The sequence below is a fragment of the Stegodyphus dumicola genome, chromosome 5, assembly GCF_044657685.1.
Source record: "Stegodyphus dumicola isolate Sdum_Otavi_A_Nest chromosome 5, ASM4465768v1".
In the NCBI taxonomy this organism is placed as follows: domain Eukaryota; kingdom Metazoa; phylum Arthropoda; class Arachnida; order Araneae; family Eresidae; genus Stegodyphus; species Stegodyphus dumicola.
Window position 1 is genome coordinate 180,225,152 of NC_140772.1, and position 72,089 is coordinate 180,297,240.

The following is a 72,089-nucleotide window of genomic DNA, read 5'->3' on the forward strand; positions in this document are numbered from 1 at the left end:
ATTGTATTATTTTTAGCAAACTCTCATCAGCGCCATTTTAATAATTTAAGCAACGGAGAATACTATCAAGTAAAACTCATTTTCGAAATCTGCAAGGCTATCTACAATGCAGCAAGCTCATCTGGATGCATTAACTGGAAAATCTCTTAATGTGTTTTATTCCAATGATGATAACATTGATCTACATCCATATGTGAAATTCAAAATAGAATTACAATATGACAAACTCATTAAATGTCAGTCATATTGCCCTTCGGATCGGCAGATTTTAAATTTCCAGATTTACAAACGGTTAAATAAAGGAATTTATAACCCTCCTACTCCCATTTTGCTGTTCCTGCTTTCATTGTGTAGCAACCCTTTCATAAAGCATCCTAACACAAGTTGTAGTAGATTTTTGCATGCTATTAATTAATTAGAGAGACCGATAATCATTCAGTCGATTAGATGGAGTCACGTTTCACACGCGAACATCATCACATCGGGAGTTTCATAGATGATACGTTATGCGAAGATCAACTTGGGTTTTTATCTTTGGCTACGGCCGACAGTCGAAATTATGTTTGTGAAACACATTTCATGAGTAAATCAAGATTTTATTTATCTCAGACCCCATTTGTTCAAAATAAAAGATCCCTTATTATACAACTAACCGAAACAAAGAGACGACAAATGGGTCTTTTGAATTTTTCAAAATTCAAAAGACCATTTGTTACTAATCATACAGCTGGGGCACGCGTAGCTTCAAGATCATCTGTACGAAACATAGAAAAAGTTTTTAAAAGTTGTTCACGTGAAATATCGTCATCCTTTTTTCAAGCTAGATATATCAGTCAACGAAGATGATGACAACAAGGAAGTTTAAAATTAAAATTAATTTTCTTGCATTCGGGTTGAAATTTCATTTTGAGAGGTGCCAAGTGTAAGGTTAATGTTTGTGTTTTGTATAAAAATGAACAAAAATAGAAATATCTAATTGATTATGTGTGACAACAGTAGTTGGTGATTCAGTTGTTGCCAATTGCAAAAAAATGTTCTTGGTTCGTATAGTTTTGCTTTTGTATTTCAATAAATGAGTACTAATCAACTTCATCTCGCCATTCCAGTATTATTTCAAAACATTACTTTACCATATGCTGTAAACAGATACATCCAATAACTATTCATCCTGAAATTTACGTTGCAACATCTTTCTTTCTCATTTTGTTTTAAATGTTTGTTCATTGGAAAACTAAGAATAGCATTTTTCTTTTAAAAACTAATTATTGTCTATAATGTGGTGAAAAAAATGCATTATATTAAAAAAAAATATATTTTTATATTGATTTAATTGCTATAATTTTATAAGGAATAAAAACGTATCGGATAGAAATAATGCATCAGTACAGGGTGATTATAATTAAAGTTGCGATTTGAAAACGTTCTAACTTTAAAACTACAGACTAAACTAAACTCAGAATTATTTATTATTTTACCAGAACAATCATAAGGCAATGAAATTTTGTTTGGCTAAGGAAAAAATAGTTCCAAATTCGACCGATAGATGGCGCTATCAGGAGTAAGGATTCGTTAGACACAGGGATATTGTTAGCTGAAAGGAAACAATAGGCTCCAAGGGTTTACTACAGGCGAAAAAAAGCTATTCACAGCGAACAGTTTAACGAACACGTGTTTACAGCGAAAACAGTATTAGTGACAAGAGAAAAAGAGAAGCTCCATGAAACAAACACCTTACGGATGATTAACGCATAAGTTGTTCCATATGGCCTTCGCCTTGTTCCGCTACTAGTTGGGAGCGCAAAACGGCATATTCCACAACAGTTCGAAAGGTATCTGTGTTGATGCTCCGAATATGGTGCGTGATGTTTGCCTACAAGTGGGTCAGATTCGCAATGCGTCCACTGTAAACATTTTTCAGTAGTCCTCAAAGCCAAAATTCACACGGTTTTAAGTCGGGAGAGCGTAATTTCCACGCTGTTCGAAAACGGCGGCTTATGATTCTATTATCTCCGAAATGAGAGATCAGCAGCACATTCACATGAGTAGCAAGGCTCGAAGGAGCGCCATCTTTCATGAATATAGTGCGATCCACACATTAACGGTGCTGAAGTGCCGGAAGTACATGGCTACGCGAACGTGCTTTATACCGCTTACCAATAACTAAGCAGGTAACAAGACCCGCAGGTGTGAACTCCTTGAAGAAGAACGGACCTGACGACAAACGCTGCCGTTATTTCACACCACACAGTGACCTCTTCAGAGTGAATAGGTAATTAAGGGCTGTATCGGGAACGGATTCTTGGTCGTTTAGTTAGTCTCGGTTTTGGGTAGTTTCTAAGACCACAGAATGTTCCTTGGCCATATATTGTCCACTTCCATCCGGGCAAGAATTCGTTCTGCAAATGATTCACGTGTTTTCAGATGAGCAAGTAGCAACTGCTGCACATGAGTTATCTTGCACGGATAACAGCGCAAAATGTTCCGTAGGACATTATGCACCGTGCTGATAGGCTTATCCAACATTCGTCCAATTCGCCGTTCACTGCTGATTCCTGCATCACTGTTCGTCTGTTCTTGTTACGTCCACATCTTCCACTGCCGCTGCCGAAACTAGTTTTCATCCTCTACCTCATTTCACGTCAGATAAACGGTCTCTTCGAATTTATCTATCATTTTCCGCAGGTCGTAAGTAGTCATGGGGCCGGATTTTGTGCCTTTTAATGTTCAGAACTTCCTGATAGCTGTTGACACAGAGCTACCTTTCTCAGAGAAAAGCTATACGAGCAGAACATGATCCTTCTTTGTCAGTTATGATGAAGCATTTAAGCAAAGCATTAAGTGTTCTGCATTTTTATGAAGTCTTAGGAATGTGCATACCTCCACAACAGCAAATGTGAACCCTGACAACACCATCCATCGACACATTTTGGAACTATTTTTTTCTTCAACAAACAAAATTCCATTGCTTGAGAATTGTTCTGGTAAAATATCAAGATATTCTGACCAGCAGTGTTAATCTTAGAGCGTTTTGAAATCGCAACTTTAATTATAATCGCCCTGTACAATGTAGTTTAAGACGGGGACACAGAGCTTGTTGCAGTTTGCTTAACTTAGAAGAGGTTATGTATTCAAAGAGAATGAGATATAATTTTGAAATATTAAAATTTCAAATGTATGTAATGAAAATGTGTGTAATGAGATTTTTGGTAATGTTTAACTAACTAAAAATTAAATTAAAGTTAAAAATGTGTCTTATTCACATTAGCTACACGTTTTAAGTATTCACTAACCGAAAATCGTTAATCAATATTATATTGAATAACACGATTGCACGAAATGTTACACATATTGTGTACGATGTATTGTTTATTCTGATTTTAAGAATCTGGCACATTGTAACCATTCTCAATCACACATGATGCATAAAAACTGGTTCATAAATAGGATAACAAGAAATGAAATCTTACTTACCAAATTTATTTGCCAGTCTAAAGTATATAAATTTACATTACCCAAAAATGTTTTAAGTAGCAAAGATTTTACACACAACTGCATCAATTTGGAAAGTAATAGATGAGACTGAGTGAGCCTTAGGATATATATGGCCTTACGTGTTTTATTTGAATAACAGTTACAGATCTTTTTCATGCCTAATTTTGTACCTCCGAACTTAGTTACTAAATTTATTGATTTTCGAAAGGGAAATATTCTATTTCGAAAAACATAATTACTTAATTAACTATCATGAATCAGTTTCGAATAGATTAAGAAAAGTCTAAAACCTCACAATTTTCCTGCACGTTAAAGACTGTATTCTATTTCGAAAAACATAATTACTTAATTAACTATCATGAATCAGTTTCGAATAGATTAAGAAAAGTCTAAAAGCTCACAATTTATTTTATACTTCGAATATGTTGAGCATGCGAATGTTTCATATCAAACTAAGAAGCACATGTAAACAGAAGTTCAGGAGAAAGAAAGATGAAGAAATGTAAATGTCTACAGCACTTTTCCTGCACGTTAAAGACTGTGGAAAAGGTTAAGTATTAATAATTTTTTCTAAATGTATTAAAGTTACTGTATTTGTATCAAAGTTAAATAAGTTGTATGAAATTTTCTTTTGCATAAAAATAGGCTGCAGGGGATTTTGCATGCCTTTTTCAAAGTATCAATGATTTTTAATTTCTCCTTTTTCAAAAATATTGCGCTTGATTTACTTCCGTAAGAATTTAAAAATAAATTAAATGACATGTTTATATGGAACGACAAATTGAATAAATGTTTTGTAGAAATTCTGATTAATTAACCCGAAATATAATCCTAATTCAAAATATGGGGAGGGGAGGAAAAGTCATAACGTTTATTTAACTTTGATAATTTTTCCTTAGAAAACAGCTAATATTGAATATTCTTGCCAGAATATTACTAAACGTACTTCTCATGTATACTGTAATGAGATTCGCCTTAAATTAATTAACAGGTATAGCGATCTTTCGAATGTATGTATGAAAATGTTAGAGATATATTAAGTAATTTCAGTACAATAACTGGAATGCATAAAAACCAATTTATACGGGTTGTTTGGCGAGTTCGGAATAAATTATGGTACGCATAATTAATTATTAAGCAAATGCTAGAGTCTATTAATATATGTGAGCAAACTAATTAAGCAATTGTACCTCACATCGAAAAACAGTCTGTAAATTGGGAAATTTTTTGCTTTACATTTAGCGTTTTCGTTAAATATGTACATATTTGTACCAGATATAAAACATCTGGTGCTGCGAGAAACACAAGTTATTCAGATGAACCTAAGAAATATTAACCGGATGAATCAAAGAACATAAGATGACTCTCTGTATGCTCGTAAAGATACGTTGCTCAGTTCACACATTATTTTGTTGTTGATAGGAACGTAGCAAGTTTTAATTTAGGAAAATATTAAAGTTTTAGACGGAAAATCTGAATACATTTACAGTCTGTCTCAAGCAAATCAGAGTTTTTCTTATATTGCAGCAACTCTGTTTGAACTATGCTTGCATTCTACTTTCACTGAAAGCATCAGCTATTTTGTTAGAGTGTTAGTGTTAATAATTTTGTTGGATTATTTTGTATTTTCTATTTTAAATTGCACTCGTCTTGTATTATTTCTTGTATATATTTTGATGCTTAACTTATTTAGTTATCAACTTTCGTTTTTAATTACTTTGTGGATTTTTATGTAAGCTTGACAAGTGTCAGAATGGCTTTGATCGCTTAATATTTTAGTGCTTAATATGTTTTATGAGATTGCAGGCTTTCTTGTATAACGCGAAACTTTTGAAGTTTTGAGTGTTTTTATAGTTTTATTACACTGTAAGTTTTTTAACATTTATCAATGCGCATTTCTTACTTTTATTCATAAAGTCTGAGCAGCGGAATTTCCAACTCTTGCTGTTTTAAATTGAACTTTCAGAGTTTTCTTTCTTTGGGAGGAAGAAAACTAGCATAATCCCACAGTTTTCAAAAATTTGAAATAAAACTACTTTTATTTAATAGAATTTAGAACATAAACACACTTTTTGTGTTCATAGGATCAGCCACCACTTACGGTAACTACAATTACGGTTAAGTAACTTTCAAATTCAAAATTTAAAACTTACTGCAGTAGTTCAAGCCTGCAAAAGTTAATTTAAAGCTAGTTGGCTCAGATCCTCTCACCGGCGTGGCTGTTAAAACTATGGCAGCTATAATGCAAAGTCGATAATTACAATCTTGTCATAGCTGGCAAAACAAATATCGTGGCCTCGAGAGGCAGAAACACGCTTTGTCTTACCACCCGAAAAACCTCAGCTTAAATTCTCTCTAGCTCATTTACAATTCTGATGTGGAAATAAAAACGAGAAGTTGTAAAAGCTGAAATTATAAATACTTGGTTAATGCAAAATAATACTAACTCTACAAATTGTTTTAAAACTTATGATTTTAGTCTATTCTTTTGCCCAAGGTCCTGGCGCATGTAGGTTAGATTTACATAATAAGATTCTCAACTGAAAGTTTCTTGAAACGAAGTATAATTTTCGAGTTTCTGAAACCAAAGGCATTAATTTGTCAGTAACCTTCGGTGAACACTTCATTTTTATTACATTTAAAAAGATATTAAATTTTCCAAGCTATAAGAGAAAGCTGTTGCATTTTATGAGCTCAGTCTTTACAATCTTACGAACAACATCGTTTATTTTGGTTCTTGCTATAATACTTTCTTATTTTCTACAACAAGTATGTTATAAAATCTACCGTGGTTACAAATACAAGCCATAGTAAAACAACCCTTAACTTCCTTTGACCACTGCTTGCTCTTTTATATTTGGACATAAAACTCTTTTGAAATACAGAATAAGCTTAAATATTTCTTCTTTTTGAGTGCTACATGATGCAGTATTTTACACGTGTCTTATGAAAGGATTCATGGCTGTTGATGTTTGTCTCATTCCTCAAACTTCGTTTTACAGTTATGCTGTTGTCGAAAGGTCAATGTTTTCCAGAAACTTTCGAAACCTCAGAACATATTTAAATGGATATAAGTTAAAATCTAATTTTTTCTGCTTAAAAAAAGCTGTGACAATTCATACAAAGTCCAAGTATAACATGGGAATAAAATTTGCTTAAATCATAAAATCGTGCGGTACTGGGGAGAAACATCTCAAGAAGCTTCCACAGAGGTCCCTGACACATTTTGTATTAGCTGCTGCATATAAACATTAACTTACACATGCAGCATTCTTAAATACTCTGCATTTTTTTCACTTCACTATATGTATACTGTTACGAATTTTGTATAATGTGATGGCCTCAAGAAATATGTACTAGACAAGCTTGCTGGTTAAGTAAGATTATAGGGTCAAATATATTTAACATTGAGGTAAATGGCTATCTCGCTAAACTGGCGAGATATCGCCAAGGTGGCGATGGTTTTGGCAGCTAATTATTGTTGCGAGAAATTGCGATAAGTCTTCAAACTTGGCTACATTTTGGTCAGGTGCCTGCATAACTGTAATTAGTATTGTAATTGATCCCTATATGTCACTGTACCCGCATCTGGTGCTTATATGTAACATTAACCATATAGTATGCCTTCGAGTAATCTCAAGAAATGGGATATATTAGAGATTTCTCGGCGATCAGAGGAAGCTATATGAATCAGCTCCTTCAGAGCTGAGTCTAACTATTGAGGGATCTCTATGAGAGCTTCGCCTTTTAGATGTGCTTTGCATAGCTTTGGATTTAACGTTATTATTAGTTTGAAGCAGTAACTACTGACTGTGCTCTGTAATACTTAGAAGAGCTCTACGAGTACTTTTGTGGAAAATTCCAGAACTGTAAATTGTTTCCTTCGTGAGAAGAATTTTATCAAGCTATCATAGTTCAGTGTGCATTCAATACATTGCGAACCGTACGCACGCGACAATACATTGAACTGAGATTTTTTAGTGGCTTTCTATTTGAAACACTATTTATTTCGTAACATAGCTAAATTCTGACTCATAAAAATCATCCTATTAAGGAAGTAATCAGAGAAGCAGAAAATTAATGATAATGTTAACTTTTTACCTTAGGCAAATCTAAAGATGTTGTTTTACTTGCTTTATAGAAGAACACAGTATAACTTTATTGTAACTGGTAATAATTGTTTAAATTTGAATACTATTAGATTTAAGTAAATATGCGCGACACTTGCGTTACCCAAAAATCGCATGATTTTGACTAATTTTGAAAACACGCCTTTTAGACAAATTAATGTTTCATTCAGGAAGGATGAAAACGAGATTAAAAAGATACTTTAAAAGTTATTACGAATAAGCATTGATATCTTATATTATTTACCTACATATTAATTATTATTGGTCATTTTATATAACCAATGTAACATGTTCTTAACTATTGTTAGCCCAGAAGGGCTATTAATTTCGTTTTGGAATTTTGCGTTGACTCACTATAAATTTCGGTTCTCTTTTCAAATTGTTGCCACCAAATGCTATCACCCTGCGTTACATTTAAAGAAATTAAATAATGAAAACTCTGCATACTCGTATATGTGTTTCTCGCATTGTGATGAAAAAACGGTACCTAGAGCCATTCAATTTTGAATAACGTAATCTTCCACCGAATCTGGTCACCTGGGAGCCTTAATTTGGAACTTGGAATTTGTTTTATTATAGATTTCCTATTTTGTAACATTTTAACGAATGTTTGATTGACAAATCAATGATTTCAAAGCGAGCAATAGCAACACTGTATGAAAAAAAAATTACCTCCAGCAAGCGACACTGTCTATTGTAAATTCTAAAGATATGCTCATTTTAAAATTATTTTGCGATATTGCTGTTGAATTAAATTTTAGTGCAAAGAAGAAGATATATGCTATATAATTTTAGTGCTAGAAGTGAAAAGAACATGTCATTTAATAAATAAATGTAACACACAAAAGATTAAAAAAACTCCCTTTGCGAATAATAAAAAATCTGAAAGCTTTCAACTTTTGTTTGTTTTCATTTCTTTTCTTATTTCAGTTTGACAAGTGAACATAGAAGCTTAATATTTTTGCAATCATCATTCTATGAATTTCTGTTACTTTGCGCGCTAAATTGATATTCTGGAAAAGTAACTAAAATAAATTCCTTTTGAAGTTCATGCCAAGAAAAAAATCAACTAAATTTTATTTGTGAGGAGAAAAGGTGAGTATAAAACTAAGCGTGACAACAAACCTACGAAAAAAGAAGAGGATTATATATTTCTTTATCAAGACCTCTAACAAGATGATCGCACGCTATCAGATCTTAACACATTCTTCTGCTTGTTATAAACAACCTCTTTTCAAAAACCGGTGAATTCGTATTCTATACCGAACAGGAGGATGAAAAGGAAAAGAAATATAAAACTTGGTGGACCTACTGTCTTCAAAGTAATGCTAAAATCTAAATTGCGCCTGAAATACATCCTGAATGAAAATATACGTTCTGAACGAAATTTATATATCCTGAAAGAAAGTTTAACTGTTTCAAATGTAAAATAAATATTTTACGTACTCTTTTTCTCTTTAATTTTATTAAATGATAAAGTATAAATTGTAATGCTGTTTAGTGTCATCTTATTCTCTAAATGAAAAGACTACTTTAGGAAATTATAAAATATATTTTAGTCACTTGCTGTGTCAGCACATCTAATTCTTTTTTCACTTTAAAACTACTCAACATAATTATGGATTGAAATAATCACAATTAATAATAGTTAATTAATTAATTAAAACAAAGCACATATGATTATTGAAATAAAGGTATATTTTTCATAAAAGAATTTCCGCCAATTAAGAGATATATAATACACTGACGCGCAAAGAATATTAAATAAAATCTGAATAACAAAAAAAAATATTCATGACAAAAAGCATTATTTTTGCGAATCTTAGGTAATTAAAGTTATCCTGTTTGTACTGAAAGTGGTTCAACTACTGATTTCTTTTTGCATGTAATGACAAAAGTTAAGAAGTTACACTATTTTGAATGCAATGCATACGTTATCGGCAAAGTTTAACATCCCGCGTTCTTATAGAATGCTTAGGTATAACATACAATGCCTAGCAAAAGTTTGTAATAGTCATATTTCATAATTTGCCTAAAAACGTCCGGCATCATATGCAATGCTTAGACATTCTATCGAATGCCGGCGTTTCATACTTTGCCAATAACACATATATTATATACTTCGCATTCATTAACGTTTATGGAGATCGTTAAATATAAACAGAAGTATGCGGTGAAATAATTTTTTATTGTAAACGAATTTACGGTAAGAATATTTAATATAAAAAATGCATATCTCACGTCTTAAACTTTATAAATTAACTGTATATAAAATCATTATTTCTGTCTTGTCATTACTTACCTAATTTGTGTTCAGCTACTTGATCAATGAAACGCGTACTTTCTAATGCGAATGTTGCATGATTGCCATATGTGAACTCGGTGAATCACAGATATTTACGAAAGATGAAATATTCATTTTCTTTTATGTTTTCCTCAGCAAAGAAATTATTTTGTATTTTGAGACAAAAATCATAAAAGGTATTCAATTAGAAATATACCGAGTTACATATAAGTGTTTTTTGGCAAAAGCAAACGCAAAGAATGGGCATAAAGTAATTTCGCTTACACTTTAAGTATTACCCTAAATCAGAGCTGTAGGAGGCATAGTATAGCAATTCTAGGTAAATTATTTCTAGAATTTACTGTCAATTTTAGCGATAAGAGACCAAGCGTTTTCATGCTGGAAGACAGCCTGTAACATTAATTACAAAATTTGAATGTTTTGTCTTTCATAGATTCTCACGCACGGTTAAGTTTTAGGTCTTAATGGAATTTATAGTGGATTCCAATTCCTCTTTCATAACCTGTCTTTTTCCTGCCACTTCTTTTTTGACTTCTCAGCTGTCCAATTATAAATGTTGAAAATACCTTTCCTGATTTTTCTTGTTTCAAATACTGAAGCTATGATAACGTTTCAAAAATTGCCATCAAGTGATCAATGATACACTAATCTATTCTTAATTCCCACATCTCTAATTACGACAACTTATCACGAATTGGGAATATTTCATTTGAATGAATTTCGTTTAATGATTATTTTATCCATTTTTATCTGCTTCAATCAATTTATCAAAATATTTTTCACCAGCGACACAGATTTTTATTAGAGAGGGAGTTAACTAACATTTCGTAAGTGCATATGCACAATATTAAATTTCTATTAGATTCTTATGCACCCTTCCCACAATTGTGACATAAAAATCTTAATAATTTATTAAGGAATTAGAATGTAAATACTGTGTAGGAAAAAACTTGGAAACACTATTATCAAACATTTTTCTCCAGGGCCTTATGAATTATTAAAATTCTTCTGTACCATCTTGATTATGCCTTTAGGAGTCTGTTTTTCTTTTATACCTTACTAAAGATATATGTAGTATATCTTTATTACATCGTCCATAACGTTTGTAAAGGGTATGGCATATGCTTCAGACTCAAAAGCAAAATCATATTTTACTCTTGAAAAGTATCTTTCAGCAACCCTTCATTGTATTTCATATTTTGTAACACATCTTTTTTATTCTATATTTTGTGCACTATTCTTTTAGATATATGCATTATTTATTACTATTTGCTGTGGATCTAAACGCTTTTCCCCCTCTGCAAAATATTCTTTTCAAGTGTTGCCTACTATATGTTACTGATCTCTATCTTTTAAAAATAAACTTTTATTTCTATTACAGAGCCCTGTCAACAAATGCAAACTTTCGGCGTGTAAAAGCATGGATGGGTGAGTAAATGGCTTGACTGGGAGCAGACATCTTGTCAACCTTTAAAAATGTTTTCACGTCACAATTTCCAAAACGTAATCGCATATTGAAGTCCTCTATCACTCTGCTGTCAGGGAGTAGTGAAAAGTTAAAAAACTAAAGTCTTCTTTATGAAGATATAAAGAAGTAGTTGGAAATTTTGCGGAGAGAAAAAGTTAGTAGATATTGTTTCGTTGTTTCTGTTCTTGGTCTAAATATTCGTAGATAAGAATAGCGGAATTAAAAGGCCAAAGTAAATAAAAATAGCGAACAGGCTAGGGGAATTGTTGATATTATATCCGTATTTTGCTGTGCATCGGAGAATTCTGCTTGTGAGGACCTTTATTCGTGTACTGGAAATATGAGCAATGTTGAACTTATGAACAATATACTGAAATGATGAGTTGATGAATAATATTGGAATTTAGGATAAGAACTTAGGATTCATTTCTTTTATGACATATTCCTTCAGAAATTTATCGTATTCTTTTTACATAACGTGTCTTATTTCGCTAGTTAATTAATGTCTTATTGCTTGAAATAAGTGCTAGAATCTTTAGCGATCGAATAATTTATTAAACAAAGACTATCAAAGTAACACACCTTGTAGACACATTAGGTTATTTCCAAGCAGGAGTCGTGAAAAATGAGCAATACCCTCGCCGTGACTCCAACCACGGACTACTCGAATACGCTCTGAGTGTGCTGGCTATTACACCACAAAGGCATGCTAAGGAGGCGGGAGAAGTACCTTATATATTCCCCCTTTTTAAAGAGCGACTGTGGTTTAGGGACCTACAAATCCTGGTGGTGAAGAATCATCATTTCATTCACCACCTTTTAGTTCGGGCGCCACTGTAGAGACATTAGGTTATTTTGAAGCAGGAGTCGTGAAAATTGAGCAATGCCCTCGTCAAGACTCGAACCTAGGAGCTCTCGAATACGCGCCGAGTGAGCTGGTCATTACACCACGAAGGCATGCTAAGAAGGCGAGAGAAATACCTTATAACTTCTCCTTAAAAGTTCTAAAGTGTTTTCAACTCGAGATTCATGGCTTGAAATTCTTTGCGAATTGCCTTCCTTCCGAAGATGAGAGAGGTTTGAAGGATGAGAGAGAGATTTGGAGGATGAGAGAGAGGAGGAGGAGATAGAGGAGGATGAGAGAGAGGAGGAAGAGATAGAGCAGGATGAGAGAGATAGGAGGATGAGAGAGCGAGGAGAATGAGAAAGAGGACGAGGAGTGAGAGGAGGCACAATTTTGAAAAGTGATACAATGCATTTTTGTGAATCAAACAAAAACGCCCGAACGAAACTAAAAGTCCTTCGGGGACGAAAGCTCCTTTGCACTAACAAGCAGTGTTTAGCATCCGAAAAATTTTAAAATGTTCCCATCCTTGCTTTTGCAATCTCAAAACGTATAAATGCTTATTAATTAAAAATACTTATTAAGTAAAGTTTGGTTAAATTATTAAAGATTTTACTTACTTATTTGATTATGTTTCATAAATAATGAAGAAATAAATATTGTTGTTTTCCGTGATTGAAATTTCTCCAGAATTTCCAAATATTCTACGAAATTTAAAAGAGGTTTCGTTGGACGAGACATACACAATTAATTTGGTTATTTATCTGCATTAATTATAATTTTCAGAATTACAGTGACAGGATTTTATTGCTTTATTTAAAATGCACTGCCTTCCAAAAGTTAAGAAACAGCATGTTTTTTAAAGCTCACCACCATTACAAAAATGTCAGTAACGTTTAGATTCACAGTTTATATGCATGACAGTAACGAAGTTTAAGAAAATATATGCAAAAACAATAGCTACCGCTTTTATTTTTTATAAATGAATTCTTGTATAGGAGTTGCAGAAAAAATGGAAAAATTGTAATTTTTGTTCACGAGTGATGATCTTCAGTTTGTTATTACAGTTTCGTAGACAATATCCTGGAATTTCTTCCGATGTCCAGGAGAAGTCATTTGCCCGATTCGTTGAGGTAGCGGGCGATCGGATGGATGGAAATGGGGATTCACAAGCTGATGCTGCTAGACGTCTCAAGTCTCTCGTAGTGTGGTCCATCGACTATGGTATCCGTTTGAACCAAGGATTCTGTGTCTAGAAGACATGTTCCAGGCAGACCTAGAGTCACAGCATCTGTTATTTACCTCTTTCGGCCCGAAGGAGGAGTGAATGTACTGTGCCTCAGCTCATGGCAGATCATTTGGTGGCATTAAAGGAACAAGAATCTCAGCTACTACAGTGCGCAGACGCCTGCACAATACAGGTTTGCATGCAAGACAACCAGGTTGTTTTGTGTCCCCTTGATCCGAGGACACAGACATTGTTATTTGCAATTTCTTTTCCTTATTAGGTTTCCTATAATCTCTCTTTTTAAAATAGAAAAATTATGTAAGATTTATAAAAAATCAGATAAAAAATTGTAGGAAGTTATTCAAAGAGATGGCTATAGAAGAGAGTTATATAAATTGTTGCAATGCAAGAAGCTAAACAGTTCAGAATGCATTCGTTTTTCAGAAATAGTGTTCTCCCGGAAACTGAAAATACACAGTTAAATTCTCATTTAATTTAAATTTACAACACATATTTACAAGAAACAAATATGAAGTCTTTTAATAAAGACACAATAACACGCCGAACAAATACTAATTCAGAAGTCAAACAACAAAAATCCGCGTTATATTTTCAAATTGTCACAGGACTAGTTTCGATGTTTTTACCGACCCACCATCGTCAACTGCAAAAGCGCAAAATGAACGAGATAGGATATAATGATCGGATAAGATAAGAAAGCCTGGACAGAAAGTAAGCTAGTGGCGCCATCTGTTGATGAAAACAGAATTAAGCATAATTTCTTTAAAGGCCGAAGGCAAAGATGGATTGGAATTAGGATCGTTAACTAGAACAGAAAGATTTTTTTTAATCTGAAATGCCTCTAGAAAATCCAGTTCTCCAATGGAAGATGTTTTTTGAATAATTTTGGCAGGAGAAAAATTGAAAGTGTGATTTTCGGAGCAACAATGTTAAGCAACAGCAGACTTCTGTGTTTCAGATTAGGATTGTTTTAGGAGATTATAAAAATTCTATTGTCATTCCCTTCTTTCCATCAATTAGCTATAAAGTTGCACATATTTTTCAGAAATTTAACTTTTGGGTCGTTTATTCTTCCATTAATAAAATTCCGAGTTCCATGCTCAAAGACCCCATTCCAGATATGAATTCCTGGGGTATTTAAATGATTCCTTGCCAGTGTGGTTTAATTTACATTGGCCAAATTAAGACAGCCTTAAAATTTCGCGTCAAGGAACATGAGGCATATGTTAGAAAAAAGAAAACACAGAAGTTCTTTGTTGCCCAGCATTGTTGGTACGAAAAATCACACTTTCAATTTTGCTGCTGCCCAAATTATTTAAAAAACATCTTTTATTGGAGAACCGGATTTTCTAGAGGCATTTCACATTAAAAAAAATGTTTCTGTTCTAGTTAACGATCCTAATTCCAATCCATCTTTGCCTTCGGCCTTTAAAGAAATTATACTTTAGTTCTGGTTTTATCAACAGATGGCGCCACTAGCTTATTTTCTGTCCAGGCTTCCTTATCTTATCCGATCATTATATCCTATCTCGTTCATTTTGCGCTTTTGCAGTTGACGATGGTGGTTCGGTAAAACCATAGAAACTAGTCCTGTAAAAATTTGAAAATATAACGCTGATTTTTGTTGTTTGACTTCTGAATTAGTATGAAGTCTCTTGTTAAAATTTTTGTTTTGTTAAAGTTATAATAATTTAAATAATTATAAAATATATACAGCATTTTTCGGCGCAGGTAATGAAACGTATTTTAATTATGCTATGTCAGAAATATAGTCTGAGCCCACCAGAGGTCAAGCGGTAAAGTAGCTGAAAAGTGGTAGTTCGGTCCAGGTTCGCATACTGGCGAACGGGCTAGATGCATAGGGGTTTTCATTGTTTTTCTCATGTGTAACGTGTATAGGAGCCAGTTTCTTTTAGGACGTCCTCTACTAAGGCATCCATTTCCTTAAGCAGATAGCTCTTAAGGCTTTTCCGTAATCACATAAAATCGTACCAAACCAGACATATAGTCTAAAACCCATTCGTTTTAGCACAATAGTATTCAAGAAATTTTTAGGGCATGATTTACAACTGGCGTTCTGATACATTGCATTAAATCAGTGAAGTTACCGTATAAAATGGAACGCACAAACTAACCATCTTTAATATATGCTTAAACTGTATTAAATACCCAACATAGTCTCATTTTAACCTGTGTTAAATAACAAAACACTGGTTCAGTTTTAAGATTTTAGACCTGTGAGTATTTCTTGCGTTAAAGTATAGAAAATATAGGATTGTACCTATCAACATTGAATACTGAAACACTGCTCGATATGTTCCGGTTTGTGTCTTAAATCAGATGCAACTAATTTTACTCTGCAATATTGCACCAGTACGTCATGTTAGATCATCTTCAAAGGAAATATAGAGTTTAAAATCACAGAACTGACCAAAAAAAAAAATCTAATATTACAATAAAACTAAAATAATATTCTGAAATGTTCATTTGAAACATGTGCCTTATTTGAATTTTTTTTATATATTTTAGAGTATTTCTTGCGTTAAAGATTAGAAAATATAGGATTGTACCTATCAACATTGAATACTGCAACACTGCTCGATATGTTCCGGTTTGTGTCTTAAATCAGATGCAACTAATTTTACTCTGCAATATTGCACCAGCACGTCATGTTAGATCATCTTCAAAGGAAACATAGAGTTTAAAATCACAGAACTGACCAAAAAAAATCTAATATTACAATAAAACTAAAATAATATTCTGAAATGTTAATTTGAAACATGTGCCTTATTTGAATTTTTTTTTATATATTTTAGACGAAGGAAAGTGACCTCAAATATGTATGCTTGCAGAAAAGACGTCATGAACAAAGAGTTATCAGAAGTGTTATAAAGTCTTCTTTTAGGTCGGTACAAACTTGATTACAGCTGCGAATGTAGTAGTAAAAATTATGGAATGTATTTTATGCTTTCTGAATTTCTTCTTAGTCTTCTAATAAATTTCATTCACTATCGCATATTTTTACTAATCATAGGATATCAGACAAACGCAGATCTAAAGTAAACATAAAAGCTTTGTCTTTACCAGTATTCCAGAAAATTTAGTCTAATTTCAATTTTCGTCATTTTCTGACTAAGAGTAATTAGTTCTTTTGTGTTTAAAGTCACATATTCAGTTCATTCAAATCAGCGGTAGCATACCACGTAGAAAATCTTTTAAAAGTTCTCTCTCTTAAAGTTAATGCGTCATGCTCTATTTTATATTCGATCAAACTAACTTCAAACAGTCTGTGAGCTCCGTGAGGAAAAAATACTGTCAACAGTTAAATATTTTAATATGTAATAAAGATGCTATTGTCAAAGTAAACATACCTACAAATAATGATAATTATATATATATTATGTATACAAATGTATTTTTACTTTTATATTTATGGTTTAATTTCTCCGACTATATTGAGTTTTTTAAAATTATGAAATATACTGTTTGTCCTTTATGCAGGTTTAAAATAATAAGCCTCTAATTTTTTCTAACTTACAATAACCGAATTTGAATATACTACCATAATTTATGCAATTATAAATCTGACTAAAATTACTTCATCGGTATAACTGCTTCAATATAGGACTTACTTAATCATTATCTATGTGAATATCTGATATAACTTATTCAGCTCTTTTGTACGAGTAATGTGTATAAACAGGTTAAGATTCATAATTCTTTCCTAGATATAAATTTAGTTTAAAGATTTCCTTCTTTTTTTGCTAATTATAACAAAATAAAAACTTTAGAAACAGCGGATCTCTTTCACATATTTATTTTAAAATCTGTATCGGCGATATTTTTTACTTCTATTAGATTTGACGTAGGCATAAACTTTGGAATTCAAATGAAGACCCCCAAGGAATAGAAATGTATTCTCATAGATTAATTATGAATGCGAAAGAAATATTTTTTTATTTTCGATTGATATGGTTCATTCATTATTCATAACATTGTGATACTCTGTTAGAGAGGAAAAGGTTATTGGGAAATAGAATGCATTAAAAATGCCAGAAAGATGCTTTTAACACAACTGCACCTAATAAAATTTCATTTGCTTTATTTTGCATAAAATAAATTAAATTAAAAAGCAATGCATTAATTATAATTACTTTTTCGTTCTTTATTATTCAAATATTATTTCTTTAAAATACAGGGAATTAGAATTGTCAGTACTGGAAAAATATACCAATACTGATCTGAAATGAGTGAAGCAGAATGTTAAGGAATTGCACAACAGCTTATACTTTTGGAAAGGTGTTTTCAATGATGCTTAATTGATGAAACTTCCTAAATATGACAAAGAAATAAATTAAGAAATTTTCCACAGATTCCAGATCAGGAATATCATCTTCAAAGGAAATATAGAGTTTAAAATCACAGAACTGACCAAAAAAAAATCTAATATTACAATAAAACTAAAATAATATTCTGAAATGTTCATTTGAAACATGTGCCTTATTTGAATTTTTTTTTTATATATTTTAGACGAAGGAAAGTGACCTCAAATATGTATGCTTGCAGAAAAGACGTCATGAACAAAGAGTTATCAGAAGTATTATAAAGTCTTCTTTTAGGTCGGTACAAACTTGATTACAGCTGCGAATGTAGTAGTAAAAATTATGGAATGTATTTTATGCTTTCTGAATTTCTTCTTAGTCTTCTAATAAATTTCATTCACTATCGCATATTTTTACTAATCATAGGATATCAGACAAACGCAGATCTACAGTAAACATAAAAGCTTTGTCTTTACCAGTATTCCAGAAAATTTAGTCTAATACTGTACTAATGCGTACTGTTTCCGAAATATTAATATGAGCATTTTCAGAATTTTTTTTATAAAAAATTTTACTTTACTTCATACTCTGTTGAGCCATCTTATATAATATTTTCAAGAATATGAGAATCAGATAATTAACTTTTTGTGTGTGAATGGGCCAAGAAGATACGTTTTAAGAATATAAAAGAAAAAACGAATAATCTGTCACTCTGTTACCTGTATTCATCAGTGAAAATTTGTGCACTCATGTAGAAGATCTGTATTATTTCAAAGCGAGTTCGATCCTTGTTTAATTTATTACCATTTATGCATAGTAAATGGTAATCAATTTTAAAAAGAACTTTTGGTTATAGCATTTCTCATAAATTGCTGCTGATTGAAATTATCTAATAGAACCGTGCGTTAATTATTATTCCTTTAAATAATAGAAATTGCTCCCAGTACCTCTCTTTAATTTTTCCTGCTTCAAAATAAATCAAGTGAAAGAGATAACATTCAAAATTACATTTTAAAACTATCTGCGCCAATCCTCCAAAAAATCAAAAAGTAGGAGTAAATATAATTTCATATAAATATCGCATTAAAAATAATTTTATACAGATAAGTATTTTTCATGAAAACTTAATTAAAGAAAGGTTTTAGAATATGTTCTAAAAGGAGTGTTAATAAAATTTCAAAATAGAAATCTATATGGCTAGAGAGCTTACTATTTATTTTTTCTGACAATAGTTCTGTCATTATGATCAGTCATGTAGGGGCACTTTAAATATGCTTCTAGCCGAAAGTCCTCTCGAGAGGTTGGAGGTGGGAGGAGTGGAGTGGGAGACCCTCATAGTGCTCAAGGCTTTGCAAACGACAGGCGCAATCTTGCCTCTTTGCTGCGATAAATTTCGTGGGCTTGCCTGATGTCACTGTCAGGCAAGTGAGATAAGTCACAGCAACAGCACAGCAGTCATATTCAGATTTGCTTAAATTTTAAATTACTTTTAGAAATGGAATAGTATTTGATTATTTCAATTGTTTAAAAGTCGAAAATTTAAAAAAAGAAAATCAGCTCTATAACACAGTGTCTTATTTATGTTATTGAAATAAAGAACTGTTTTCCTTTTGAAGCATATTTAACACAAATATATGAACAATAGCACGCCAAATAATGGGCTACTACTGTTGCAACCCAATATAATACTTCCCTTAACACAGCAGGGATACGCTAAATCTATGCTCCTGAAGCTAATGGCCTTGCAGTTTACGTACTAAGTGATCTGCGTACTAAATGAGCGAGCAAACAGTCTGCATATAAGAAGATAAGCTTTAAAGCTTAATATAACGTTATGCAGGTGATTTGTACCAGCATTCGGTTTTGTTCAGATCAATATATTAGATGTAACCTGGAAGTTTTGTGAACCGATTTAAAAGCAATTTCATGTAACACTGTTAACATGCGCACAAAATCTGATAATTAAATTGTACGTAAAATATGAAAATATCAAGAAATCATCAGATACATTATTTTAGTGGTAAGTTTAAAACATTTAATATTCTTTACCTTTTCTTTAATTAAGTCAATTATTCCAAACTTATGATTCCAGGAAAACAACTTTAGTTTATAATGAGTAATACAGTTTTGCTTGTATTGACGAAACTGAATGCGATAGCTTCCGAAGGTGATGTTAATGCTGACAAAAGTAAAGGCCAAATTGACACTAAAATTTCCATTTTTTACATAAAAAATTTTATTTTACATTCGAAATTAAAAACAATACATAGTATGGACATCTATTACTTCAGTAATTACTCCTATACATCAGTTTGTAACATATTCCCTTATGTAGGTTTCGTCCGGAAAATGAAGCTCCATCTCAATGTAGCTAGATTAATGGTTGCATATAGGGGCTATGTAAGTGAGCTATATCATTTAACTAAAACATAAATGTGATTTATTTAAATCATTTACAGAACATTTCTTACTTCAAAGAAAAAATATAGCTTCAAAAACATTTGTTATTAATTTGAATATAAATTGAGACAAAAAAAGTTGACTTTAAAAAATATTTTATTACGCTCAGTAAAATTAATTTGCAGTCAATTTTGCTGTTTTTAATTTTAATCATCAAAATTTTAATTTCGTTCCTCTTCCTCCAATCACTCTGGGCGTTTGTTTTTAAATAAATATTTACAACAGTTGATACAAACATATTCATTGTCATGTTAACTGTCCAAGCGAGGGTTTAATTTCTAGCATTCGAAATCAGATACTGTAAGATTTTTTAAATCTCTTCCAAAAAGGCGTTTTGGATGAGTGCATTGACCAATGATGTCATGAGGTTTATTTTGAGATGTCACAGCCCACAGCAATCTGCAATCACATTTAATTGGATTACCTGCAAAGAAGAATAAAGACACATGGTAGTAAAATATTGCAGGACTAATTAATATTAAACACTGTAACAAGAGTTATAATAAAACATAATTGAAAATTTATAAAAGAACTAAACTTTTTACTCCGTGAAAGTAATAGTCAGCCGTAGAGTCTAATGGCTTTTGTAGAACAAGCAAAATGTTCCAAATAATTTCTCTGTATTCTTCATCTTATATTCGTATTATAACGGTACGAATATATGTAAGATGATGTTCTCTCTATAAAAACTCGTCTGAATGACATATTCGTTTTTCATAAATTGCCTCATATTAATTTATCAAATTAATTGTCAAATTAATTTATCACTTTTGTCTAACTTTGATATGATATTAGGACCATCTAGTAACTTTTAGTATTAAGCATCATTAACATGTCAAATTCATGAACAGTATACAAGGGAGAACGGACTGTCAGACCTGGGCTATTTGAAGCCCTTAACACTGTTATTAATTATCCAAACCCTAGAGGCGATCCAAGGAGTAATAACCCTTCGGTCAACCCAGGAGGAGAAAACTGCACACAGCCACAGTTCATAGTACGCAAGTCATTGGCGATCGACACTCAGTTACCTACAAAGAGAACGAAGTGCCAGTACGGTCTCTGCCAAACCTGAACCTACCACCGAATGAAACAATGTCTATAGTCACATGAAGACTTATTATGTACCCAGAAACCAATTCTATGTACAGGTTCTAGTCAGAACGCCGGGAGTTGTCCCCCAGTCGGTCCTTGGGGAGAATTTGTTAACGGGCGGTTGAAAGAATAAATTTATAAAACAGTGATATTTGATGAAAAACAAATTTATCACTATCCAGACCTCAACACACACCTGTGATTACTTTATTTTGGAATGCGTTACATTTTGATATGTTATGTTGAATACCTTGAAAAATGTGTTCTTCATTTCAACGATTTTCGTTTTTGAAACAAAATTTAGTCCACACATAATCAGATATGACAAGTAAAGAAATTATTAATAGAAATCATATTTTTCTTTGAAATTAAATCGTGATAATAATTGCAATGCGCGAAACGGCAACAAAAATCCTTATCCGATATCTAATTGAGTCTTTTCTGATCCTCAAAAAACATATAGTCTTTTGCTTCTTGTGGAACGCAAAAGAAAAATTGTTTCTTTTCCCTTCAAGCAAAATGTCTTTGTAAATTTTTCCCATGCAATCAAAAATTTCATCAACATGGTCTTCACTCAAAGCTTCTAAAAGCGAAATTTCTTTCTCCGAGGCGAAGCTTTTGCAACCCATGTATGTTTTTATCATTTTACCTTTGGGCTATAGGAAAAACTCCGCTTTCTTCCTTTTTTTTTTTTTTTTTTTTTTTTTTTTTGTAATGATTAGTTAAAAAATTTAGAATTATTATTTACCGTTTGAAAGAAATCTTTTGTTTTTCATTTTTGATGGAAGTCCCATGCTTTTGTCTCGTTCTTTTCTTCAGCCTCAAAACTTTCAACAGGAACTACAGCCAACATAAATTAAAGTGTTGCGACATAGTAATGTAAAATTTCTTGAAACCAGATTTCGAGAATTCCATTTTGCACGTATTATTTCGTAAATTTCTCTCAGTAAAATTTCTTTGACTCAGAATTTCTTCTTGTCCAAAATATTTACTATGATGAAGTTGAAAAATTAGCCATGAGTACAGTACTCGCTGTCAATTACTACTTGCTTGCATCATTTTGAAATCAAATTGTTTGAAATTTTGTTTTTGAGCCCTGAATCCGTTACGCTGATAACACATTTGCACTTCGAAACTGTAACAAAAAAGATTCGACCAAAATGTTACTTGTTATGAATGCGATTGACCTCGAGAGACATTTCACTTTTGAAACTGAACTTGATAATTCCTTTAATCTTGATATTCTAATTATACATAATGAATTTAATTCCTACACTACGGTTTATCGTTATTACTACTGTTTTCGTATAGAAAAAATGTTTGCGATAAACCGTACTATTTATCGCAAACATTCTGCTTGATTGCCTCCGCATGCTAAATCCTTTTATCCTGATAAGTAATAAATTGCTTCTTTTTACTCCTATTTATTTCTTCCTCTTAAAGACTGTTTTTAAGAAATTTCGCTTTCTCATGAATTCAGTTGTTTGAAATCGATTGACATCAACAGAGGATTTTTCTCCTACGTCATCAATAAAGATTTTAAATAATGTTCGTCTTGCCTTCAATTTTACATTCCGCTATTAGAAATAAGAATAATAATCTTTTCATCATTCAATGTATTCTTTAACCAGTTAAAAACACTGCTGATATTCTTCAGAATTTCAAAGTGCGGGTCATTTGTTTCACCTATTAGTACAATTCTTAAAGATCCTGTCTCTGATTTCAAACCTGCAGAAATTTTTAGTGTATCCTGTTAGTGGGGTTTGACATATAATGGGTAAACTAAAATTTTGCATTACGGAACACACAACCTACTCGGAAACGAGAAGCCATGAGTACAGTACTCGCTGACAATAAATAAACTAGTTTTTGATAGCTAATACTATTTGGCCATGTAATTGAATTTTATCTTTGATTCAGCGAAAATTCTTCAGAGAGTGAATTTTTTTAAAATCTTTTCCCATTTACAAACATATTATGATCTTTAGTTAATGGAATTAGATCCAATCACTGCTTCTTAATGCTTTATTATAATATCTCAGGTTTCTAAGTTTAATGGTTTTTTTACTTGATAGATGACGGCACCTTGCTTTTACTTTTTTCCGCCCGTTGTTTTCGATATAAAACGGATTATTACTTCCCACATTTTGCAAAAATATTTTTTTAAACCATGGAGCTGTCTTTGATCGCTTTCAGATCGACTGAGTTTTATTCAAAATCTACGCTGAACTATGTTTTTTTTTTTTTTTTTTTTTTTTTTTTTTTTTTTTACATAATTAAAACTTTTGTTTTAGCGTCTTTTCTCCTCCAGATGTGAAACTGATTTTAATCATAAGATTTGATTATTGCAGAAAATTATTTTCCAAATCTGCAACTATTTCTCTCACCGAAAGTCCTTGTTTAATCGATCTTCAGTTCCTTTTGATTTGTAGCGGATGGAAGTGTAAACTGGAATAATTTGTTTAATTGGGTTCCTCTTTGATATTTCAGAATTTAAAAAATGGAAAGTTGGGATGATCCTACATCGACTCTGTTGAGCACCTCCATTTTACAATAATAAGTTCCTCAAAAAATCTGTCGCTTCTTGAGTTACACACTGGCTAAATTTATCGCAGAGTAGTCATCAACATGATCTATAGGTTCAGCAATGATTTTCGATAAATACCTTACCTTAATCGATAAATAATAAGGTGCGGATCTGTTAGAGAAAAAAAGAATTCTCTCCCCCCCCCTTTGGAAAAACGGCAAGGCCGAATACATTTACAGCTAGAAGATGCTATTTATTTTCATCAAAGGCACAAACAATGTAAAAAGATCAAATACATGAAATAATAATTTAAAAAAATTAACATTTATACAAAATAAATAAATAAATGAAAAACGAAAATCTGAATGCCTTCAGATATTTTTTAAACAAATGCATAAATGATTTTGAAATTCGTGAAGCAATTTTTACAAGATTATATATAATAGGTAAAAACTGCAGTAAAACTATTTAAAAAACTTCCTTGTAAAACGGAAAATTCAAATAGGAAAGTAGACTCAATTTAACTCGGTAGAAAGTAGCGAATAGTCAAGATTGTTTCGATTGGTATGTGATAAAAACAAGTCATTTTCTAAAATACTTATGGATTTAAAATACGTCATGCATCAACCGAACTATCCGAAAAATAAAATGTTATCCTTTCACAACCAAACAACCTAAACTCTCGTGCATTTAAATGCAACACAAAACACCATCTTATGAGAAAATACCGCATTTTCTCCCGAAAACGAAGTTGATTTGCGTAAATAGACAATTAGAAATGTTGTCACGATATTAAGCAGCAATGTTCTTTTTCTTTGAACTGTAGCATGGGAATGATTTAAGGAACGTTTGGTTGCAAGTGTTAACATTATCCGATTATGGTTATTGTGTGAAGATCAATGTTTCTTAGTTAACGAACAAAGTGGTTTCTTGATTGGCCTTTTTTCAATTTGGAAATGAATTCAGTGAAATACGTCTAAAATCTTTTTACAAGTTCGATTTCTAAAGACTGTTCAGATGCATCGACTAATAAATTAATAGATATGTTCAGGAATACTTGGAAGAATTTAAAAAATTCAGAAATCATTTTAACTGATCAATGAAAAATCAACTGATAAATGTGATTGAAAACAGAACATTAAACACCGACACTAAATGCTCCATAAAAATTAAATTGTCTGATCATATATTTATTTCCGTAAATAAAAATGTAATAAATTATACTATTACATCTTGCGTTATTATTACATCTTATTAGGCATCTTGCGTTAAAGAATTAGCTAAACTGTGAATGCAAATACAGGGTACTAGGAAAAATTAAATGTTTCTTCCTAATAAATGCACAAATGATAAAGAACCAAATGCGTCTTAGTACTTTTCAAACTACAGTAAATAAAGTCTAAACTTAAGTTAGCTGAGTAATGGCCAAGAAAAAATTAAGTAATCCTATTGCGACACTTATTGATTTCATAGCTGTAGATCACAAACGAATTCGCAGTATCTCGTAGCATACATTAATTAAATAAAATTGCCTTTATAATACTGAAAATTGAATAGTTAGAACAAGCAAAATTTTGTACGCATTAATGCGTATATAATGACTGATTGATTGGTTAATTAATTTACTATCCAGAATATTGAAACAACTAGGGCATTAATGTACACGCTGTATCGAATATATCAGGGTTTCTTAGATACGAATTTATAATTTCGAGGAAAGGAATTGTCTGGTTTAGCAAACTCAGGTTGGAACAAAATTATAGAAGCAGAAACCACTTTATAGGCACATGAAACCACCTGACCCGAAAGAGCTGAAATTTTTAATTTTGTGCCTCGCACAAGCACAGAGAAAACAATAGAAACATTTATTTATTATGTACTCTAATGTTTTATAGAATAATAAATGTATAGGTAATAACTTTTTATTAAGCATAATACACCTTAAATTTAAGTAGACTTTATAAAGTGCAAAAATTAAATATTTGATGTTTTACATATAATTTCGAATGCACTACTGGAATACAAGTAATATTAAGATAAATAACATTCACATATATCTGATGAAAGTGGAGAGATGCCCCAAAATGAGTTGTAAACCTCTAAGTTCATATCTGTTGAAACCTACATTAAATCTCCTAAAACTGTCGATTTCGAAGAACGTGAGTAGCGAACGATTGCTTCATCGCATTTATTGATAACTAGCGGAAGTACCCGATGCCAGTTAAGTTATATTGAGAGTAATGCATCTAACAACATAGAGAACGATACCGCTGTAATCCTTCTCTAATAACGATGCAAAAGATGCGATTCATAATCATACATTTTTCAGCCTGATGCGATATGGAACCCACATAAAGCATTTCGCAATAAAATAAGCTAATTCTCTCTCTTTATATCAGAAACAATGGCATGCAATTTTTAATGATTTTCGTCTTTCTAATCAAATGGGCGTAAAAGCTTAAGTTCCATCCAATGTTTCACCTCTCTTCAATTTTAGTATAATAAACGTGGCAAAAAGTTATCATAATTGATCGGAAATCAATAACGGGAATAAACAACAAACACAAGCAGACATACGTCTTTATATGTATAGATTTTATAAAGCTTACATATTTGTGATTAGCAAACTCTGCGGTTTGAAAGAGAGCAGTCGGATCACTTTTGGAAATAAAGCATGTTTATCTCCAATGCCCGACACTGTTGCCACTCGGAAAAATGCAAGCGAAAATTAACTCTTTCAGAGTTTTTAATTAGTATTTTGGCTGATTAAAGTCGTATGAAGATGAGAATAGTCGAAATCGATTTTTACGAATTTTTGGAATCGGGAATAATGTATTTAATGTTTGGCAACGCTATTTTTATTTCATCGTAAAACTTAGAATTGTTTTCTTAACAAACTCTAGGGTTTGAAAGCGAGCAGTGGCAACAACTTTCAAAATAAAGCAGATTTTCATCTCCAGCTTGCGAGACTGTTGCCACTCGGAAAATGAGGGCGAAAATGATCGTTTTTCCGAGTTTTTAATTCATATCTCTGATTTTAGCTACTTTTGTGTTGGAAAAAAGTGAATGTCGACCTTTTACAGGAACCAGAAAAGAATTGTAGGAAGTTTGGTGACAATAGCTATAGTAGTGACTGAGTTATTAAAGGACAACCAAACACACAGAATTTCTTCTTTATATACATAGAGAGAGAGATTATGCCATATTGCGTTGTGGTCATATAGCAATCAATGATTTGACTGAAATTCAAACGATGCTTCTTCCATAAAGCAAGAAAACTTTTGCTTGCACGTCTTTAAGAAAATATTGTACTAGTACAATTTCATAAAAAGTATACATTCATGGTAACACTGGGATTAGAAATCTCATAAAACGGTAATTTCATGTTCAGTGAAATCAATTCCAATTCCTTTTTTGTGATCCTTATAAATAACCAGACATCGTACAGGAAAAATTACATATTGAGGTGCTTGGGGTTCTACTGAAATTTTTGTTTAAGTAAAATGACTGCGTTAGGAAGCCAATTTAGATGAAACGAAAGCAATCTGGTTTATGCAAAATAGTATTTAACAGCTGTAAATTTATTTCGTTAGTAATAATTAGTCAATAGTTATTCCACTATTTTATAGTCCTATTGCTTTTTTTTATATTTTATGGCTTACTATGCTCTACGGTGAATTGTTTTAGTGTAGTCAAAAATTAAAATAGATACCAATTTCTGAAGGACATTTGTTTTTTTTTAATATTTTTATTAAGTATTTGAGTTTGTTTCCGCATTCTCAAAATTGTATTTGCTTAAAAGTAAAAGCATTCGTCAGTATTTATCTAGCACAAATATACATGCCAAAAATGCAAACAAAGTATCACGGAAATGTGATTAAAGATGTTTTAGTCATAAACAATACAATTTTATGGATTTAAAAGCTGTATAATGGGCGCAGTTAAAAAAGAATTTAGATTTTACGTATTTTCTTCTGTTATTTATTAATTTAAATATGCGCACTTTAAAATATAAGTGTGAAATAATTTTTCATTAATAAAATATCTCACTCAGAAATACTTTTCTTAATAAAAATAATTACCTCTTAAATCCAAATACATGCTAGGCTTCCAAAGTGAGCTAAATACCTGTTGAGGCAATGATGAAATTGAATTGTTGCTGAGACTCACCCATTTTAATTGGGGCATACCATTAAATACACCGGCTGGTAAAGTGTGAATTTTATTGTGGCTGAAAAGGAATGGAAAAGAATCATGTTGCATTGCATAAATAAACACATCTAAAATTATAAAGCTATATAGAATTAAAGTGATTCATACTCATACAATCATTGAAATAATCCTAAACATAGAATTTAAAGCTATGGAAAAGTTCTGGTGTTTTTATTGAAACGTTTTACTATACGTTTCCATCAACTAAAGAGCACTTATATTCCCAATTAAAGCTGGAAATATATGTGCTTTAAACGAGGCAGCAGCTTTTTGATATAGTGCACCGTCTATTTGTATGCATCTCTTTCTGGCGCAAGTTATCGCTGTACTCATGGATATGAATACTTAAGAGCACATTAGTAAATTTACATTCAAGCTGGTTTGAATATAGCTTGAATGTAATAACCCGATTACCGGCAGCCTCTCTCAAATAATCAAAACTATAAATAATAATATGATGCAATAACCTGACAGTAAATCTAATAAACTTACTAAGAGATTTTTGAAGGCTGTAAGAAACAGTGTATCCAATGTCTGCGAAACACCGAAAGAACTATCTTAAGAAGATATTTTATGCGGATTAAGAGGAAAAACTTTAATTAAATTAAAATCGCATTGTTAAAAATTTAATGTAAGACACGTTTTTTGATTTTACAAATAAAATGCTTTTTGATTTTAATAAATAAAATGCTTTTTGTTTTTTGATTTTACAAATAAAAGGCCAAAAATTGTATAAATGACAAAAATAATGCCAAAAATGCCAAAAAATTGTATATATGACATTTACAATTCCAAAATGGCGTGAAATTTAGGCTCCAAAATGTTAATAAATGCAGAAAGCAACTCTGAGATCCTTGGTATAAATGGTAATTTGAAGCAAAAACAATTAATCCAAACAAATATAAAATTATCCGGTAAAATTTGTATAAAGCTGATGAATTCCTAAGAGATTTTTTAACAAGAGATCGAAAGAGAGCTTTATTTTTAAGTTACTGATGTTGCTTACTAACTACTAAAGCTCGATAATTCAAAGATTTGATTAAACATCTTTACACAAGAATTACCAAAAACAGCTAGCGAAATTTTAGGAAGTATATCTTCTTAATATGCACTGTTTTATATGTTCAAAACTAATTTAGAGAAAAGTATTCCAGAGATATTTATAGTTCTGATTATTTGAGAGAGGCTGCCGGTATCAATAGCAAATGCAGAAATGAGGTTGTGAAAATTAGAATTTATAAAGTCATCCTCTTGCTCTATTATGGCTCAACAGAACTCGCAGGTGTAGAAAAAATATCTAAAAGTATGCATTTACATCTGCAAAAGATATCGATGAATTCATTTAAAACTTCGCTAAAACTCAAAAATTCCTTTAGGCGATATTTCCATGCGTATACATATTTAAAAGTATATTGCGTAAATTTGACATAACCCTTACAGACAGAGAATAGGGGATTTAAATTTTCCTTGCCTTTCTATGCCGGATATATTTGTGCGTCTCTGTATTACAGGTAGTGAGTTAAATGCAAAGAAAACTGGATACAGTAATAAATAAAATTAAGTAAATCGACAAAAACGTTATTGAAATAGCAAATTTGAATCAAATGCACTGAATGTATGGTGTTGGTGTTGGTGTATTGAGAATACGGCAAAGCACACTAGGGCTATCTGCCTAAGGGGAGGGATGCCTTTCGTGGAGGACTTTCTAAGGGAAACTGGCTCGTATACACGTTACACATGGGGAAAACCACGAAAACGCCCATGCAGCCAGCCCGTTCGCGGGATTCGAACCTCGGACCGAACTACCAGTGTTCAGCGATTTTACCGCTCGGCCGTTGGTGGGCCCTGCACTGAATGTATGACGCTCCTTTCTTTATAAATTCACTGGTAATTTATTTATTTGCATTCTACTCATCTAAAAAAAGAAAACCATGAGGGAAATCTCAGTATATTAAGGATAAAAAAGGAGGTCGGTATAAGTTGAACAACGTTCAAGTTACACGAATTTTACCAGGTGCAAGATAAGATTAATAAAGGTCAACAACACTAAGCATTAAAATATTAATATATAAATTACAGTCATTTTACCACTGGGTTCTAGAAAGTAAAAATGATGCTTTTGTCCAATTAAAATATTGAGCCCAGAATGAATCATTTATTCACAAAATCAAATAATTGTTTTCTGTCCTTTTTGCTTGAAACCCGTTTGTGGCAAGAGCAAGTTTTTGCAGAAAACAGTTGCTTTGGAGTAGTATTTAAACCTCTGTTAAATAGGGTATTCAAATCTAACTTAGCTCTAGTTGAATAAAAAAGATAATAGCAAAAACAAAATATGTAAAACATTTAAAATGAAAAATCACGAAAAGTGAGTTTATGATCTAAGAACGTCCTACAATGCTACACAGAAATGTCGCTTTGAACCGTGCGTGCTGTCCTGATATAAATGGTTAATCATACCCAGTTAACAAATAGAAAGATCCATATTAGCAAAATAAGCAAAATATTTTTAACTATTAAATTCAAAATTAAAACCACAACATCCTGATCGAGTTTTTTCTCTAACACTCGTACATTTATGTGATCTAAGCTTTGTTCAATAATGGTAGTGTTGGTAGTACTTTGTAGTGGTGGTACAAATTTAATTTTTGTTTAGATGGTTTAGTCAACAGGTTGAGAACTGCTGACGTAAACCATGTTCAGAGTTGTATTTCAAGTATCAATTCAAGAGAAATGCGTATACCTCACATTAATTAAATTTCGTAATGAATTACATTGAAATATAAGTGCTTGGTATTAGCCAGCAGGGTTTTGATATGGTGCCCCGTCTATCCGTATGCATCTCTTTCGGACTCAAGTCATCGCGGTATTGATGGATTTGAATGCTGAAAAGAACATAAGTAAATTTACACTCAAACTAGTCAACGGTTCCAATGGAGGTTTAATGATCTCTACGATGTAATACAGAGTTATTAATAATTTATAGCTTTTATGTTAAGAGAAAGGTGATGCCTAGATTTTTTTAAATAGGTTAAATGAGCATTTATTTTGATGTTGTCTATTACTTTAATTAAAAAATTTTTCTTCATACAATATTAACTATATATGTTATTTTGAACAGCTTAAGATATTTTTCTCTGCAGTATTTCATTTATTGACCTCTGGATATCTCTTAAGCATTCTAAGTCAACTTGGGAGACAAACGTTTCACGCTTCATCCGTCTCTCTGCCATGCACTTCCCCAAGAAAGCTCTGGAGTTTTTACATCAGTAGTCTTTATGGCATTACTTCATTGACACTGACACCTCGTGTTTTGCGCAATATTCGGCACATAAATTGTCAAACTAATATTCATATTATTCCTATTTGTCGCTATTTGGATGATGTATGTGCTGAATCTTCCGTGAATAATAAGCGATTAAGCTAAAAATGTGGTCTGTGCAAAAATACATTCCTTACAAATGTTGATGTAAAACAGCCTTTTACGAAATATTGGCTCAGATTATGGGATCACATTTCACAGCTAACACTAAAAGAGAAAACAGTTCTCGTTAAGATGAAGAAAAATATAATTCAATTTTTGGATTGATATATAATTTGTGTTGAATAAAAGCAAGATACTAGACAAAGCTAACAATTTAATGATGATGATGGAATCCTTTATTATTAAAATTCTTTATTCTAGCAAATGTTGTTATAAAGCTATAACCACGGTTAAAAAGAAATGAAAATATTCCTTGTCGTAAGAAGAAAGATCATCATCCTAGATCTGTACCCAAGGCAGAGCTAAGAGGTAATGAAGAAATTTTTACTCATCATAAGTTTTCTCTTCTAAGCTAATGAGATATTGTTTAACTGGTAGTAATTACAGATGCATCTGAACAGTCTACCAAGACAGGAAAATCACTGCTCTGTTCTTCAAGAAAATAGAACTTTGCTCCATATTATAAACAACTTTTGCGCAAATGATCTACAGGATTCTGATTCGCACTGCTGATGAAGCAACTGCATGCATTGTCAGAGCAGGAGAAAAAAACTAAATTTATCAAATATAAATGCCTGCTGCTTAAAGCTATCTTATATGGATTTCTCATGGCTACAAATATATACAAAATATGTATTAACGCGAAATCCCAATTATGATAGTTAAAAAATTCGAGGAGAATACTGGAATTCAAAATGTAATTCCATTTTAATTTCTTGAACGTCTTTGCACTAATGAAGGTTTACCTATTTATAAAACTGAAACGTTAAGTATTTGTATGTTAGAATAATGACATTCAGATCGCTACCCTTTAAATTCCAAAGATTCTGTTATGAACAAACACATTGTCTTAACGATTCCCGATGTTTGAAATAGGCGAACGGATGCCTTGGGCATTATCCCGTTATCTTTCCCAAATTCCCGAAATTCAAGTTTTCGGATAAGAAACACCCCACAAATAATTATTAGTTATATAAAAATTCCCATAAGAATTTGCAAGAGCTACTGAAAACGTGAATTGAATTGATGTTTTTTCTGACAGTGAAGCTCCTTATCAAGTATTCTACTTGACAAAGAACAACAATACGTGAAGTTACATGTTATAAGAGGTACAGTTCCTGATCATTCCGCATTAATGATTGAAAAAAACAGTATTATGAGAGAAGACAAAAACATTCGAAGAAAAATGTAAATTAGGTTTAAAGTAGAAGAACATAGGAGAACTCTCAAAATTTTATAATATAACTTAAGTGTTAATATATATCAATGTATATATTTTAAAACACAAGCAAGTACAAACATGTATATACACACAGCACAAACATATAAGCACAAACATGTATATACATTAAAACGCAAAATTTAATGTATCAAACTACCCAAAGAGGCTAAATATCAGTTGCATAGATTTTCTTTCAAATACGAATTTAACATAAAAAAATAACTTACGTTGTCTCTTAAATTCGGGGAGTTTAGCACTTCGATTGATACAGAAATTATGTCAAAATGTTTTTAAAAATAAAGATATAAAAAAAATAAAAAAAAAATCTAGCTTCCAGATTTTACATTACGCCCAAAGAGGCGTTGTTTTAATGTTTTGTGTGTTACCTTTATTTGTTAAACATTATGTTTTTCACACTTAAACCATAAAATTTAATCAATAGCAATATCTCAAAATATTTTTAAAATGAGCATATCTTTAGTTTTCCGATACACAATCTCGCGCACTGGAGATAGTTTTTCCCGCAAAGTGTTGTCATTGCTCGATTTGAAATAGTTGAGTTTGGTAATCAAAAATTCGGTAAAGTGTTACAAAATATGAGATCAGTCATAAAACGAATTTCAAATTTCAACTTAAGGGTTCCAGATGTCCATATTCGGGTGTTGACATACGTTATTCAAAATTGGATTGCTCTAGGAACCGTTGTTTTACCACACTGCGAGAAATATACATACATTTATGCAGATTCTTCATTATTTAATTTCTTAAAATATAATATTTGTTGGCAACAATTCGAAAAGTGAACCGACATTTATAGTGAACCAACGCAAAATGCCAAAAGGAAATTAATAGCCCTTCTGGACTAACTCGTTTTGAGCTAATAACTTTCCCTCAGTCAACTATGAGTAAAAATTCCAATTAAAGAAAAGCTATGAAATTTCCGAAAAGACGCCTCAGAAAAGCAAATTAACCAAACTAGTACTACAGGAGCTCTATATAATAGTGTGGAAATCGGATCCTTCAATGCAAACAAACATAGAATAAGTTATAATTGTAAGCTCTCAAATCATGAAATTTTGAATAAAACGAACACTATAGAAACTCCTTGATATCGTCATCTGAGAGACAAATCCTTGAAAATGATTAGGCAGCAGAGTCGTTTTCTAATCTTCTCCGAAAAAGGTGATTGCGTACATACTTAATAACCGATAACGCTTGAATTTCGCTTTCATTTTCAGGCCAGAAAGGAAGTTTGGATACATGAGCAAAACAGATAACGCTTAATTCCATAAACCTGGTTCGCTCAGGCGTTATGATTCTGGATAGATGCTCCAGTGGAATAACCAAACCTTATTTAACCAGATGCCAAAATCGATTAAGTAAACTATGCCTCGAAAATTTTTATGCTCTTTCTGAGGCATGAATAATCTCATGCTCCGAAACGATAACAGAGTTTCCCATACAGATTTCGCATCTTCACATATTCTTAAAAATATACTCAAAGTCCTCACAGAGCGAAACTTTCAGTTCATAAAACTTCATTAGGAATGATCTGATGCTTCACCTTAAGATTATTTTCTGTGAGACTATCTAGACAATGAATTAAACAAAACAAAGGTTTCTACTCTAAGAGTAATTAAAACCATTTTGGAAATGAAAAAAAAGAAAGCCTACCAAAAATTAAAACTTTTAGCAGTAAAATAACTGCCAAAATGATATCAACTATTCTATTTTGCCAAAACGTACTCAAAAGTAACTTTTTGTAAAACTAACACTTTATGAATCACGAATATGTTTTCTTAAAATTTTCTGTTACGCTTCAATTTCAAAATCCCAGACATTATCTTGTATATTAGAAATGTACACATTCAACAAAGGTATTATTGTATTCATTCTTAACACTTATTAACTAAAATGAAATTTCAGAGAAAAGACAAATAAATATTATCAGTTTCTCATAAATGTGTTTGAAGATGCTAATTTAGACAAGAACTGTTTTAGACTATTTATGTTAATTCACTTACTTCTTATTTATGTATTTATGTTAATTAAATTTATGGTAATTTATTTAATTTATGTTAATTTAATTACTGTTGAGCCGCCCAGATGGTATAGTGATTAGGGAAGCCTGACTGCGATACCGAAGGGCCTGAGTTCGAATCCCGAAGAAAGCATGGTTGTAACTGTAGGAGGGGAGGGCGGTTCACCTATTAGGTGCCTACATAATAAAGAGACCGCCACACCTGGTCTTGTGTAGATTAATGGACTGTGTTACACTGTAACTGTTTGCAATCTGCCACTGCAAAAAAAAAAAAAATAATTACCGTTTAATTACTTATGTATTTATGCCACTTTTCACCAGGTTTCAATCAGATTCATGCAAAATAGTTTTATTTACGTGTCAAATTATTTTTATGCAAATTCAGGTCATCAAAAAATCATTCTATGTTATTTCTTCTTCTTTCCCATTTTCATCACACTGTAACAAATCATTCTAAAATATATCTTATTGTTTCCCATTTTCGAAGTCATTTCCTTTTTAAAATAGCTTTCAATGTCCTTAAATTGCATTAAGAAATAGAAAACACTGTAAAAGCTAAAGTAAATTGGAACGAGACGGTTTTAGCTTTTTCGAATAAGCACTGTGAACAGAGTCAGAACGACAAATAGAAAAGAGAAAAGAAAAGAAAAGATAGCGAGGCCTCTGAGCAACAAAAGTTTCCGATTTGCCAGGTATTTGGAGTAAAATATAAATAGTCTTAGGCAAATTTTCTCAGGGGACGATTGTAAGTGCATTTTTACAGAAACGAAAGCAGATTCATTGACCTGTAAGAAAGAAATTCTAGCCTTGGTGAATTCACAGTTTACGAATGCGACAGAGACCCTATAATATAGAAGTAAGTATTCTATAGGGTTTAAAACAATCTTGTTCCTACGCTTAATTCCTTTAGATCAGGCATATTTGTTTTTAAAATTAATGGAAAGTATTTAAGGCTAATTTATTATTATTATTTTTAAGGTGTTGAATGTTTTGTTATTTTAAAAAAAATTATTAGTTTATTATTAAAATTTTCAAAATTATTAAACATGTATTACATACTGTAAATAATAGCTGTAATACATAAATTAAATGTTATTTGGCCATTCGCAATGTGATATTTTCCTTGACGCTTTCCTTGGCACTTTAAAAATTGCATGGATATCATTAGGAAATATAAAATTGCAGTTATTTTACTTGAAAATAAACTAAGATTAATTGTGACCATAACGGTGTTAAATTAAAAAAAATATTTCTTTTTCTTATTGCAGTTGAAAAACACTTTGACAGGCCTTGGTCTCTAAACCCTTTAAGAAAGATGCGCTTAAAATTATTTATGTATTATGTGCCTGAACGTTGCATACAAGTTAGGGATTTTACTTTACGCCAGCAATATTAATAATAGCCATTCTTTTAATTTCAATACCATTATTAAATTTGCTGACCTATTTATTATCACTTAGAAGGCATTAGTTAGATTGGAAATATGTGTAATATAGTAAGATTTATTTCGCGACATTTATATGAGTTTATACAATATCAATATATTAGAAAAACAGTATTAAAAACATTAATATCTGTTCAAGAGCATCTACTTACAGAAACCAGGAAAACTGGAAGTTATGCAATAAATTGTAATAAATTTCTTATTATTTCGTGCATAAATGAATAGGAATTTACTGTGGAGTCATTAAGTTATGGTGACGCAGGAGCCGTGAAAAATGTGGATTGCCCTTGTCGGGATTCAAACCTGGATTTCTCGAGTGTACTACTGGTACACCCCGAAGACATTCTGGAAGGAGAGAGAAAATACCTTATATACGTCCCTTTTAAAGGGCGGCGGGGATTAAGATACCCAGTCGCCAAATCCTGCTTGTGACGAATTGTTGTCGTCCACCTCCTTTCAGTTAGCGCGCCAAAATAGAGTCGTTGAGGGTTTATACCTTATATCACATAAATTGCTATCTCGGTATAACTAGATGTATATTTGTTTTTGTCTTGCTTTATTGTGTTATTCAGAAAAGAGCAAAAGGATAGCTCAAATTAATGTGAAATACAATAAATATTTCCCTTAGTTAGTTATTAGATTTACTAGTTTTTATTCGTAAATTTGTGTGGTTAGTGTGTAAGGATCTTAAGTTTTACTAACATTTATTTTATTTTAAATCTTTACTATCACTTCTTATTTTCTACTTCCGGCCAGAATTATAAGCGTTAAAGTTTTTATGCAAAGTTTGTCTGGCGAACGCCAAGTACTTAAGTTGTGGCTTTTTGCCAAGCGAAAGAGAGGAAGCAGTTAGTCGAAGCAGGCCGCTTACCTTAGAAGTTTACTCAGTTGCTGGTTGCCTTCCAGGCCAGAGGTTTTAATCCTCTTGATAATTTTTAAACGTATTGTAGTGTTCACAGTTCTCTGTACTACATACGGCTTCCTGTTAATATAAGGCCAATCTTCCACGTTTATTATTTTAAAGTTAAATTAGAGTTTAGTTTTATTTTTATACTTTTACGTTTTGACCCCAAGTAGCGGGTCTGTGTATTTCCGAAGTACGAAAGTTATTGTAAATTGAGAAAAATAAAGGGTTTTGTATACCCTTCTTGTGTATCCTGTCTACTTCCCACAATTGTTGAACATAGCTTTAGTAAGCTCTCTGTTCCGAGTCAGGTCCTTGCATGTTCCCGAAGAAGGTTAGACAGAACATTGAACCTGATAAGTGAACGTAAAACAGTAACAACCATCTCTAGGCTGAGTGCAAACAATCAGTCTGCGGCTTAGTATATAAGGAACTGTTAACTGCATCAATGATTTTATGCTTAGAAAATGATCAGTTAGGTACATTGTAAATTGTATGAAATAGAAATATTGATAAAAAAATAAGAAATTTGCATTTATAAAATTTTGCAAACTGTGGAATTTGTTACAAGGTTACGCAATCATTTTATAACCTAAAGTATAAAATACAGATCTGGCATAAGACTGGAAATACTTCTCAAAACTAGGAATTTGCCAGGATGTCTGGATAATTAATATTTTTTAACATTAATGTAATGTGCATAAAAACTTAAAAGACTAAACTGAGAAATTTTCTGACCTCAAAATGCCTCTAACAATATATCTCCTAAGTTAGATATTTTTAAGACTGGAAACTTAAGACTGAATCGCATATGAAAGACGCAAATTTTCATACAATTTTAAGGATTTTTAAGAATTGTTAAATGCTGCTTAACTAGATATTAAAAAATGATTTCTGAATTCCTGACAACTTCTAATATATTATTTCATTTCTCTTCTGGAGTCAGCAACCCATACAATTCAAGATAAGGTCTCAGAGTAAGAAGATATATCATCTAAAAAATAATCATAATCTTTTCGCAGTCTTTGATATTTTCTTTGCTACATTTGTAAGAAAATTTCCAATGAAGTGCCAAACTTACTATATCAAAAGTACTAAACTTAAGCATTAAGTTTTCCTTTCGACAGAGATTTATATGGCGCTCTGCGAAGAGTGCCCATTCATTTTATTCTACTTTGATTTATTCCCTTCTTATCTATGTAGTACACGATTGGGGAAGAGTTCTCGCGTCTTACAGATAATGGATGAGAGTAGTACTAGAGGGGTAGGGGTTCAGTTGATAGGGCAAAGCAAAATATGCCATAGGAGACACTTACTATACGAGATCAATATTAAATTTATTTTTATGCATTCCTCAATTTATAATTGCTTAAAAAAGGATAGAATTAATTTAATTCAATATATTATTTTAGTCGTAAGATTCAGCTTCAAGAAATACAACTTTAAATATGCATATTTTGAAGATAAAGGAGAATACAGAAAGAAAATGAATTTTTTTTCCTCACATTTGAGAAATTTCAGCTTCCCATGCTTTATTTAATAGAAAATATATTTATCGTTCACGGAAACAATTGAAGGATTGAATTTCTTCAATCGGATTGAGCCCTGTAAACTTTTAGTACCTGTTTATTTCCTTCTAACCAGCAGAATCAAATATGATCCATCCATATATTGTGTAGAGGTTTTTTTTATTGCAATGGTATACTAAGGGATTTGGAACGTTAAAATTTACTGTTTTAACTGAGTGTAGATTTAATAGTAATGTTATTGAGTAATTTACTGAGTATAGATTTAACAGTAATTTGACTGGATAATTTACTGAGTATAGATTTAATAGTAATATGTAACTGCGACACAGACGATTTGCGAGGTATGTTGCGCACCCATTATTTAAAAATTCACTTTTTCTTTCATGCAGTTGCACGCCTATTTATCATTAAAGTATCTTTCTGAAATTGAAATTTTCGTCAGCGATAAATTAGTATTCCGTTTTTCTACAAGCCAGAAAATTAATTAAACCTAATTAAAAAATCCTCCAATCTATAACAAATGTTATTCGAATATTATTCAGTGCTTTTATACGGAACAAGGAGAAATTCGGGCTTATTTGCAACCAGAAATAGCCTTATTCTTACGCATGCACAGTAAATTATAAGGAGGTCTGCAAGTGTATTATATTTAAAAGAAAAATACATTTTCGGGAGAATAGAAAATAAAATTTAATTAAGAACTGTCTTTTCTATTTCATTTTAATTTTCCCAATATGTTAATACATATTGCATAAGTATTAAATTGCTACTTGTGTATACTATATTGCTACTTGTATTCTTGTTGCTACTTGTGATTGCAATGTAAAAATGATTGCTCTCGCAATAATTCAGGAACGCAATATTTTGAATATGAAATTATATAGCGAGAACATCCTATTAAAGTGAGCGTTTTACAAATAAATCATTTGTCAACCTCGTCAACCTCGTTTAGTTATAATTATTCAATCAAACATGTACATAATAATGCACCTTACCGATAAATAAAATTCTTTTGTAAGATTCATTCAACAGTTTATATGCTTTCTTTCATAAATTTATAATTGTTTCAAAGAATATATCTACTGCCTAATAAAAATCGCTTTCTATCACCCATCGGCGGTCAAACGTTAATACTGCTGAGGACAGGCAGTTCAAACCAACTTTATTCCCGTGTAACGAGACGATTTCCATTCAAACGCTCTGCACGAAGGCATCCCTGCCTTTAAGAGACGAATTTCAGTGCTTTGCCAAAATGCAAATAATAATCCAACAGCGTTGAAGGAAAGACTAAAATTTCTAATATAGCTGAAGACAAACCTTCCTAAAAACGTCTGATGTGGACATGACTTATAACGTCCTTACACGGCCTATTAAATTATACACATTTTTTTGCCGCAATTCATTTAAACATGTTCCATACAATATCATTAGAGATACATTTCTCACTCCGCGGAAAAGCAGAAAACTTAAAAAGTAAAATAAGTAAATGCAAAATAAAAACTAAAAAATTTTCGCTGAAAATTGTAACTAAATACAGTTAAAACCTAAAACACTAAATACAGTTAAAAACATTTGAAAAAATTTGCAATTAAAATAACAGTTTCTACGCAAGAACAACCGATGCACTAAAATTTAACGATAAATTTTGACCCCACTCAGGAAAAAAGACAGAGATTAGTTTGTGCACCAACTGACACAATTCATTGTGCGGCTAAGAGCTTCAAATGTAAACAAATAGCAGCCACGTTAGGGGTAGCAAAAGTTCTACTATTAAATTGTTGATAATTCTTCAACTATTGCATACAAATTAACTAACGACATAAAAACCTTAACCGGAACGTAAGAAAAGAACTTAATTCAGTCAATTTAAAGCAAAAGATGCACAATTTACAAGAACAATAAAAAACAGAGCTCACCGAGCCACTTCAGAGGGTGGTTGTATATATATATATACACCCACCCTCTACTTACTGCGTAGCCGTAGTATATATATATATATATCGTAGTATATATATAAACATATATATAATTAAATATATAAATAAATATATATATATATATATATAATTAAAAAGCCGTAGTAATGTTGATGGCGTAGAACGTAGACCCATACTGAAGAGGAAACTTGGCAATCGAGAAAGATTAAGTATTCAACTTTATTTGCAGCCACAATTTACTTGGCACTCCAATAGGGCCTATTCGGAAGCATTTGCATTTTTGATTCTATTGCAATAGATAGATGAGATCGAAACAACAGATTTAGAGAAATGAGGTAGGAACTAAAGTGTGCAGTTACCCAACATGGAAGCTCACCAAGAGAAGGTTTTGGTTTAGGTTTCTAAGAAAGAGAGGTTTTAATTTTCGAAAGTTTCAATTCAGGTTCCTAGTTAGATGTGTTATCAGCGTTACGCAAGGCATGTGACATAGACTGATCTAGATATTTCGCAATTAGAAAAGTTATTTCTGAAAAGCTATTACTTATTTGGCATGTCTAGAGCATCAAAATAACTTAATGACTATAAGTGGCGCCCGAACTAAAAGGTGGTGGATGATAGCTCTCTACAACCAGGATTTGGTGATTGGGTCCCCTAATCCATAAAATATTCCCCCTGCCTTCTTATCATGCCTTCGTTGTGTAATGGTCAGCACACTCGGCGCGGATTCGAGAGGTCCGGTGTTCGAAACCCGGCGAGGACATTGCACATTTTGCATGTCTCCTCTTTCCAAATAACCTAATGTCTCTACAGTGCAAATATAAATTTCCATTTTTTAATAGCTTTAGAGAGTAATCCAGAGATATATTTACGCTTAAGTACTCTGACCTTTTCTCATAAAATACGGCTAATAGGTTTCCCTGGCAAGCTTTCAGAAGGACCAATCATTTCTGACTATTTCGTAAACAGTTTCTCTAGCACTGTCAGTGTACTCTTTTTTTATTTTGATCCACAGTTAGATTTCGGAAATTAATGTTTTTGATTAATAATATCTTGCTTTCATTAGGTTTGATCAAATAATTATCAAGCAAATTTAATTTAAGAATTCGTTATCCAAAAGATATACTTACACAAAAATTTAACCACTTTCGTTATAATGTCTACGAGATCATTTAAGAACTAAATAGAATTTCCAACAAAGTTGTCTTAATTAACTTTAAACGATTTGTAAATGAGATTTGCTGAGATAGTATGAGTGAAAAATGCTGACTTATGGAAATTGACGGACATCAAATGATTAGGTATAGAAATCACTTCACTTATCGGCGTAGAAATCAAGTACGAAAAGAAGAACTTTGAATAATTAGTAGTAAAAGAGCAAGAGTACTTAAAACGTTTAGATGCAAGTTTACTCACAAAAAGAGGGCAGCACTTAGTGTGTCGAAAGAAATTCTAGATTCGGTAATCTTGTTTACACAGGAGTGAACTTCTTACCACTACCTCTCTATCTTAATAAAATGTTGCGTATAATAAATTAACTCTGTAAAACTATTGTATTTAATACTGTTATTCCATTATCGGTAATCGAATTTCTTACAACTAAACTCCATCATGACAAAATGTTGCATATCATAAATTAATTCTGCTAAGTACTGTATTTAATATTACTAAAAAAATACGCAACAAACGCTGAAAGAAAATTTACGAATGTAAGAAGGAGAATTAAAACATATAATTTACATGTGAGGTAGAGGTTGCATCGACGAATGCAAATAGTATATCATACCCGTTATTAGCGTATAAAGTATATTCTCCCTCCCTTATGCATGTCTTCGTGGTGTAACGGTAGCACAATCGGTGCGTATTCCAGGTTCGAGTCCCGGTGAGGGCATTATTCATTTGTCATGTCTAGAGCCTCAAAATAACTTAATGACTCTAAATGGCGCCCGAACTAAAAGGTGGTGGTGGATGATTCTTCACACCAGAATTTGGCGATTGGGTCCCATAATTCCCAGTCACCCTTTAAAAGGGGGAGTATATAAGGCATTTTCTCCCTCCTTTCTGCATGCCTTCGTGGTGTAACTCTAGCTCACTCGGTGCGTATTCGAGATGTCCAGATTAGAGTTCCGGCGAGGGCATTGCTCATTTTTCACATCAGCTGCTTTGAAAATAACTTAATGACTCTACAAACGTTATGTTCCCATTACTCATTCTTCTTACCCAGATTCTTTCAAGAAGTATTTGTCGTAAGACATGTGTTTTTGTATATCTATGTTTTATTCTTTTCTGTGTGGTCTAGTAATAGCACACCAACCTCTTGGATAAAACCACGATTCTCTATTAAATAGTTTTTGTTTTATTTCGTTGTTTTATTGCTTTGTTGCTTATTTTTGGAGCCGGAGGAAATTATTCCATTATTATTGGTAACTGAACTTTTTACCACTTACTCTCTATCGTCACAAAACGTTGCGCATCATAAATTAATTCTGTAAAACTATTTTATTTAATACTATTATTCTATTATTGGTAAATCGAACTCCTCACCACTAACTGATTTTGACAAAGTATCATGAATTAATTCTGTAAAACTATTTTATTTAATACTATTATTCCATTATTGGTAATCGAACTTCTTACCACTAACTCTACCTTGACAAAATGTTTCGTATCAAAAATTTATTCTGTAAAACTATTGTATTTAATACTATTATTCCTATATCGTAATCGAACTTCTTACGTGACTTTATATCTTGGCAAAATATTATAAATTAATTCTGTAAAACTATTGTATTTAATATTATTATTCTACTATTGGTAATCGAATTCCTTACCACTAATTCATCTTACCACAAACTAATCTTGACAAAGTATCATAAATTAATTCCGTAAAACTATTGTGTTTTTGACATTGATAAAATACTGCGCATCATAAATTTATTCTGTAAAACTCTTGTATTTAATACTATTATTCTATTATTGGTAACCGATGTAGTGTAGGAATTTATGAGCATAAATAGTCAGTTACCAGTTTTCTCTTTTTTATGGTGGGGTGGTTTTATGGTTTTCAACTGATTTTATTTAAAGCTTTTAAATTCCTTTTCAAATGAATGTACAACCTGAAAGAAATGCTTTCGAAGCAGTGCCAAAAGAAAATATTTTGCAATTCAGGTTTAAATTATTTGTAAGTAACAAGCAAAGTTAATCGAGCTTTACATTTCTCATCATCTAGAGTAGATTTTCTAAGCGATGCAGGAAATAAAACTCAGAAATAATTTCAATTTATTTCGTATGCCATTGATGCTAATAAATGACCTTAGGTAGTTTGTTATATATAAGTTAAAATTTTAAAGCAAGTGAGGAGTTTAAGTCCCAATTTAATAAAAATTTAAGTGTTTGAATCTAAATTTTGAAAAATCAGTAATATAAAATAACATGCCTAAAATTTTGTCATACTGCAAAAAATTATTTTTTGTAAAATTACTGTAATAAAAATAAATAAAAACCTGTTATGTTTACACTATTTGCAAGACAGCCTATAATAAAACTAATCTTTTCAACAGAGAAAACCTAATCTCCTACTATGATAACGTCAGATTTTGGTCAGATACACTCTCTTCGAACACCAAAGCATACTCTTTCACGCAACCTCGCAAAAAGAAGTACAGTCTAGCGGAGCTAGATTAGTTGATCTCAGTAACTACTTCACGTAACTGTCCGATGTTACATTGAAAGAGCCAGGTATTGTGGTGAGATATCGTCATGCTACAACCCTGCTGAAAGCAGGATGACTAACGGCATAGCATCTAGGAAAGCAAGTGCTGTAGTTTGCAATAGCTCCAAGTACCTTCGTCCAGTTAAAGTTCTATCGTAAAACCATCCATCGTAAATATAAGGGTGTAAGGTTCTTATGCTAATTAACTAGTTACTATGATTTTGATCTTCAATTTGACTTTTTCTCTACATATTCAAATTAGCTTTTAGAGCATATAAGTTGCTTAGACAGAATGAGAGTTTTGCAGCGCTGTTAGAATTCGTCAGCTTGATATTAAAGTGAATATTCCGGCTTTTGCATTTTCTCGCAGCCGATACTTTAAACGCTCCAGTAAAAATAAATCAGATAGACTACCTTATATTTTATGTTATTATATGTTAGTCTTCGTCCACGTTATCAGAACAGATAACGTGGTTAAACTGAAAACGTTAAATTGCCCAGTCTGCAGGACTTAACTTCAGCTTACAGATCAATAGACACAGGGAAAGTTGCTCGAAGCCCCGCATCAGATATTGAGATCCACTTCATTGATTACTTTTTTTTTTGTCACCACGATGAATTTTTAACATATCTGTCAATGCAAAGTATTCGGGTTTAACGTCCCACTACAACTAAATTTCACCTCGTTGATTCACATAATGATGGAGAAGAAATCGTTCTCTCCTCCTCATGTACTTTTCCCGTGTGCCTATCATAAAGTTGTACTATTTTTACCCTTTCTGATATTCTGTCTGTAGCAACCCTTATGTTAGTATTGTAGCTGTGCAGGTAAGGTAGCAATTTATACAAAATATGTTATATACGACTGTTTGTTGCATTATAGTGACATTTTGCCAATGCACAGGCCAGGTCGTCCACTGCTTGCACGTGCATACTTGCAGACGTTGGCCTGCGTGAATGGTAATCTGTTTGTCTAGGCGTCGAATGAGCCTGGTGGCAGTAGGCCGTGAAAGAACACAATGCATATATCACACGCTAATATCTTGCCAACAACCACAATACTCGAGCTAGAAAATTAGTTTAGTTGGAATAACTAGTTACGTTTAGGCTCAAAGAATCCAGTTCACGTAATATTTAACAAATCTTCCTAGACTTTCAGTTTGTACTTCAAGATAAGGCAAAGCATAGCATTTAAACTTGTATGCTATTATTTTCCTATCACTGCTATGAAGACAAATTTCTTTTAAAGATTTTTTGCTTTGCGATGTTAATATATATGAGGATGATCGGGTATTAAGATTTCTGCATTCCAGTACTTTTCTTCAAGGACTGATGTCGATAATACATCACTTTGTACTACAAACTGGTTCTACGAATTTACTCCCAATTTATTTTGCTATGTTTCATAGTTTCTGAGATAAGATAGCTGACTTTCAAAAATTTCCTGTAGATGCGCTGCAGTTAATCTTAAGGTAGACCATTTTCACTTTGCTGGGGGTAGACAGAACATTTACGATTCTAGATTTCTCCCTTGCTCGGTATTTAAAGGCATGTACATAAACACACACATAGATTTAGCATATGTTACCCCATTTTCTTGCTAATTTCACCGTGTGAAAACCAGCAGGGCTAAAATATGCGGTATACATATTATTCTTAAAGCAGCAGCTTATAAATATAGCACGTTTAATAAATGAAAACATAGCACTTAAATAATAAACATATCCACATTAAAAAGCACAAATAAAGACATACTAATATTATTATATTATATATTTAGCAATTTCAGTAATCTTTTTTAACTTACAAATGATTTCTTGTTATTTGTGCATGTATTTTACGCTGTTATAAATCCGAAGTTTCTAAATCATATGCTGAGAAAACAAGAGAGGAAATATAGAAAGGAAGAAATATGCCAGTAGATACAGAATGTAATAGAACGAAACCTCTTTCATGATGACCACTTTTCGTAGGCTTCCATATGTCTGAAGGTATATGGCATTTATTCAAACATTAATAAGGCATCATACTAAAGATAACCAATAATTATATTTTACAAACTATCCTGTAATGTATTAAATGTGTTGTATCTTCCTCATTCAGAGCAAGGAATCAAATTCATCAAATTTGGCAGATAATGGAAAACAACAAGATAAAGAATCAAGGAAACAGAAAATACAGTTAATTTTTAAGGAAAACAACAAACATATTACTTTTATGACTTAATCCGATACTTAAGTAAACTTAATTTGATTTAATAATTTTAATATAATAATTTAAAATTTAATAAAATAATAATTATATATAAAGTTTAATAATTGAAATGTTTATTTAAAATTATATTTTATTTTGAATTTAATTTTTTGAAGGTAGGTTGGTACGGGAATATAGTGTAATTGCCAAAGAAATAAATAAATATGCATAAATAAAGAAAATACTTAATTTATTAATTATAATTTTTAATTTATGTTTTGTTTTGCTTATAAATAGGATTATATTATTATTTACAAGTGAAGATAAGAGACTGCTTTTCTATGTTTTGAAATGTACCAATGATATTAATTGTAATTAAGATAATTTAAAAAGAGTTAGTTTTTCAGAAACAGTTATTTTATTTTCAAATCAATATTTTAATTCTTACATTTCACATAGCATTTACTATTAAGTGGCAAGATAATAAAATTCTAAAATGCTTTCACAGGAAAATTAAGAGTGCATTGCTAAAATTAAAAGGAATTTACTTAAAATTGCAAACTAAAATGAAAACGAGTACATATCATTCAATGTATAACGCTATATTAATATATCCATAGTAGCAATTAAAAAATGAAACTCAAAGGTTTAAGTTCTTATTAGAATGCATTTTCAGCTAATTCACAAACAGAGGTGATGATTCAAGATATAAAGGAAAATTTATCTTACTTACTCTAAGAGAAGGTTCGTCAATTTTGTTGGAACCGACAACACATTCCGAGAGAATGTAGTCAGTTTATTGTGAGAAATTCGCAAGTATGTTAAATTTGTTAGCTGTGCAAAACTGTCTGTTTCAATTTCTGTGATATTATTTTCAGATATCGTCACAGCTTCTAATGATTTGCTCACATAATCGCTAAAAGTGGCTGGTATTTTATTACCGATGGTTGAATTATGTACAAAGAGTATTCGAAGTTGCCTCATACTGGAAAACTGCTGCCAGGATGTTTCTTCACCAAATTTTACATTTTGTAAAGAAAAGTGGTGCAAATTTAATCCATTTTCCCCAGTAAAGTTTTCAATTCTGTTAAATGTGCTATTTGATATGATTAAGGTTTGTATTGTAGAGTTAGCAAAACATGATAAGGGCAAAAATTCAAAATTAATCATTTCTATCTCTAGAATCACTGCTGTTTCGCTCAGCCTCGCTGACATTTCTTGAAAGCTATTCACGTCTTCGATACCTGAACATTTCACACTGTGGTAATAGGGTCCTTCAAACTGGCATGTGCACCTGGGGTTGTCTAACACTGAGCATGTCTGCTGGGGAATTTTCATGCCGATGTTGACCAGTGGCAAAACTAAACCTATTAATAAACTCATCCAAAACATCGCGCAGATATTGAAAGTCATTTTCACGTTCTCGTGTAATAAAAGAACTTTATTGATATTAGATGATCTTATATATATGCAATCGATTTATAGACGTGTTCCTTGCGTCAGCGAGTTTCTTCCCGATGAGAGCGATAAAGTCCTGGGAAAAGGAATCGATAAAATCTCGTCAGGGTTCGCTTTGCGTTGCTGTTTAACATGACTTACTCAGCACATCTTGTTCTTTTGGGAAGAGGGAAATATAAATATTGTGGTTAAACTCTTATTGTATCGATTAGACCTCCGAATAAAGTCGAATTGAATCAGTGGCATAAAAATAAAGTTTGTTTAGTCAGCGTAAATTTTGTTCAAGTGATTTTACGGGGGGAAATGATAAAAATTGAAAAGTGTTTGCTTTATGATAATTTCAAAAGTTTCAACTTTATTGAAATAAAATTATTTGAATACTCAGGTGTTTTAGATTATAAACTAAATTTCATTATACAGTGTATTTATACTTAATAATACAGAAAATACCAAAGACTAATCTTCATAATTAATATATTGAAAAATAAAGAATAAATTATATTTATAAACTAAACGTTTTCCTTATTTAATTGCAGGCAAGCCATTATTTGCTACATGTAATATTATAACGTGCAATACATTATAACAATGCTAAATATATCTTGTTTATTAGAGTTACTGGTCTTTTTTAGTCCATTGTTTAAGGAATAAGAATTACGCTGCGTAAATTTGCATCAGTTTTGTTGATAATATTATTATAGGTAAAATTATATTATTTTGTGTTTTTAAGAAATCATCATTCGTAATTTATTAAACAAAATATGTCTCAGTAATCGAGAATGCCTTTCATAGTTTACACGCAGGTCATTTGCAAATCATATATAATACTGAATTTTCTCAAAGCGTAATCATTTCAGTTCCTCAGTTTCAGTTTCTCAAAGCGTAATCATTTCAGTTTCTCAGTTTCAGTTTCTAAAAGCGTAATCATTTCAGTTATAAATTAATTTAAGATTTGGATTCAATGTGTGCATGATACATTTTTGTACATAATCTCAGCCTTATGTATTATTTGTCAAATCCTTATTCTCACAATGACACTTTACATAATTTTGAAAAAAAATAATTTAAACCACTTGTTTATTAACTGTACAAGGAATTAAATCTATTTAATATTATAATTATCTTTTTTTTTTACTCTAATTTTCTTGTTCAAAGAAACATATATCTAAGTTTTAGATTATTAATACATCGAGCAAAGTATTTATTATAAGCTCTTCTTAATCTCCTGTAAAACTCATTGTATATTATTACATGCACACAAAACGTACCGTGCACTAGAGGGATTTAGTGGATTTAGATAAATTTCATTGCTGACATGAAGAGTTCAGAAACATGCGTTTAAGATGCTAAGCATTCAGGAAGATAGCTTTATCAGAGATAGCAACAAATGATTCTGAGATACACCATCAATAAACTATTCGAAGAGATTATTAGTTACTTGGTGCACCACTATTAACTTAGTTAATAATACAAATGAGACATCTGAGCGTTCCATGTGATACTGATTACCAACCAGCCTTGATATCATTAAATGATTGAGTGACATTAAGAGTGGCCGATAGCATCAACGGAGAAATGTGATGTCTGCATCATGGGGTAGGTCCACGGACACCAGGAACATTAATATAATCCCTCGTTAATGGGAATCATCATCTATAGAAATCTGTAAGACTACTAGAATGAGGCTGAAAATCATTCCTCAACTGGTTAGAGCTCGAAATGCAAACACAGTTGTCACTATAATATTATTACATTTACTTACCTTCCGCCATCATCTATTGCATTTAGGATCAAATATTGCCTGGATAATTTAGGATTCCTTCGAATGATCATCAACCTCTCTTTAAAACTGAAAATTTGTAGGTGAGTCGGATGATGATATGAATTAATCACTGATATTTATAAAAAAAGACAGTTAATAATGGCATAATACAACGCGAACATACGCGTACTTTTCTTGATTTACTGAGCCAATCTGACGTGTGATACACTATATGTTTGACAATATTGTGTGACGCACAATTATTTTCGATCTTGGACAGCTTATCTTCGCAACTTGTTCAACTCTAAGAAAATTTCAACTTTTATTTTTGTCATTTTCGAAAACATCTTGCTTTTCTCTCAGTTATCGTGTTCCCATTTTTTGTTCTTGCACAGATATGTGCGTTTACAGACCAAAAACTAAATAAACATTTCCATGGACGAACGTTATATTCGTCCAAGAATGAGTGTTAAACGAGCGTGCCTGATTCTTGCAAACGTAAACAATGCATATTTATCATCCCTTATCTTGTAAGCTTTATTTAAGTTAATTAATCTGTTGTTTTATGCTCCGAATCTATACTGTCAGTTCTCTCTTTCCGCTTTTCTGCCAGAATGCAAATTTAGCTCGCGTGTATTTAAGTGACAGTAAGGTTGTTTAAATTACAGCATGTTCTCCGTGTTAAACAATACGTTATTAATTATGTTCTATAATAAGCATTCCTGTCTGCGGCACTGATTTATTCTTTCCGACATTGCTGTCACGCCGGTGTAGGATTAAGGGCCAACTTCTCTATTTTAAACAGCTCTGCATATCCTTTGACTAATAGACTTAGTTTCAATTAAAAATTCTACTCTTGAGTTCACGCCATAAATGTAGGCTGATTTGTAAGCACCGGGTGTGCCTTCTGTTCAGCATTTTAGTTTTAAATAAAAGGGCCTTTTACGCACTTTGTCTTGGCAACAAGTCTAACAAAATAATAAAAATCATGTACATTTTGTACGTAGCTGGAGGGCTCAATGCCGTCCCTCCTGCCTTTTTCGACTCTTTTGTGTACTATACTGTATTTCCCAATCTTGTTATCTCAAATACATTTCTGCTAAAACTCCTTACTTCAGCAGCATAAAAAATAGAGTATCATACGGAATGTCAAAAGTTGCAGTATTTTAATTCTTCTTTCAACAAAATTTGTTATTGTAATCTTTTATTACAAATCTTAACATTATTTTATTACTTAAATTCCATTAATCTATAGTGAGCATACTAAACGAAACATAACATGTAAACTAAACTTATTCCACTAGTAATGCTGGTCCAAATATGTGCATTGCAAATAAGCCATCTGTAATATACTCAGCGAAGTACGAAAAAATAAAGTCTTAGCCATAGTGATAATTCGCTTACACGCTTATTCAAGAATTTGCCACAAGTTACATTTAGTTACTGGAAAATTCTCTACAATATCTGTAATAAGATACAAAACTGTATTTATTCTATGCTGCCTAGATGAAAAGTGTATGGCAATTATTTGTAGGTAATCTCTGCTTTGATCTTATAATCGATCACATTCCATTTGATTTACAATAGTTAACGTGAATTCTCAATTTTAGAAATCCTGCTCGAAAATTATAACACAGATAAACTATTTTCAGTCCTGTAAAACCGTTACAATGAATCTTAGCTCTTTGCTCATCTTGACTCATGTGTGCAAGAAACAATTCAAGTGTACTAAGCACTTTATTTTTTCGCACTTCACTGAGTATATTACACGTGGCTTATGGACATTCACAATGCACATATTTGGACCAGCATTCCTAATGGAATACGTTTATTTTACATTTTTTGTTTTGTCTAGTATACTAGTTTGCGATTTACTATAGATTGGTGTATTTTAAGTAATAAAAAATAAATGATTTGTAATCAAAAGTTACAATAACAAATTTTGTTGAAAGAAGAATTAAAAATACTGCTACATTTAACATTCCTTATGGAACTCTATCCTTTATGCTGCTGAAGTAAGGAGTTTGGGCAGCAATGTATTTGAGAGAACAAAGGTTAAGAAATACTGTATAGTACAAAAACGTGTCAAAAAAGGCAGGAGGGACGGCATTGCGAGTCTTATATAAAATATATATTATTACCCTGTATAAAATATATATATCGGCAATATGAAAGGTGCCCTGCATGTTTTTCTCATATTGTTCATCAGGTCAAACCTCATTAATCTCCTTGTAATGCTCAACTGAAGTAACTCTCCGTAACTTAGCATTATATGAAAAACTCAAAAACAAAGAGAAGCAGTGGTGCGATTTGCCTTTTGGCATTGAAGCAATAAGGATCGTCTTCATATTTCTTACTATAGATAATCGTAAATGACTCTACGGTATTTTATCAATGACACGAAATTCTAAGCCCGTATTCTGCATCTTCTGATATGTCACGGAACCAGAGAGTGACGCTTGTCAACGGTCTATAAAATCCATACCGACACCGTTTCAGGGATAGGGGTTTCCATTTTTAAATCGGTATTTGCTGCCAAAGGTATCAGACCATCCTTTGAAATATACAACGTAATAAAAAACTGCGAGATTTATTGTTGGTAAATAAATATACAATTTGAGATCTATGATTGTAAATTTTTTACCACACGTATTAGTTAGAATTCAAAAAACAAGGAGTACAAACAGTGAGGAAATGTACAAGTAGTGATGTACAAACAATGTTGTACAAAAAGAGTAAATTAGTTGGCAGCATCATTTTTCAAGCTGAATATTCTCTTTCTACTATATTTTAGTCGAACACTGATTTTAATAGTTTAAGTAACTATAAAATTTTAGATTTATATTAATAACTAATATTTCATAATAACTATTCAAATTAATTTTTTGGCTTAAAAAATAGTTTGCTTAATTTAAAGTAAAACTTAGCATTGAAACTGATGCTGTGATGTTTAATCATGAGACATCTTACCATTTATTTATCTTGCTAAATACGATAAAAAGTGCATTTCAGTTCTCTCAAGTAACACCTTTCTACTATGAATTATATATAAATCTTCTGATATAACCTGACATTATTCTTGTCTGCAGCCAAGTTCTTTTATATTATTTCTGAGCTTAGACATAAATATTTGTCCAGCTTTTCATATATATTTTTACAGAATTTAAAGTAGCTGGTATAAAACGACGAATTTTCTGGAAGGGAAAGAATTCCAGATAAATCGCGCGGGAAATAGAAAAACGCCGAGAAAATCTTAATCTGGATCGCATTTCTCAACTGGTGAAAAGAAATAAATTTCTTCCACTCCATCGAACCGGAAGCTAAAAATCACAGTTTCAACATTCCTCCCACCGTTTCTGCCAATACCATCATTAATCTTTCTCAAGCTGACAAGTACCTACCTCTTTCCAAAGAGGTATAGGTATTTACGCTTTCTTTCTTCTTAATACTGGACGCTTTTTACTATGTTCCATAGATGGCGCTGTAGATTTTCATGATTGCTCCCAACTAAACTATAGGAGCAGACTTGAGAGTATGTTCATTTTTGACGTAGCAAGACACACCGTACTCTTTATCTGATCCCCTATTACTAAAGTGTTAAAAGAATTGCGTTAAATATTACATAAGCGTTCCGAAAGAGATAAAGTAAAATTTAGGTCACTGATTTCTGACCTCAAATGTTTTTCTTACTTCATTGGCTTGGAAAATTTTGTTGGTGTCTAAACAATCATTTGTTACTTTTGTTCTTTGTTTTAGAACAGTCCTTGAGATTAAATATGAGAATCGTCAGTCTTAAAAGTGTAAGAATTATCATACTTGTTTAACAGATCTGCTACTTCATTTTGTGGTACATCAAAATTTAATTTTGTATTTACACTTCGATCATTGTGTAAAATGTACAACGAGCTTAAGCAAAACAAAATTCTGTTTTATTTTGTTCGTTTAAATTTACGGAGATTGGTTTAAATTTACGGATATTGGTTAGGTTAAATTATTTAGATTATGGAAAGCATAGGAGGGCTATGTCTTTCAGGCAAAGCCTTCGTGGATTATTTTTTAAAGGAAACTGGCTCATATTCACTTTACGCATGGGGGAAACCACGATGCTTTCCATGCAGAGTTAACCGGGAACTGAACCTGATTCGAATAACTAGTATTTACGTGCATTAGCACTCAACCCCTGTCGGAATGATAAAAGTGTTAACTCTTGAAGAGTTCTAGTATTCTTTATTAATTATGATATGATGCTGAATCGTATAAATTGTTCTTAAAATCAATTTAATGCCTGCAGAATCAGCAGTTTTTCATATAAACAACGGTCCGTCGGTTTGCTTTTGCTTAAAAATGTGGTGAAGAATGTCTGCAAATCAATTAAAAACCTAAACTTTTTGCTTTTTAAGGTTAAGTGAAAAAAGAAAGAAATTACCAACAACGGTAATTGTGTATCATCGAATATTTTTAAACTTTAAGCTTTATTTAAAAAAACACTGGTAACTAATTTTTTTGTCGTTCTGTGTACGTGATTACGAGTAATGTTATGTCGCTGTGAATTTTCAAAAATCATTCGGTTTTATATAAAATTTAAAAGAAATAGCTACAGTAATTTTAAACTCGGAAACTATCTCTAAAGTATCATAAACCTATAAGCTAAAAATTTTTAGCAAATGTTTTGCTAATGAAATTTCGCATTCGGAACCATTCCTCAGAATTGCCCAAAGTTTATGTTTGGTAGGCTTACTAAACGAAACGTCAACTGACTGTCAACAACTTTTGTTCTATGTTTATTAAACCATTCCAAGATGGCATCATTGTGTAACCAGCCTTTGATATGGGCACGATATTACTCCATTTGGGATTTTAAATTTTTTCGTCAAATCATCTACCACTTAACAATAACAAAATACTGTTAACGTGACAATTTAACGCTCAGCATAGAATACGAACGTCGTCATTTCAAGTCCAATCATTTTCACAAAACCTGTCTTATATCTTTCTGCAGCATTTAACGGTTCTAACGAAAATCAAAATTTAACATAGCCTTTTCCATATTAGGAATTTGCAATATTTCTATGTTATACATTTGTTAAAGTTCAATAATGTATTTTGGAATTGTTTTAATTTTTGGTTTGACCCTTGGGAATTTTCAATCCAGTGTGTAGTGCAAGTTCACTTATAGGAATACAATGTGCTCATGAAATGAATATGAAATCAGCGATAGCAATTGGTTTTAGCTTTTGGTGCTTGCAACTCAGAGTCTTTGGCTAAAATTTAGATACCTGAATATGCTATTTGTATGAATCATTGTAAATCTGTTCTGCTAGTACTCGGTAATCCATTCTGCTGGTACTCGTTAATCCAGTACAAATTTATCTTCTAGTTCAGGAAAGAATGATAAACATCCACATGCAACCCTTCTTGCCTTTGACAATTTCGAAATTTCAGATTTTTTTCGCTCTTCTTTCCAGCTTACTTCAACAAATAATAAGTACACATATGAAAAGCTCAAAAATGATAACTGAAAAACAGAGCATTATTTTAACTCGGACATCTTTCACTTTTCCATAAAAATGAAGAACTCTACTTTCTGGTAAAAATGAGAAAGCCACTGAATGCAAAAGTTTCTCAAGATCTTTTGAAAATGAATACCACAACTGAGGAGAAATTTAAAATTGGCACGTTATTGCCAAAGGGCCAGATAATGCGCATTGCAAAAAGTGGGAAGAACTGAGGAAAAGAAACTTGCCTCAAATGCTCTCTTTTCATTCTAGTACTCTCATTTTTCGAATTTATGAGGCTATGGTACTCCTCTTCAGTTCTTCAGTTCACCTGATGAATCTAGTTAAGTTAGACGACAAATTATTTACACTTTTACCGATATATAGCTGAGTTTGTGGAAGGATTTTAAATAACACCGTTCATATATAGGTTTTTAATTTTCGTTGAATATTTGTAGCAAAATATTTCTCCTCGGCTCGATTGGTTTTTATTTAGAAATTTAGGGTAACTGTTTTTACAAAGCATTTTTCATCGATGATAGAAATAAACAGCGAGATATAAGGAATAATATATGAAATACTATTTTCATTTTGCTTGCATAAATTACAATAAAATACAAAAGACGGAAACTGGAAAGGTTATGGAGATTTAATTCTAGGCTGTAGCAGAAAAAATATTAGACGGCAGACAGAATGCAATCAACTATTTTGTATGATTCTATTTATAAAATGAATCATCAGTTTTAGAAAAATTTAACAAAGCTTATATTTCTACTTAAAAAAGGCTTAATAAAAACAAAAATAAAACGCTTGCTCACATTCGTAAGAAAAGAGATTTTCTCTTTTTTTAGCTACACACAATGGAGTTAAAGCTACTATGCAACAAATAAAGAAAACAAAATGTATCTCAAAATATTTCTACTCGCGTCATATAAGACTATTATTGTCTTATATGACTTTGTAGGAAAGGACAAGCTTTCAGCTCTTGATTTTAAGGAAATATAAAATTTAGAAAAATAGTCACTCATTTAGCAGCAATGATTTTAAAAAGTGCATCGTGAGAGTAATGCTTAGAAATGTACTGCAATATTATATATGATTGATGTTTGAAAGAGGTACTATCTGTACTATTTTCAAGAATTCTGGAGAAATGTATTATAAATTAATTGTAAAATGCTCTCTAGGTCAATGAACGCATCATGTTCCAAATCGATCATTTACTTTGAAATTCGGATACATTTCAAATTTCAACATTTGTGACAAAATATGTAATAATAACAACTAATACATACTATAAATAAATTGTTTTGGAAAAAAATTGCAAATAGAAATCTGAGGATGAAGAAGAAAGAGAAATGTCAGTCGTACTGGTAAGTTTATATTTTTATCAAAGATTTTACTGTATTAGCTGTAAATCTGTATTACAACTAATGGCAGTTGATGTGTAACTATGGAAATATAAATAAAATTACCTAAGACTTTCTGATGCGTTTCAGATGATACGTTTAAATACATTTCACACTAAACGTAATGCATATTCATCAACTACATTTTTTAATATAGTAATATCACATCTTATGATATTTTAAATAATGCTATTTAATTATAAATATATGTGGTATGTAACGTCATTTACATTTTTTACAAATGCATTTTTAATTTATTGGAATTACTTTAAAATGGTTTAATTCTTCAAATTAACACGTAAACATAAGATGTTTCAAATTTATGAACTTCATGGCTTATTACATAAAATAGTAACTATATATTATTACTCTCCAGGTGAATGAAAAATGTTATGTAATATATAATATGACGAGGATAAATTGCTTCTAAAGTCTGCAAAAAAAAGGAAAGAAATTTCATACCCGTATGTTGCATGATTTATTTCTTGAGATGTAACTTTCAGTATTTATTAAAAAGAAAATAAAAAGTGCATTAATGAACAAACAATTAATTTATATTTGCCTGAAGTGTGCCGTAAGTTAAATGTATTTTCATTATGTATAAAAAAACAAAATATTTTTTTTTTTGTTTTTTGTTTCAAATTTTTCGTAATGCCCAGTTTTAATCAAAATACGTTAAGCTACAGTAACATCCTGACAGACGAGGAAATGGAAGTAAAAGTTTTAGAATCGCTGAGTTAAAGCAAATTAAATAGAGGTGATAAGTTGTGTTCAAACCATATAAATTCTGCTATACAAGGGTGTTGAAAATACAGGGAGAGTGATATAGAAAGCTTTACGAACCGATTGAGAGCATAATATGACAGACCTCTCACGATAGAGCTCGGCGTATGTAGGTTATATCTCTTTATTATTAAAAAATGAGTCTCCCAGACAGTATAGTGGTTAGGGGAGCCTGCTACAGTACCGAAGAGCCCGTATTTGAATCCCGGAGAAGACAAGGATGTTTGTAAATGTCGGTGCAGCATGGCGGCATTCTAAATATGCGGCGAGCCGAAAGCCTTCTCGTGTGGATTGGTGGAAAGGGAGAGGGGTGGGAGACACTAGGAACTCCCCCGGGGATCTCTCTCTCTAAATTGGGGTGGAAAATAGGGTTACAACCGAAAACATCGCGGACGAAAGCGTCGCGGAGGAAACAACGCAAGGCGAAACCGTCGTGCTAGAAAACATCGTGGGAGAAAACATCGCAAAGAGAAAACATCGTGGTACAAAACATCATCGTCGAAAATAAAGCGGTTCAAAAACTTCGAAGTTTAAAAACATCGTCGTCGAAAATATCGTGGTAAAAAATAAAGTATCTACAAATCATCGCATGATGATAATATCGCAGACATGCTTTTTTTTAAAGCTTTAATAACTGTAAATGGGTATTCCCATAATAATTTGTGAGCGCAAGATGGAAAGAAGTATCATTTTTACTTTCATATTTCTTTTTAACTAATAAATTTTTGCTGAGAAAATGAGAAGGAAACTTCAGCAGAGAAAATTAATGCAACTTATAGCACTCAATATAATTTTAAACCGACATAGTTAACTAACAAAGCAGATTAATAAATCCTTTTTATAAAGTTTTTACTGGTAGTTTTTCATGAAAAGTATAATCTATAAGTTGCATTTAATTTTCTATGCTTAAGTTTCTTTTTTACTTTTTCAATAAACATTTATTAGTTAATAAAGAATATGAAAGTAAAAATTATCCTTCTTTCCATCTTGCGCTCACAAATCATTATGGAAATATCCATTTACAGTTATTAAAGCCTGAGGAAAACATGTCTGCGATGTTATCGTCACGCGATGAGTTGTAGATACTTCATTTTTTACCACGATATTTTCGACGACGATGTTTTTAAACTGAGAAGTTTTTGAGCCGCTTTATTTTCGACAACGATGTTTTGTACCACGATGTTTTAGGACTGCGATGTTTTCTATTTGCGATGTTTTCTCCCACGATGTTTTGTAGCAAGACGTTTTCGCCTTGCGTTGTTTTCTCCGCGATGTTATCGGCGGAAACCGAAAATAGAAGTATAACCTCTTTTCGGAGTAGGCTGTGGCAACCATTATTCCAAATAATATGGACAATAACATTAAATAATGAAGATATATATATGCACGTTCATCGTTTTGCTAGAAAAACAGCGGTATCTATAACTATCAAAATTTCAATAAATTTACTTTTACACTTCACTTATGTATGAGAATTTGCACTTTGAAGCACGAATGTTCAATTTCGAATTTAGACTTCTTTATTTCTATTAATTTTTGAGCTACCTTAATGAAATTTCTAGTAACAATCTTAGCAATTTAAAAGCACTGCGCTGCCACTCGAAGAAGAAAAAATATTTATATTTCACATTTATGAGAAATTTAAGCGATTTAAAAGAAATGTGTTGCCCTCGTCAAAGCTTTATATATTTATCTTTCAAATATCATCAACATATTTGGGATTTAAAAGAAATGTGTTGCCACTCCCAAAAATAAAATATTTTTATCTTCGACCTTCTAGAATATAGTCATTTGCCAAGGCGAAAGATATTTAATTCTGTTTTTCAGATTTAATATGTATATTATTGAACTAAAAGATATAAAAGTAATAAACGTAGTTCTTCATCATCTGTTTCAATAGTCACTACTAGCTGGACAAGAGAAATAACACTAGCTGCACTTATTTAAAGTCATTATTAAGGCAGCTGGCCACGTAAGCTACTATTTTATTAAATGCAAAATATGATATTGTGGTTACATACTTGGCTTTCACCATTCATGGCAGGACTTCCAGGAGACAATTTTAAACTGAACATTGTTCGGCCACATGTAGCAAGTGAGTCACAAGAACTCCTCCTTCACATGAATACAATTCTCTGGCTTGAACGTTTCACAGACCTGTTACCGATCGAGTCGGTTCACTCAGAACGGCAAGCCCAGGATTTTGTTCGAACTAGAGGTGCGCTTACAGCATCTATGAAATGACCTTCCTGACCTGTAAGGTACCTTACAGGACCTGTAAGCTTCATGCTTGCCTGTATTGTATCGTGTTTGCCCGCTAGAGGTAGCCAAACAGGGTACTAAAACCTCCATTCATTTGCAGTTTTTTTTTTTTTTTTCAGTAATGTATGAGAATAACGAGACTTAGCTCCTAATATACTAGAATTTTCACCATTTATAATATATTAATATTATTGTTTTAATTAGTTACATATTATGACTAATTAATGTTAATCACTAATTATGCTTAACGATAGATGACAATCGTTTAGATGTTTCCTAATGACCAGTTGCATTTAAATAAGAATATCTTGCCCTCCAAATGAAGTCGTCTAAAAACACCTAACCTTAATTTAAATAATGCAGATTTGAAATCTGGTATACTTTCTTCGTTTGTTTACTCCCTGATATTTTACAAATGAAATTTCCGTCTAAAATAATTGCTTATTCTTAGAAATAACTTTTGAAACTGGAAGATTACATTTCACTAATAAATGGAATTTTTCCATCAGTTTAAATTTATCTTATGTGCACCTTGAAATATAATCATTGAATAAACATCATAAAACTATTAAGTGAGAAGTCTCTGTAGGATAGCCCGTGAAAAATTCTCGCTTTTAGGATAATATAAAAAGATGTCCACCATCTGTCTGGAGAGAAGAATGTGCAATAAAAAAGAGAATAGAATTATGATAGGTTAACTAATTAAATCAAAACGACTCGAGAACCTGTACGGAGAAATGCATTCGTAGAGGACCTTTCTAAAAAAGAGTGGATCGTATCCATGTTACGAAATAAAAAAGAAAAAAAAAAGAAAAAAGTCCCATGCAGGTAGCCTGTACGTCAGGATTTGAACTCCGATCGAACGATTAGTTTTCAGCGACTTAACCACTCGATTTCTTATGAATCATGAGCGAATAGGTAGCTGATGACACTAAGTATTCGGACAGAAGTGCAGCCAGCTTATAGCAAAGAAAAGGTTACGACATCCTTCAAAGAACATGGTGGCACAGGCACTAAAGCCAGACTACATTTTCATGGGTTACAAAGCAGTTCATTTGTCGCTTCAGCTTTCGTTATCTGGACTCAGGTGACAAAATATTCTAAATCACTTTTAAAAAAACTGAAAGTGTTAAGGCTTTAAGGGTCACCCAAAACAGCTCTTAAGTCTAATATGGTTTATCAGTAAAAAGTATCAATAGAGATGGTCTAGGTCGAACAGCGAAAATTTTACAGGATACTAGGTGGATATACGTTCAACTAACATGGGATATATGCATATATATTTTTTATGTACTTAAAAAGTGGAAATTATATAAAGTTATTTTCTAAAATTAATTAATGCTTTTAATTAGGTAGATATACCTAATTAAAAACATTTTTATATGTTTAACATTAAACTATGAGTTTAATGAATTTTGTTTTAAATCAGTCATACTAAAAAGTAAAAAAAATATTCCTAAGAACTGCATCTACTGATTTCAAATAGCTTAGTTTGTTAATCAAGGGCAAACAGATTAAGTATGAAAGATAAACATCTTACGTTTTACCGAATGGAAGACTCGAATGAAAAACGAAACAATGGAAAATAGTGTTCTGAGACTAAAAGCACTTCCGGGTATTAAAAAAAGGAGACTAACCTTTAACGGAATGTGCTAGGATGTTTAAAAATGAAAGAAAAGTAATTCAAAATTCAATGTTATATGTCCTCCTGAAGATGAACAGAGAATAGTTTTATGAGAATTTTGGAAAAATCTATGTGATAATCTCCTAAAGCAATCGGCAGGAATCTATGATGCATAAAACAAAACAACGAAAAATAAAAATTGTTTATTTATTGAAAGTTTTGTACATTTTAATTGTGTTTGAGACAGTAATTTTTAATTTGTTTTTCTAGTAAATATTCATTTTAAATCACATATTATGCAATATGTGATTAAGTAATATCATTTTATTACTAAGCAGTTATTAGGAGCTTATTAAATAAAAAATTTTCATGTAATTTAAACTTTTTATTAGATCAATTACTTTTGGTAGCAAAATAAAAGCATTTTCAAATAAAAATATTTCTGGGGAGTAAGTAGATACTACGAGATAAAAACTTTACTGCGAAAGGTACAGAAGTAGACAAACTACAAAAATACTCCTATAACACAAACTCTACCCTGACTATTCTTCAAAAGGTACGGAAAGTAAGGTTTAAAACTATATTTTAGTAATATGGAAAATCCTGAAGTCAGAATTTAAATGTTTCAGTCGCTTAAATGTCCGCTTTTAAATCTATTCAGTCTCTTAAATCGAGCTGATATGTAAACGCCGAGCCTGCTATGCAAATGTGCGAAAACTATTCTTGTCAAGTACTTAAAGAAAGCTTTGCGAACGCACGAAATTCCGGAGCCCAACTAATACTTCCTTACTCGGTTTGAAATATCCCGACATAAACCCATCAGAATCCTCCCCTACTCCCCACTTTTCGCAAAGATAGCGCCCAAGCCAATTTCGTAGTCACGAATCCAGCAGTGAAACCTTGGCACGAATTCCTTCAAGAAGTAGTAAGATCCGCATTTATTGATTTCTTTCTGGTGAAGCTTTTCTACTATCGTCGCGGTCCTCGGCACGTACAGAAATTGGAACGTAAAACATATTTTTACGCGTCGCGAAGGAATAATAAGAAAAAAGGGGAAAAAGGCAAAAGATGAGCGTTGCGAAGCCAATCCTCCTTTTTTGGGATATGCATCAAAATAAAAGAAATCGCAATAAAAGATCGCAGAGAAAGAGCAGTCTTCTCAACTCAAGCAACAGTACTTACAATTCTTGCGCCACCTTCGCACCGTAAGTTAGATGTCAGCGTCTGGAGAGAAAGGGGCAAGATTCCATATTACGCCATGGAACTAGTAATGATATTCCCATGAGCAACAAATGAGGATTTCGCGTTGGTTTAAAGAAATTAGTTGTTTTAATAAAAAACGGTCTCTTTATTACTAATAAAGAAGTTAAGATAAAATTAATTAAGGAAGTAGTCTCACATCTATTTATTATAAACAGTCCCACATTTTTCAAGTTATTGAGTAGTATAAATATCCAGTACGTGATTAATATTTCTAGGATTATAATTAATACTCATTAGTCGAAAGGGGCTTTGTTCCTGAGGGACTATTGTTTTTGTTTTGCGATTTTGCGTCGAATCATTCTGAATGTCCGTTTCACTCTTCAAACTGTTGCCACCAAATATTATCGCCCTGTATTATATTTGAAGAAATTAAATAATGAAGAATCTGCATAAATGTATTTATGTTTCTCGCATTGGGAAAAAACAACGGTACCTAATTTTGAACGATGTAATCCTACTCGGAATATGGACTGGCAACTGGAAGCCCAGATTTCAAATTTGTTTTATTATCAGTTTCATATTTTGAACACATTTAAAGAATTTTTGATTAACAAACTCAAGGATTTCAAAGGAAGCAATGGCAACGTTGTACAGAAGAAACATTTTTAACCTCAGCGCATGAGAATATGTATCAGAAATTATTAAGACATGCTCAATTTAAAATTATTTTGCGATATTGCTCTTAAACTGAATTTTATGGTTCAAGTACGAAGAACATGATATTTAATAAATAAAGGTAACATACAAAATGTTAAAAAAAATGCCCCTTTGGACTTAATTTCAAATCTGAAACCTTGCAGATTTTCTTTTTTTATTTTATTTTTATATTCATTAGTTTAAATTTACTACAGGTTTTAAATTTCACTTGAATTATATATTTATTTATTTGCATTTATTATTTATTATGGATTTGATTCAACGGGACGGGATTTTTCATTAGCAATAAATTTGATGAAAAACAAAATGCCCATTCTCTTGAACAATAAAACTTTTAGAACAATAAACATTTTGTTGTTGCAAGAGGTGGAACCCCTGCTCCCCGGGCTGAAACAAGTTCAACTATCAGACTATAACATGGGCGTACTCTTAACTATAAGACTATAAGGTATTTCCTCGCTCGATCCAGCAGTATAATAGCAGCACACTCGGTGCGTATTAGAGAGGTCCGAGTTGAAGTTCCGGAGAGGGCATTGCTCATTTTTCACGTTATCTGCTTCAAAATAATCTAATGACATTGCAGTGGCGCCCGAAATAAAAGAAGTAATAATTCGCCACCATTACCTCGTATTTGGGAACTGGGTCCCCCAATCCTCAATAGTCTTTTAAAGGGGAAGTACATAGAGTATCTTCTCCTTCCTTTTAGCATGTCTTCGTGGAGCAACGGTAGCATACTCAGCTCATATTCGAAACGTTCAGGTTCGAGTCCCGGTGAAGCACATTTTTCAAGTATCCTGCTGCAAGAAAACCTAATGACTTTACCAGACATAATTGGTAATTTTCATGAGTCAATATTTTCAGTTTTATTTGAAAAAAAAAGTAACAAGCTTTTGATTAATACCAACTTTATAACATCATTTTATCATTGCAAAGATTAAATTTCAAAGGAAGGAAACTAAAAGCGAATATTTGTTACGACTGTTTAAAAATACTTTTGTAACATATATTTGACCAAAAGTATAGGTTTTTTTCGAAAAGAGAATTATGGTGAAAATTAATTCAAAATACAATACAATTTTGTGCAATAAATGATAACTACTTTAATATAAAATTCGCATTTTTTGTGACTTTGACAGAAGTATTTTCTTAAACTTTTCTTGATTCATGACTAGTTTTTCCATCATCATCATCATCTCTCAAAGGACAAGTAATATTTAATTACACATATCAGATATTAAATATCAGAATTAGATATATCAAACCATTTAATTTTTATGGCTTTGGCATTAATCAATTGTTATTGCAATTTATTTTCCAGATTTGTAAAGAAGACCTACGAGATTTGTATTGGAAAAGTTTACGAATAAAGATCGAACATAAGATGTAAAAGAAGCTTGCATTTCAAAATATTCCGCATTTCTGACTGGGATCCATAATTATGACTCAAGGTACCTATCATCGTCATTACGGGGTAAAAAAGCCGCAATGCGTATCCTTGGTTAGAAGTTTTAACTGGTCTCTTTTCCAGATGTAAAGTTCTCCACATGCGGCCTGTCTCGATTAAGTAGATCGACCATGCTTGGTCAGAAATGTTTAAAAAGGAATGTTGATTAAATCCCAAGCTTATCAGTTCAAAAGTGTCCAGTTATGTGGAATGTTTTGCGCGTAATTCCATATTACGCAGTAATTAGAATTCCATATTACACTAATATATCGAGTAGCTTAAAAGTGTTTTCATATAAAATAGAGCTTGGTGCAACAGTTAGCATCCACTAGATTATAGTCGCAGTCTCCAGTATGTAGTCAGTTCTAAGAATTAGCAAGAAATTGTCTAAAATTCATTCGCGAGTATATATTGACGAAGCGTGTTTTCAGTTGAATGGTTTCAACAAAAAACTAAGCTGCTGAAATGGAAAACGGAATAACATCCGAAGAAACGATCGACTTTCGAATTTTACCTTTTAGAAGACGGTGATAGAAATCCTGTCAGTGTTATAAGGAAAAATACTGAATTAAGATCAAATATTTCCCGTGCGCACCAACTCAAGACATTAATGATATGTTGTTCCTACACGTTAAACCAACAAGTCAAACATCAAAGGCTACTATTAAACTGTTGAGGCGAAGTTTTATTGGAAAAATAACTTCCCAAGTATGCAATCTACGCTGGCAGGCTTGACAATTTCTGATGACTTTACAAAGTGTTATCATAAAAGAAGTACTTTTGTTATAATTTCTATTCTCATGCTTTAATAAATAATATACGAATTTCAAAGTCTTGGAAAATGCAACGAAAAGAGCAGGTTTACAGGAAGTAGCCAAAGGAAGTCATTTACAAAATTTGATTTTTTTCACCTAAAGTAGATAATTTTCCTTATTACATTGTAACTAATGCTATAGTAGTATTTAAAATTTACACTAATAAAAGCATTATTAATATTAATGGGTTTATCACTTTTGTCCCAGCAAGCTGTAGATTTCAATAGTATTCCATTTTTGTGCAGGGACTCTAAAAAATTGTGCAGCTAAATAACTCTTAAAATGCTATTCAGAAACTCGTGGTTTTATGTTATCCTTCCACAATGTACTTCAAATTCTGTCACACTAGGTTTTGTGCATTATATTTTCATAACAAACCTACAACCCTCCAATACGTAGCGTATATCCATATTATATACGTTTTCATCGAACAACTAATTTTTCTGAATTTTACTATTTATTTATAAAAAAAGTTGACTTATTTTTATGATTGTTACAATTTGTTTGCGTCAAAGATATAAAATATGTCATTTATTAACCACCCCAGAAGAAAAAGAAGTAAACAGTTTTAGATTTAAAATATATATTTATTGCATAGCTGGCGTTACGAGAGATTAGGATATGAATCTAACAATCTTGGATTTTCAGCTTGGTCATGTGACATAATTAGCAAAATTTTATGAAGCTTCATAATTTGGGAAAAGGAGTTTACAGACTATCTTAAGCAAAGAAACAAACAAAAAACTTCAGCCTCCTGCAACATCGTTATCTGAAATAGGATTAGTTAAAAATTTTAGACATCTTATACAGATATTTCTGAATATAGCTATACTTGTTACTTTTGAATTGAAAATTTTAGGCAATAACGTTTTAACACATTTTAACTTCTCTCAACATAGACAGGCACTAGTTAATAAATTTCGAGTTCAGATTCTCACGTTTGAACTGCTGAAGTTAAAACTCAATTTATAATACAGGTCCTAAAACCGAAATATTCGTCTTTTTCTTTAAATGGAGGTAAGGGGTATTATATCATATTAATTTAATTATTTTTACGGGATCAAAACTGAATCTCTTTAACAGATTAAGGATCAAATTAATAATGTGAAATTTCTTCGTAGAAAAGATATATAAAATTTAATTTTGATATATTTTTACTTAATGTTGTCAAGCAACCAAAACTGATACTTTTATTAAACTGAACCTTGGATTTATGGCCCACATCTGAAGAAACTTTCAAGCATGTAGTCTTTCTGAACTAACTTTTATGTGCTGTAGATATGTAGCGATTTAAACAGCACTACCATATTTACCTTGGTTTGATTCAATGAAACATTAATTTTGTGTTTTAATCGTTGCTGCTCGTTCATGACCTTAATTTGATATATGGGCTTTCTTTGTCAGTCAAATGCAGCCGGTCCAAAGCAAAATGGCCTCTTCTTTTTGTTACATTCAGCTGCATGCACATAAAATAAATTAGGAAAATACTCAAGCGGTTTTGGATAATTAAAATAAATCCTTATCATTTAAAAAATATTTGGATATTCTTCACAATGCCTGGAAAGAACACTTTTGAATAGCTTGAATACTGTTAAATACAACGTAATATTTCTGTATTAAATAAAGCGTACTTTAAAAGTTTTAGAGACCTTCGATTTTCTCTTGCTATTCCTCGAAAATCTTCCTTTCGGTAGTAAAATAGAAAGTAGGAAAACTGCAGTTTCAGTCGATAGTTTCAAGAGAGGTCAATGTGCCTGAAAGGACTTTTTACTTCCTTGTACGAAGTAAAAAGGAAGTATTGTAATAGCGAAAAGTTCCAGGCAGCACATTTCAACGAAAATATCCATTTTGACCGCTTTCGAATGCAATTTAACGATGTATTTGCGTGATATCTGTACGTAAGGACAGAATAAAAGACTCTTTTCCTCCAAAAAAATTATAAAACTGCTTTAAAATGAATTCTGAAGAGAAATTTTCGTGGCGTCTGTACGAACGTATATACGTACGTACGTATCTCGCATAACTCAAAAACGAGTAGCCTCGGAACTTTGAAATTTTGTATATAGGACTGCTATAACATGTAGATGTGCACCTCTTAGTTTGCAATCGGCCGCGCCAAACGTATATAAATATATTTATATATATATATATATCCACTCTGTTACCCAGCTCAGTGATCTCAGTTTCTTTGAATTATGTTGTTCTTATCTTCCGGTTAAGGTTTTTATGCCTTTAGTAAGTCTGTACGCAATAATTTTAGAATTATCAACAATTTTAAAGTTGTTTAAGTGCCGCTAAGCCTAATAATTTTTTTGATGGCGGCCATTGCTTGTTTACATTTGAAACAGCAAAATAATAGATTTGTTGCCAATCTAGAGAGACTAAGCTTCGCAACAACAAAGATAATGCCTCCATTTATTATTGCGAATTAAATCATGCTTAATAATTTCTGGAATATTTTCGAGGAAATAAGTGTTTAAGATTTACTTCGTAATTTTTAATACAGATGTTTTGAGTTTTTAAGTATTTTTGCCTTGTCGCGAAGTGAGAGCTGAATGAATTGAATGAGAAATATTAAATCGTCTGTGAAAAACTGGACATTTATGTATTTCTAAAAGAGTAATTAATTAAATGTATCCAATTTACTGTTTTGTTTGCTTAATTTCTTTTATACATAGTTCTAGCTTTATTATAGTAATTTAATAGAACATGTGGCAACGGTTAGATAATTCTTTAAATGTTATAAATTTATGCATTCTTAGTTATAATATGAACGAAATATAATACTGTTAAGTGAACCTAGCGTCAGAGAGTCGCTATGGTAAACAGATAGAGTGACTTTTAAAGAATGCATTTATTCTATTGTGGTTTATGCGCTGTCGGCGAAGTAAATTTAATTCAATCCAATAAGTTTAAACGAAATGCAAGAAAAAAGGCGTATAATTTAGTATTCCGTACAAGGAAGTCACGTGGTGTACACATCAGATTTTGTTTCTACAGATGAAGAGGAAGCTAAAAAAGAACAGTCAGTTTCGTGCAAGATGTGAAAGGGATCATTCTAAGCTTTCTAATATTTGTGTATATTATACCTTCGTGTGTGCATTTGGAAAATCTGTAAATTATTAGGAAACTAATAAAATTTGATTCTTAGTCACCAGTGGTGTATTTATTTTACAGTTTGAGGAAAACTCTACATTATGTGTGGGGTTACTGCATATTTATAATTTGCTCCTGGTAATCAAATCAAACAGAACTACAAAGGGCCACTTATTAAATTGCAAAGCAGTTACTACCATGTTATTCTGCACTTAGAATTATCAGGTGGAAACAAGAAAATCCAGATGCTCTTTTTTTCATCCGTTACAAATTTTAAACTTCATTCACACAGAAATAAAACTTCAAAGTACATCGTTTAGAAGTAAGGTACCATTAACTAAAATAAACTTACCTTCTAAAATTGCTCCAAGAAACCATTAAATGTATCCAATTTACTGGAAAATTCTCCTTTGAAATGAAACGCATTCCCATCACTTTAAGAAATTATAATCCAATTTTCTTTTAAAGAAAAAGTACTTTTGTATCTTTGTATGTGTATCCGTTTTGCTTCATTACATGTTTCTTTTACAGAATAGAAAACTTCCTAAAAGATTAAAATAGTATTTAATAACTTATTTTAACCCTCTTTTCTCAAAAACTAGATCTGCCATATATGAAATTACGCTTTTTAAATTGGTAATGTTCTGAGAATTCTACTTACATCCACATTCTTAGATAACCGTTCTGAAGTCATTAATAAGAAACAGCAGTTACACTTCTTAAAAAATTGACACAGCATAAAACACTTGTTTCTGTTTATTAATGCATGTATATGTGAATTCCAAAATATTTTCTAGACTTGGTACAAATAATGGCATGCGCTTTCTTTTCGAATTTAATAAAAGGAAAATAATATGATTCCTTTTAAAGAAATTGAATTATTGCTGTCCTATTTTTTATATATATTAACTCTACAAAATGATTTTCAGAATACGTACAATATTTCTCTCAGCTGTTTTGCAGATATTGCATCTTGTAGATAGGTCGAAAGCATTTTAGATTGTAAAACTGCTCATAATAACCGCAGAAGGTCAGACAGAAAGGTCAGAAAGGTCAGACAGGTCAGACTTCAGACAGAATATGAAATTTCGCACTTTAAATAAAGCAATTTATTTTTAATCATCTTAATCCTTTCAGTCCCAATGGACCCAGTAGATATTTAAAGTCCCAGTCCCAGTAGATATTTAAAGAAGCCTAGAGGAAATTACATGCATTAGTTTACTACGTATTTGATGTCCCACCTGGTAGTAGGCATCATTTCTAACATCCACACTACAAAACTGTATATTGTAGAGCATGGAAGACCACTACAATAGGGTTGATTACCACTGCAATATGGTACCATACCACTACAGTATGGTACCATACCACTACAGTATGGTACCATACCACTACAGTATGGTATACCATCATACAGTTCCAAGTTGTTAAATATAGGAGATCACTTACTCATTGAAGGGCCCTCTAGAAGAAGGTGTCACAGTGAAACCAAGAAAAAAGAGAGAAAGAACTAAAACAATTTGTGTGGCATGCAGTCAACCACTATGCAAAAACTGCTTTACTTATTTCCACACTTAAGTTTGGAAAATAAAAATAGTTTCTTTTGTTTTTTCTTTTCTGTGGTAACAATTTAAAACTAATGGGACACATATATCCCACCATTACCAACCAGTGGGACATATTTGTCCCATGCCCCTGGAATCCCCGCCCCATTTTAAAATAAAATGTTTAAAATGATATTTTTAAATTCTTTGCGATAATTACCAAGAATACATAAAAAAATCAAGTCAGTTGAAACAAACACATAAATTGGGACTGAAAGGGTTAAGCAACATCTTATGAAATCATGAATAAATTTAAACAACTCTTACTAGAATCATGTTAAGAATTTTGTAAGAAATAACTCTTTTTCCTCCAGTGAAGCTGCTTGAATTCCTTTCATGAATTAGTGTTCCACAAGGTAGCTAGAAAATCTAATTCTTTTAAAAATACATAAATGTCTAAGTTCATTTGTTTAAAAATCAATGTGAATATTCTTTTTAAACACTAGAATTTGAAAATTACTATTCTTAGATCATTATTCACCCGTAGAGACTAATTTTCTGGAGACAAAAAGCAACTTAGCCAAGTTCTTCCATTAAGTACAAAAACAAGTTTCACTTAGTTACCAGTATAAACATTCCTTTAATAATGCGGAAGATTGTGTGCTGCGATTTAATTGCTTGCCAATCGATCTATTTTTAATTGTTTCTCCAGTAACACAATTACTCTCCAAGACTCCTCTCCTGGGGCTGCTGCCATTTAGCGAGAGTATCAAAAAGTGTGTTCATCCACGCGAGTAGTTTGAGCCATTGTTGACTCTCGAAAAGCGTTAAATAACACAATGGAAAATTTGCATCGGTATAAGACTCTGTCTTTATGCGATGTACAAAAGGAATACGAATGTAACTGGTTCCAAAATTTGTTAACGCTTTTGAAAGAGAAGTCTTGTTTCGAATAGAAAATTTTATTTATGTTTAGATTTAAATACACAAAAATTATTTTCACAGCGAAAAATTAAACTGTAAATGCTGTTTTAAATCTTAATGTATAGTAATTATATAAAAAACATATACCTTGATAATATGTAGATCAGATTTGTAAAAGCAAATGGAAAAATATGCTCAAATAATGAGGGCATTTACTCAAAAATAGAATAAATTACGCGGCCACTGTACATATTTCTCGTAAAGATCTTAAATAATCTGAACCTGTTATCACTATATATATATGTAAGATATAACAAAATATGATTCAAAAAAGGACTGGCGACCTCAAAATTAACATTCTAAATTTGGTGATCTACCTCTAATTCATCTCTTCTCACAGGTTCCATATTTTTCTATCTTAAGTAACGTTTTAGTGCAGATACCCCTTGTCCAATCAAATTAATTGTAAACCAAAACTCTGAACTGAAACTCTTCGGCTTCCCAACCTTCTTTTTCTGAAGTACTATGATACTCTTTCCTTTTCCGCATAAGCTCTTCCGCCGCCAAGACGCTTTTCATGTATGCTGCCGCTTACTTGCTTAAGATGACGTGGTACTTCAAACTGGAACTTACTGTACTCAAATATAATTAGGAAATATCTTATCTGCAAAAGGATGGTTTGATATACGTAAAAAAATAAAGATTGTGATTTTTCAAGACACGTTGTGATAAATTGCGTCATCATGCTTTCCACTCTGCCACCTTCAAGCCACTACAGTCTTCTCGGTCGTTTACGCAGTATCTAAGCTGTTAAAAGTTTCACTGCTTTCATCTATGCATTTTTAAATCATTACATATATATAATAAACTTCATTTGTTTAATATAGATATGCTCATATATATGCATTTAAAATATAAATGCGTTACTAAGACATTTCAGTTCATTGTTAATCACATATGATAATTTAGATTGCCCATTTAATAACTCTGAC

General features: G+C 31.8%; 1 protein-coding gene across 1 annotated transcript; it reads right to left on the reverse strand.

Annotated features, from left to right (window-relative positions):
- Nucleotides 1-20,348: 20,348 nt before the first annotated feature.
- Nucleotides 20,349-48,007, reverse strand: LOC118182847 (uncharacterized). Its single transcript, XM_035352238.2, has 3 exons — nt 47,298-48,007; nt 27,975-28,123; nt 20,349-20,694 (listed from the first exon to the last, which is right to left on the reverse strand). The coding sequence occupies exons 1-3, from the start codon at nt 47,975-47,977 to the stop codon at nt 20,549-20,551; spliced, it is 975 nt and encodes a 324-aa protein (XP_035208129.1). The 5' UTR covers nt 47,978-48,007; the 3' UTR covers nt 20,349-20,548.
- Nucleotides 48,008-72,089: the final 24,082 nt, after the last annotated feature.

Bases quoted from the DNA above. Each gene is read 5' to 3' on its own strand.
- LOC118182847 (XM_035352238.2), bottom strand. From the start codon at position 47,977: ATGACTTTCAATATCTGCGCGATGTTTTGGATGAGTTTATTAATAGGT. The intron at 28,124-47,297 runs GTAAGTAAGATA...ATTCCTTTTCAG, and splicing joins TTGACGAACCTTCTCTTAGA to CCACAATAAAATTCACACTT. The intron at 20,695-27,974 runs GTAATTATTTTT...TCTTCTTTGCAG, and splicing joins CATGTATTTGGATTTAAGAG to GTAATCCAATTAAATGTGAT.